The following is a 72,089-nucleotide window of genomic DNA, read 5'->3' as shown; positions in this document are numbered from 1 at the left end:
TAATCAATCGCCATATAGCCCGTCTCTCTGTAACGCTCGGCAAGCTCGGGAGCCACCGTGGTGCAATGGTTGGCATGCACGCCTTGCATACACAAGGTCGTGGGTTCGATTCCTGCTTCGACCGAACACCAAAAAGTTTTTCAGCGGTGGATTATCCCACCTCAGTAATGCTGGTGACATTTCTGAGGGTTTCAAAGCTTCTCTAAGTGGTTTCACTGCAATGTGGAACGCCGTTCGGACTCGGCTATAAAAAAGAAGGCCCCTTGTCATTGAGGTTAACATGATAACAGAGAAGTTCACCAATGTAGTATCACAATGGACTGAATAGTCTAAGTGAGCCTGATACATCGGGCTGCCACCTAACCTAACCTAACCTAACCTAACGCTCGGCAAGAAGTTCCGTATGTCTGGAAATAGACCCACGAGTGTCACTTCTGCTGTTTTCTTTATGTGCAAATCGAGTGAGCAGCCTCCCATTAATAACTCTAAAGTGGCTGTGGTCCTCATAAATAAGTGCCGTTCTATTTATATTTTTAATTTTCAATATCTGAATTTGCTGTTTCCCGATTGGCCACCAAATGTGGCAGCTGTTTGTAGCCACAGAGCTTATAGCCGCAGTACAAAACCAATTAAAAAGGAAAAGTCGCATTCCTCATCGTGCCCCAACTAATTTTTGACAAGAATACAATACTGCATAAGCCTCCTTCAGGCGTTCTGCTTATTTTCCATCCAGTTCAGTTTGGAGTCTAGGACAACTCCCAAATATCTTGCTGATATCGAGAGACTCAACTTAGGTCCTTGGAATTCAGGACCTTTGCTTATTTTTCATCCAGTTTAGTTTAGAGTCTAAGACAACACCCAAGTGTTGATATCGAGAGACTCAACTTAGTGCCTTGAAATTCAGGACATTTGTATCCAATGATCTTTCTTCTTCTAGTGAAGAGGGCCAGCTTTGTTTTTCCAGAGTTCACACTTATCCACATCCTGTGGTAAGTCCGTTATTCATGTGGCCTGCCAGTTCTAAGCCTAAGAAAGGTTTCAACCAACGAAAATTATCGGAAACCAATTCAAACCTTCTATTTCAACTCAAACTATCATGAATTTGTTTGTAGGGTATGTTAGAGCTTATGTTCAAAAGCTTACAAAAGTCTATGCTCGAGAGAGGGAGATGAAATCTTTCAATCTACAAAACACGATTTATCCACAATAACAAGCTAACGATAACAATAACAATCGTTTAGGGTTAAGAACTTGGCTTATAAAAGCAAATGTTAATAAGAATTATGTTGTTTTGAGGATTTCTGGTTGAGACATTACGTTGGCGGAGTAATCAATAAGTGTTGTAGCGAACACAAGATCTGTTAATGAGCTGAAACGATTTCGAAGAGAATTTTCTTTGAAGCGGAATGTTGCCCTAATGGAATGTAGAAAAATTTGCGAACATTTCAATACAGATTCTTTTCAAAATTGTACAATAATTCATTTATATATGAGAAAGAAAATATCAGTTTCAGTATTCGTAAAATTCGTTTTTACAATTCGATGTTGAACTCATTTTTTTTAAGTTGCAAAGAATTCGTTGTAAGATAAGACCAGCATAGCAGTCTCACGGCATATCACTATTTTAGAACTGTCACACTTCATTTCCAGAGAATGAAGCCGACCGATTTTTGTCGGCGGAGTCTGAGCTGACACAAATATGTCTACTCGACGTGGGACAATTATCCATTAAAACATCGGATATAAAAATATCCGACCCGACTTCAGATAAAACGTACAATCAGATTAATGGCCATTTTCATGTAGCTCCGTTAGGCTTTAACTGTCAGTTAACAGAAAGTAAATTGAAAATATCTTCTCTCCAGTTAACTTTAACTGAAAAATTTTCGTCAGTTAAAATCCTAACTGGCATCTGGAATATATATGCAAGATGAAAGCTTCGTCCATAATACGGTTCAAAAGTTGGATAGTTAACGGGACACTAACGGAGCTTTATGAACATGGGGGTAAAATTATTTTTTTTCAGATTTTTTGTACATAATTTTTTCAAAAGTTTTCTGGATGAATATTAATTTTTTTTTTGGCAGAAAATGGAAACATTTTTGATGCTTGTTTTAAGTTTTAAGGAATGTATACATTCCAGTCGTAAACATAAACACCGGCGTCGGCTAAAAAAATAAATTTGTTTACCAATAAATTTGTTTATCGTCGTAAAAATAATAATAATAAAGTTTTTAGGACATATTCGTATATATATATTTGATCACCGCAAATCTCCATATTGCTCATCCGAATTTTTACGACCACATTGTTCGTTTAATGTTGGAACATGTCAGCGAATACCATTAGCTCGGAATAGTTCATCCAGAATAAAACATTGAATAATTAGCATGTCCCACTAGTATCTGCAATAATCCCTTATGATGCGACTTTTTTTGTTCTCGGTCCATTTTCCCATAGTTCCTAATCACGTCAGAGCCATAACCTTACTCCTTACCTGAAGTTTTACATTGTCTCCGAAGCTCTTGCAACATAGCCGAAACAAAAACTCCACTGGAATTATTGCAATATCCTCAAGTGACAATATATTCCTATGCATGCCCCCAACATAATATAAGGGTCAATGGTGATATAATCTGTACTTACTTTCTTTATGGATTGTTTCGGCAGTCAGGATTTCTCCAGCTATTTTTAATATATCTTTTTTGCCTTTGAAAACAACATTTAAAAACATCGCCATGGTATATAATCTAAAGAATGCAAAATATATAAAATATTAATAACGTATTTAACACACATATATGTTAATAACGTATTTAAAGATTTTACTTACCTCAGATCCAATTCGAGCACAGAATTTAATGATGTTTTTTTATATTTTTGTATTTTGATTTTTTCCAATTGACGACAAACAGATTGTCAAACATGTTTTTTTTATTGAACATGCAAAGTATAAAAGAATTGGGTTAAATTTGTTTTCGCATGCGTGATTTATGCGACTTGCAAAGAACATTCGAAGCCGCTTTCGTGGGTATAAATTCTGTGATTTTCTGCATGATATTTGGTTACAAATTTCGACTTCTAAAATTTTTTTTAATTATAAGCTCTATAAGTTATAGCACCCAAATGATTGTTGGAGCAACAATACCTACAATTTCCATTTATAACTTCGAATCTGTTATCACAACCAAATTATTTGTTCTGTTGATACTTTGAAAAAACAAATAAGTTGTCATGACAGAGTAAAATAGAACAAATATTTTTTTACTTGCATAGATGTAGAATAACTAATATTTGGTCGTATGTACTACCATTTGGTACCATTGATACTTTTTTGGTTATTCTAACAATAAGATAAAAGAAATAACTGACAAATAGTCCACACAACTAAATAATATGAGTTCCAACAATCTATCTGTTATCCTGCTCGAATTCCAACCAATCGTTTCTCTGGGTGTACCATTCGGCAAAATATCTAGACCCTGTGAACCCTTTAAGTCCTTTATTTTAGTTTTTTTTTTTATCGAAGATATCCCCTATTTTTTCAGCTAAATAGATACAGGTATCGTTCTAAATAGTGCAGGAATATCGGCCCATATATATTTGGGGCACTTTTGTTATTATAATTTACCCGAACAGGGTGGAAATATTTCAATCCTTCCCAGGATCACATTCAAGCTTACTTAAATTCAAAGATTTTAACATTCCCTTAAAGTTTTTGGTATTGATTCCGAGCCAAAGGTGTCGCTTCTTTGAAACAAAGTCAGTAAACTTTATGCCTTTAGATCTAGGCTCTAAAATTAGCAAACAGATCTCATTTATCGAACGATGCCGAAACCTCAAAATAAGAATTAGTCTATTTTTGAAGGTTTTTTTATTTTTAATCCAAATTTCAGAAATGTGTATAATCATAAAAAAAATATTTAATTTAGGAAAAATTTTGCAAATTTTCGTCCTTGCGGTAAAGTCGTGTGTCTTTGAACTATCTTTAATTTAATTTTTATACCCTCCACCATAGGATGGGGGGTATATTAACTTTGTCATTCCGTTTGTAACACTTCGAAATATTGCTCTAAGATCCCATAAAGTATATATATTCTGGGTCGTGGTGAAATTCTGAGTCGATTGAGGATGTCCGTCCGTCCGTCTGTTGAAATCACGCTAACTTCCGAACGAAACAAGCTATCGACTTGAAACTTGGCACAAGTAGTTGTTATTGATGTAGGTCAGATGGTATTGCAAATGGGCCATATTGGTCCACTTTTACGTATAGCCCCCATATAAACGGACCCCCAAATTTGGCTTGCGGGTCCTCTAAGAGAAGCAAATTTCATCCGATCCGGCTGAAATTTGGTACATGGTGTTAGTATATGGTCTCTAACAACCATGCAAAAATTGGTCCATATCGGTCCATAATTATATATAGCCCTCGTATAAACCGATCACCAGATTTGACCTCCGGAGCCTCTTGGAAGACCAAAATTCATCTGATTCAGTTGAAATTTGGTACGTGGTGTTAATATATGGCCTCAAACACCCATGCAAAAATTGGTCCAAATCGGTCCATAATTATATATAGGCCCCATATAAACCGATCCCCAGATTTGATATCCGGTGCCTTTTGGAGAAGCAAAATTCATCCGATCTGGTTGAAATTTGGTCCATGGTGTTAGTATATGGTCTCTAATGACCATGCCAAAAGTGGTCCATATCAGTCCATAATCATATATAGCCCCCATATAAACCGATCCCCAGATTTGGTTTTGGTGCCTCTTGGAGGAGCAAATTTCATCCGAGTCAGTTGAAATTTGGTACGGCCATATACTACCGTTAACAACCATGCCTAACTAGGTCCATATCGGTCTATAGTTGTATATAGCCCTCAGATAAATCGATCCCCAATCACACAAAAATTGATCCATATCAAGTTCACAATTGTATAGCCCCCATATGAGCGACCCCCATATTTCAATTCTGGCTCTCTCCGTATCGTGCAAAGAGTCCATATCGATTCGTAATTATTTGTAGACTTACCTATACATAACTTTTTTGTCTAATATATACCACGTATGGACTAACTCACAATTTAGAAAACGATACCACAACCCAAGTAATTCGATTGTGGATGACAGTCTTTCGTAGAAGTTTCTACACAATCCATGGTGGAGGGTACATAAGATTCGGCCTGGTCGAACTTACGGCCGTATATACTTGTTTTAATCTGATGTTTTTCTTTTCTTAATTTTTTTTTTTTTTGTAATTAAGAAAACATTTTTTACTTTGCAGTGTAATTTTATAATTTGAATTTTTAAACTGCCATTTGTTTGTACGTGAGTATCTTTATTAATAAATCGCAAAAAGAGAATGAAAATTGCATAAATAAGAGTTGTATGCTAATTTTAATTTTATTGATCCTAGATTTAAAGCTACATAGGTTCCTTAAATGTATTTAGTTTAAAGAAGCCGCATCATTGGCTCGGAATCATTACTAAAATCCTTAAGGGAAGACCAAAATCTTTGGCCCCAATTAAACTTTTTTGTTTTTGAGTATACATGTCTCCTCTATGAGACGGAGTCTTTCTTTAGCTGACAGCGCTCCTGGTCCAGTAAAAGCACATTTTCTAGCGATTCCCCTCTGTTGTTTCGCATATCGTCCATAATTGTCTTGGATTGGTTATTATTTGATGATATCATATTTGTCCAAGATCTTGCATTAGAATTCTCTGATATCCGCTGAGGCGAGCAAACCCTTTATTTATTTGTTATTCAAAGGTTACTGGGTGTATATAATTGGTCCCGACTGACGTTTCTTCTCTATTTCCACTTTTTAAATATTTGTATATCCTAAAAAACTCAACATAAACTCCTAAGTCCATCATCAGCCGGTTTGACGTTTGTCCATTTGCCTGATCTCTAATTTATTGTTCGCTAAATATAAGTTATAAATCATGCTTTATTCTCAAGTAATTCTCTAGAAGATTGTTTACAGTATCATATAGCCCAGCACTTCTTTATCCTTTTTTTCCTGGTCATTTTGGTATCTAACCAGAAATTTTACCAACATCATTGCAGAGATAAACTACCGTTGAAAATGATTTGGCTTTTAGTCTGAAATTGAACCTAGCTCTCTTCCGTAAGCAACTTGAGCTTATTAGACTTTGCTTAGACAAAAGAACCGTAACTCTCTGTGGTGTTTATATGTGATCACAAAAAAGTTCCCTTGCGTCTAATTCATATAGAAAGTTATGGTAATCAATATTAACCCATAAAACGTAATTAAATAGCAATTTTCTCTCTGCATAGACTTGATTTAATATTTATTATTGTTTATGGCTCCATAACACTTTCAGCTCATTGTCACATTAACAACAAACAGACACGCAATGCCAATTCAAAATATAACCACCTACCTAATACCGATATACCACCAGCACCCACACGCCCCCAATAACCATTTATCCAAAGCCATCGGCAAACCACAACCCAAACGACCTAAGTGACTTGGTCTTACGGTCAGTGGTCTATATATCAACATAAGGAGGGAGGGAGTAGTGACATGGTTGAATTTTGTTGTACATGTCCCACAACAACAATGAGCTCCAAGTGACAGTTAAATGTCAGTCAAAAATCTAACGAGTATTATTTATAGCAAGTACTCCTCTATTCAATGATGGTCATAGAGCATATCGTCCTTTGCAATATGTAACTACCACTTAACTGTAATAACCATTGAAAATACAATCACTTTTACAAAAGTGTAGAGAGTTTACAAACACCCCCACTCTCGCTCTCACATGCAAGAAGAAGAAGAAGCCACCACAATAGGTGAGTATTATTATGCAATGGTGGATTACACCACATTCCATGGATACCACCTAATTGTATGTGGGGTGTCTAAAACAGAGGGTGTGTGTGTGTAGGTGTACATGTAACACAGTTCTATTTTAGTCAAACGCAATGGCCAACTCATTATTGGTTCTGAACTTTTGTTTTAACTTGTTTGTTTGCTGACTGCCGGTTATGGCCATTTGGTTGGCGTTTTTGTGTCGGTCGCCTGAAACAAAATGGAGTACACTAATTTCATATGCCACTCTAGGGGGTATTGACATGTAATTGGCTTTAGTTAAATGACAATAAATAATGTGTCTTCGGTTTGTTGGAGACTAATTAAAAATAAATAAATCGCATGAATATTTCATTTGGTCTTTGCCACAAGTAGGTAATTTTACTTTTGATTAAATTAAAGGACATTTCGGTAGAAGGGATTAAATTACTGAAAATTTTATTAGAAAATTTTACCATTTATATATATTTTGTAGAATTTCTTTACTATAACATTGGAATTTGCTTTTTTGAAAAAATCATTTCGAAAGGAGATTGGCGAACTGATTGCTGTGAACTACCAACTAAAATTGATTGAGGACAATATTGTCCTCAATAAATTAATATCAGTCATCGTTCCAACTGGCGTTTAAGAACGCGGATAGCACAATAGTTAATAGATGTATGAATACTGAAAAAAGTACTATTCTAATCGTTTCAATTCTGCTTTGCACTTGGAAAGTAAATTTACCCATTGGCGTACTTTTCATATCACTATAGATATGAAATTTTCAAAACGTTTCTAACGATAAAAAATCTTGACACATTTTTCTATAATAACCAAATTTTACAAAATTTCCTATTGACCAGAAAATTTTACAAAATTTCCTATAGGCAAGAACTTTTGAAAAAATTTTCTATAGACAAGAAATTTTGACAAAATTTCCTACACTGACAAAATATTTACGTGATATTAAAGATGTCGCGACCCAAATTTAAGGATGCGAAATTTACAAAATATTAAGGACAAATTTCTTTAAAATAATGACAGTTTAATTAAAATAAAGTTTGTAATCTTCGCTTAAAAAATTTTTTTTTGTTAAGATTAGGACACAAATTTTGTAAATTTGCGTCCCCCCGTTAAAGTCGCATGCCTTTGAACTAAGGATAATTTTCCTTAAAGTAAAGAAACATATTTTTGATTTAAAGAAATTGTCCTTAAATTAACTAAATATTGAAACTTTAGATTTAAGATCAAAGCGCTTCAAATACAGGCTAAGACTTATTTGGAGGATTTAGCGTCTTTGGTTTAAAGTTTTTTTTTTGGAATTATGAGAACGTTTTTTTACTTTGAAGTATTCGTTATAATTTAGATTTTTAAACTGACATTTGTTTTTTCGTGAGTACCTTTATTAATAAACCGCGAAAAGAGAATGAAAATTTGATAAATGAGATCAGTATCCTAAGTTTAATTTTATTGGTCCTAGATTTGAAGCCAGATAGGTCGCTAAAAATGACTTTATTTTAAAGAAGCCGCATCTTTGGCTCGGAATCAATACCAAAATCCTTAAAGGAAGGTCAAAATCGTTGGACCCAAGTAAACTTTTTTTTAGTGTATGGACAAGAAATTTTGACACAATTTTATTTTAGACAAGCAATTTTCACAATATTTCCTATATACAAGAAATTTTGGTCAAACTTCCTAAAGACGAAAATTTTGCCAAAATTCCCTTAGGATAAGAATTTTTTACCAAAGTTCATATGGACAAGGAATTTTGAGAACATCTTTCATAGACAAAAAAATGAATACATTTCCTACAGACAAGAAATTGTGACAAAATTTCCTATAGACAAGAAATTTTTACAAAAATTCATATAGATAAGAACTTTTGACAAAATTTCCTATAGACAAAAAATGTGCACAAAATTTCCTATAGACAAAAAATTTTGACAGAATTTCCGATTTCGAGAAATTTAGACTAAATTGCCAATAGATGAGAAATTTTGACAAAATTTTGTGCAGACAAGAAATTTGAAAAATTTTCCTAAAGACAAGGAATTTTGACAAAACTTCTACACACTGAAAAAAAAGCATGCCCGGTTCCAAAGATTTTGTCTTTACTTTAACAATTTTGGTATTGATTCCGAGCCAAAGAAGCAGAGAATACAAGGAAGGACAATTTTAAGACGCAATTCACTTTTAAATTTGGGGTTTGCGCACTTGCTTCTAGGAACCAAATTTTAATTTTTCGTTTTGTCTGCTTTTTTTCTTCATATGCTATCAAAGACCTTTAAAAACGAGTTAACGACAACTTTATTTTCCAAATTCATACTCGACTTCCAGTAGAAATTATGCTATGTTACAAGTAAACAACATCTTTAAAATAAAGTGTTGAAAACCATGTCCTATTTTTGAACGATTTTTTGCTTTGTGGCCAAGATGCAAAAAGACAACAAATTTAAAGACAATTTCATTAATTTTAAAGAATTTTTCTGAATTATTAAAGACAAGTTGACCTTATTCAAAACTTTTTTTTCTTTCATGTTATGATACCCATTTTCACGTCAAATCACTTAATTATAAGGGCGATACAACTTCGTTGAAAAGTTTATCGACTTTTGGACAAGGAAAAATCCTTATATTAGAGAAATGCGTCTTCTATACTAAGCAAAATTTGCATTCGTATTTTAAGGACATGAAATCTTTGACCTCACGACAATATTTTTTTCAGTGTAGACAAGAACTTTTGACAAAGTTTTATAAAGGCAAGAAATTTTGACAAAATGTCATATAAACAAGAAATTTTGAAAAAATTCCCTTAGGACAAGAAATTTTGACCAAAGTTCATATAGACCAGGAATTTTGACAAAATTTCCTATAGACAAGAAATTTTGACAAAATTTCCTGTAGACAAGAAACTTTGACAAAATTTTCTATAAATAAGACATTATGACAATATTTCCTACAGATAAGAAATTTTGACAAAATGTCCTCTAGACAAGAAATTTTGAAAAAATTTCCTACAGACCAAAAATGTTTACAATATTTCCTATAGACAAAAATTTTTGACAAAATTTCCTATAAACAAAAAATTTATACAATATTTCCTATAGACCAGAAATTTTGACAAAATTTCCTATAGAAAAAATTATTTGACTAAATTGCCTATAGAGAAGAAATTTTGCCAAAATTTCCTGTAGGCAAGAAATTTTGACAAAATTTCCTATAGACAAGAAATTTTGACAAAACTTCTATAGACAAGAACTTTTAACAAAATTTCATATAAACAAGAAATTTTGAAAAAAATTCCCTTAGGACAAGAACTTTTAACAAAATTTCATAAAGGCAAGAAATTTTGACAAAATGTCATATAAACAAGAAATTTTGAAAAAATTCCCTTAGGACAAGAAATTTTGACCAAAGTTCATATAGACCAGGATTTTTGACAAAATTTCCTATAGGCAAGAAATTTTGACAAAATTTCCTGTAGACAAGAAATTTTGACAAAATTTTCTATAGACCAGACATTTTGACAATATTTCCTATAGATCAGAAATTTTGACAAAATTTCCTGTATACAAGAAATTTTGACAAAATTTCCTATAGACCAAAATTTTTTACAAAATTTCTGTAGACCAGGAATTTTGACAAAATTTCCTATAGACAAGAAATTTTGACAAAATTTCCTGTAGACAAGAAATTTCGACAAAATTCCCTGTAGACAAGAAATTTGTACAAAATTTCCTATAGACCAAAAATATTGACAATATTTCCTTTAGACCAAAAATTTTGAAAATATTTCCTATAAACAAAAATTTTTGACAAAATTTCCTACACTGAAAAAAATATTGTCGTGATGTCAAAGATTTCATGTCTTTAAAATACGAATACAAATTTTGCTTATCATAGAAGACGCATTTCTCTAAAATAAAGTTATTTTCCTTGTCCAAAAGTCGATAAACTTTTCAATGAAGTCGTATTGTCCTTATAATTAAGTGATTTGACTTAAAAATGGGTATCTTAACATGAAAGAAAAAAAATTATAGGCTAAGGTCAACTTGACTTTAATAATTCAGAAAAATTCTTTAAATTTAATGAAATTGTCTTTAAATTTGTTGTCTTTTTGCATCTTGACTACAAAGCAAAAAATCGTTCAAATATATGACATGTTTTTCAAAACTTTATTTTAAAGAAGTTTTTTACTTCAAACATAGCATAATTTCTACTGGAAGTCGAGTCCTAATTTGGAAAATAAAGTTGCCGTTAACTCGTTTTTAAAGGACTTTGATAGCATATGAAGAAAAAAAGCTGAGAAAGCGAACAATTAAAACTTGCTTCCTAGAAGCAAGTACACAAAACCTAAATTTAAAAGAGAATTGTGTCTTAAAAGTATCCTTACTTGTATTCTCCGCTTCTTTGGCTCGGAATCAATACCAAATTTTTTAAAGTAAAGACAAAATCTTTGGAACCGAGTATGCTTTTTTTCAGTGTATAGACCAAAAATTTTGATAATATTTCCTATAGACAAGAAATTTTGACAAAATTTCCTATAGACAAGAAATTTTAAAAAAATTTCCTATAGACAAAAATTTTTGTCTAATTTGCCTATACAGAAAAAATGTTGACAAAATTTTCTCTAGACAAGAAATTTTGTCAAAATTTCCTGTAGACAAGAAATTTTGACAAAATTTCCTATAGACAAGAAATTTTGACAAAATTTTCTATAGACAAAAATTTTTGTCTAATTTGCCTATACAGAAAAAATTTTGACAAAATTTTCTCTAGACAAGAAATTTTGACAAAATTTCCCACAGACATGAAATTTTGACAAAATTTTCTATAGACAAAAAATTTTGACCAAATTTCCCGCAGATATGAAATTTTGTCAAACTTTTCTATAGACAAGAAATTTTGACCAAATTTCCTACAAACAAAAAATTTGTACAAAATTTCCTATAGACAAGAAATTTTGACAAAATTTTCTATCGACAAAACTAAATTGCCTGTAGAGAAGAAATATTGACAAATTTTTCTGTAGACAATAAATTTTTACTAAATTTCGTACAGACAAGGAATTTTGACAAAATTTCTACAGACAAGAAATTTTGACAAAACTTCGTTAAGACAATAAATATTGAAACATTTCCCTTTAAACAATAAATTTTGACAAAATTTATTAGCCAAATAATGACAAAAAAGTTCACTTAGACCAGAAATTTTGACATAATTAATTATTCAGGAAAGATTGATTATTTTTTTTGTGGATATACGAAGAGATTTTAATGCAATTTTTATGTAGACTTAAGACGAACTTTAACGGGCTTAATAGTTTAGAAATTTAGTAATGTTTTACCCTGTTATTACCTATTTTCCATTTCGTAACCATTATCCCAAATCTATGTTATCTAATGGACAAATACCACACATATAACCTAATCAACATTGACCAAATATCCAATGACACGTGTCATCCTTATATTCCCTAATTTGAATGAATTGAAATTTTCAATTTTCCAAAAGTGTGAAACTGTAAAATCCGTAGCTAATTAATTAAAAGATCCTTTCAATATCTACCAACGGCCGAAACATTCATTATATCATGTGAATTTTTAATTTAATATTTAAAACTAAAACCATGGATTGTGATATGAGCCCATCGTGAGCATAGAGTTCCCTTATCAATTGTCATAGATCAAAATATGAAGAATATGAATTATACTCCCGGGGACGTCCAAATCCTTATATCGGTTACATAAAACCCATAATATTACCCTCGTTATGACCATCAACATTGTCGCCCAAAACAAATCATAAAAAGGATGATGGCCCTTGTGAGGTTAGGTGAGGGTGTTTATCCTTGTTCAGTGTTCATATTCATCTTATCCATCTATAAAAATTTGAAGGTGGGCGAAAGGATATTATTGGGGGATAGGCTGTAGGCAGTGATGGTTAAATTATTACACATGTGGTTAATTATAATTACACAATTTCATTTATGAGCTTACAGATACGTAGAGAGAGAGAGAGAGAGAGAAGGAAAAGGATACGTAAGCCATGCCACCAAACCGACCTCCATGGTTTTTCATGGGCTAATGGTGTAGATAATTTCATCGACACTACAAAGGTTCATATGATTATGGTTGAAAATGAACAGCAAATGGAGAAGATATTATAACGAGTTGATCAAATTTTGTCAAGAAATTGGGACAACATTTTCTGTAGAATTGTGCTGTAATTTTCTATAGACTAGCAATTTTGACAAAATTTCCTTTAAAGAAGTAAATATAACAAAATTTCCCATAAAATATAATTTTTTTATAAAATGTTCTATAGACAAGAAATTTTGACTAAATTTCTTATAGACAAGAAATTTGGGAAAAAATCCTATTGACAAGAAAGTTTGACTAAATTTCCTATAAACAAGAAATGTTAACAAAGTTTCTTAAAAAGAAGAAAATATAACAAAATTTCCCATAAAATATAATTTTTTACAAAATTTTCTTATAGAATAGAAATTTAAAAACTTCACTACAGATAAGAAATGTTGACATAATTTCCTATAGACCAGAAATTTATATAAAAATTCCCATAGACAAGATAGCTTGACCAAATTTCCTATAGGCTATAGAATAGAAATTTTTACAATTATGTAATTTTTATTTTTTTTATATAAAAGAAAGTTTGATTAAATTTCTTATAACCCAGATATTTTAACAAAATTTTCAATAAAGAAGAAACTATAACAAAATGTCCCTTAAAAAAGAATTTTGTAAAAAATATCCTTTAGAATAGAAATTTGAAAAACTATCACAGAGAGAAGGAATTTTCACAAAATTTCCTATACACAAGGAATTTGGACAAAATTTCCTATATACAAGAAATTTGGGCAAAATTTCTCATAGACAAGAAATTTTGACAAAATTTCTTATTGACAAGAAATTTTGACAAAATTTCTTATAGACAAGAAATCTTGATAAAATTTCTTATAGACAAGAAATTTTAACAAAATACTCAAGAAATTTAGACGATATTTCCTATGGACAAGAAATTTTAGCAAACTTTCCTATAGAATAGAAAGTTTGACAAAATTTACTATATCAAATTCCTATATCATATAAATTTACAAAATTTCCTATATCATATAAATTTAAAAAAACTTTCCTACAGATAAGAAATTTTGATAAAATTTCCTTTACAAAAGAAATTTTGAAAAAAATTCCTATAGACAAGAAATTTTGGCTCAATTTCCTTTAGACTAGAAATTGACATAATTTCCTATAGCCTAGAAATTCTGAAAAAAATCCTATTGACTATAAATTTGGACAAAATTTGCTATGGACAAGAAATTTTGACAAAATTTCCTATTGACAAGATATTTTGACAAAATTTCCTATTGACTAGAAATTTGGTTTAAACTTCCTATTGACTAGAAATTTTGACAACATTTGCTATAGTCAAGAAAATTATACAAAATTTCTATTAATAAGAGATTTTGACAAAATTTCCTATAGATAAGAAATTTTAATAAAATTTCCTATCATGAAAATAATATAAGAAAATTTCTCATAACAAAGAATTTTTACAAAATTTTTTAGTGAATACAAATTAAAAAAAAAAAAACTTTCCTACAGACAAGATGTTTTGACGAAATTTTCTTTACACAAGAAATTTGGACAACATTTCTAGTCAATAGAATTTTTTACAGTCTAGTCAATTTTGACAAAATTTCCTTTTGACTAGAAATTTGGTTTAAATTTCCTATTGACTAGAAATTTTGACAACATTTGCTATAGTCAAGAAAATTATACAAAATTTCCCATTAATAAGAGATTTTGACAAAATTTCCTATAGATAAGAAATTTTAATAAAATTTCCTATCAAGAAAAAATATAAGAAAATTTCTCATAAAAAAGAATTTTTACAAAAGTTTCTATTGAATACAAATTAAAAAAAAAACTTTCCTACAGACAAGATGTTTTGACGAAGATTAAGTTTCCTTTAGACTAGAAATTTTGACTACATTTCCAATAAACAGGAAATTTTAACAAAATTTCGTATAAAGCAGAAAATACAACAGAATTTCCCACAAAATAGATTTTTTCAAATTACAAGAAATTTTGACAAAATTTCCTATTGACTATAAATTTGGACAAATTTTATTATATAGAAAAGAAATTTGGATTAAATTTCCTATTGACTAGAAATTTTGACAATATTTGCTCAAGAAAATTATACTAAATTTCCTATGGACAAGAGATTTTGACAAGATTTCCTATAGACAAGGGATTTTGACAACATTTCCTATAGATAAGAAATTTTAATAAAATTTCCTATAAAGAAGAAAATATAACAAAATTTCTCATAATATAAATTTTTACAAAAATTCCTACAAATAAAAATAAAAAAAAATCTTTCCTACAGACAAGAAATTTTGACGAAATTTTCTTTACACAAGAAATTTGGACAACATTTCTTGTCAATAGGACTAGAAATTTAGACTAAATTTCCTTTAGACTAGAAATTTAGACTAAACTTCCTAAAAACAGGAAATTTTAACAAAGTTTTCTGAAAAGAAGAAAATATAACAGAATTTCCCATAAAATAGAGTTTTTACAAAATTTTCTATAGAATAGAAATTTACAAACTTTCCTACAAAAAATTTGGACAAAATTTCCTATAGACAAGAAATTGGGACTAAATTTCCTATAGATAAGTAATTGGGACTAAACTTCCTTTAGACTAGAAATTTTGACATAATTTCCTATAGCGTAGCAATTTTGACAAAATTTGTTATAGTCAAGAAATTTACACAAATTTTCCTAGAGACAAGAAATTGTGACAAATTTTCTATTGACTAGAAATTTTTTTCAAATTTTCGTAGATACAACGAGTTTCGACAAAATTTCCTACAGACAAGAAATTGGGACTAAATTTCCTATAGACAAGAAAATGGGACTAAATTTCTTTTAGACTAGGAATTTTGACATAATTTCCTATAGCATAGAAATTTTGACAAAATTTGTTATAGTCAAGAAATTTACACAAATTTTCCTATGGACAAGAAATTGTGACAAATTTCCTATTGACTAGAAATTTTTACAAATCTTCGTAGATACAACGAGTTTCGACAAAATTTCCTACAGACAAGAAATTGGGACTAAATTTCCTATAGATAAGAAAATGGGACTAAATTTCCTTTAGACTGGAAATTTTGACAATATTTGTTATAATCAAGAAATTTACACAAATTTTCCTATGGACAAGAAATTGTGACAAATTTTCAAATGATTAGAAATTTTTTTCAAATTTTCGTAGATACAACGAGTTTCGACAAAATTTCCTACAGACAAGAAATTGGGACTAAATTTCCTATAGACAAGAAAATGGGACTACATTTCTTTTAGACTAGGAATTTTGACATAATTTCCTATAGCATAGAAATTTTGACAAAATTTGTTATAGTCAAGAAATTTACACAAATTTTCCTATGGACAAGAAATTGTGACAAATTTCCTATTGATTAGAAATTTTTACAAATCTTCGTAGATACAACGAGTTTCGACAAAATTTCCTACAGACAAGAAATTGGGACTAAATTTCCTATAGACAAGAAAATGGGACTAAATTTCCTTTAGACTAGAAATTTTGACAAAATTTGTTATAGTCAAGAAATGTACACAAAAATTCCTATGAACAAGAAATTGTGACAAAATTTCCTATTGACTAGAAATTTTGCCAAATTTTCCTAGAGACAAGGAGTTTGGACAAAATTTCCTATAGATAAGAAATTTTGACTAAATTTCATTTTGACTAGAAATTTCAACAAAATTTTCTATAGTCAAGAAAATTATTCAAAATTTCCTGTAATGAAGAAAATTGAACTTTCCCATACAATAGAATTTTTACGAAATTTTCTTTTCCAAATTTCTTGCGTATAGAAAATTTTGTCCAAATTTCCTATTCACTAGAAATTCTGACAAAATTACTTGTAGTCAAAAAATTAAGACAAAATTTCCTATGAACAAGAAATTTTTTAAGCTTCCTCTTCTTTTTTACTACATATGCCCTTCGCAGGAATAATGTAGAAACCTCGCTCTGTTTATTTTATTAAAATATTTTCTTCTTTTTTCATAGTGAAAAAGGAGAAAATATAACAGAATTTCCCACAAAATAGAGTTTTTACAAAATTTTCTATAGAATAGAAATTTAAAAACTTTCCTACAGACAAAAAATTTGGACAAAATTTCTTATAGGCAAGAAATTGGGACTAAATTTCCTATAGACAAGTAATTGGGGCTAAATTTCCTTTAGACTAGAAATTTTGACATAATTTCCTATAGTCTAGAAATTTTGACAAAATTTGTTATAGTCAAGAAATTTACACAAATTTTCCTATGGACAAGAAATTGTGACAAATTTTCTATTGACTGGAAATTTTTACAAATTTTCGTAGATACGAGTTTCGACAAAACTTCCTACGGACAAGAAATTGGGACTAAATTTCCTGTAGACAAGTAATTGGGACTAAATTTCCTTTTGACTAGAAATTTTAACAAAATTTGCTATAGTCAAAAAAATTATTCAAAATTTCCTGTAATGAAGAAAATTGAACTTTCCCATAAAATAGGACTTTTTACAAAATTTTCTTTTCCAAATTTCTTGCGTATAAAAAATTTTGTCCAAATTTCCTATTCACTAGAAATTCTGATAAAATTACCTAGAGTCAAAAAATTAAGACGAAATTTCCTATGGAAAAGAGTTTTTTAAGCTTCCTCTTCTTTTTTACTACATATGCCCTTCGCAGGAATAATGTAGAAAACTCGCACTGTATATTTTATTAAAATATTTTCTTCCTTTTTCATAGTGAACACATGGAAGCCGATGTATGTTCAACACACATGCTTAATTCTACCCGTGGCGGTATTTCATTTGTATGTGGTTAGTAAGTCAGCACTAACTGTCAGGTTTAATTTTACAGGTTATACACGATGAGCTTTGTGACGCTTGTTGTTATACTGTCATAGACGACCATATCAAGCGGTTGTATTATACCAGCGTACCCATTCCAAAAAAAAAAGAAAAGCCAGAGCAAGGGACAGCGTTGAAAGTGATTCCCTGCAAAGGAGAATGATGAATGAAATGCGATTTTCAATGACAACCTGAAAACACGCACCAAACAAAACCACCCCCAAAACACATAGCAATTAATAGTGGTTGGTTGGATGGTTGGCTGGATGAATGGATGAATGGAAAGAATAAAGGTTGAATGAATGAATGAATGTTGGTTACCACTAACTGACTTGGCTTATTTGATATGGCAGAAGTCGGCAGCAGGTTGCTTGACATGTTGTTACCTTAACTGGTGATTTGCTCGTCCGTCTGTTTGCGGTGGTCTTATCGAAATACTTGTGGCATTACCCATAGAATGTCTATGGAATGGGTTTATGCTTTGATTGAGCATATCCGTTGGGATTAGTGGGGATGATGCCTTATTTGACTTGAGTTCTTTTGACTACGGCATATCATCATCGATAATGATGAGCTGCTAGCTGCTCTTGCCAATGGTGTCCACCCCCCTACGGCCCTTGGCATTTGCCAACTCAACCGAAAAATATTAGCCTGTCTTTGTGGTTTCAACAACAATTGATACGATTTGATGTCGATTGACAATTAAACAATGTCTATCCTTCCTTCCTAGCGAACGATGGTGGTTTCAGGTTCAACCAGAACATTCACTAAATTGTCTGTGGGTGTTATGTTTCCACTCAATCCCATATTTCTGCATATTCTTCACAATTTCGAAGTAAATGATAAAGATCTATTAGAAGAATTTTTCCATAGACATTTGGGAAATTAATATGCTTTTGCGCTTTATTGCTTCAAGGGATTCCCGTTTTACTCATTCCTGGTGAATTCTTTCGAATACCTTCCTTTGGCATCATCATTACGCTTTATGGCCTAGCTTAGCATTTTTTTTTTGTGGGGAGCGCATAAAATCAAAGCGATTTGTAAGAATTTTATAAGGTTTATTAGCCAGGATTAATATGTCGTACAAGTGGATTAATGAAATTAAATTGGTAGCAGAAGCTTAACATATATCTTCTAAAGGATACGAGTTGAATTGCCATACATATTGTGTGATATGTGGCAAATATGGAAGGCCCAAAACTGATTTGGGATGAATGAAAACATTAGAAGACAAAGTCATATATGTTTCCGCCAAAAACAAATGAATCGAAAAGGAAAAATAAGTTGAATTCCATAGGAAATTTTGAGAACATTTTTTGTCTACAGAAAATTTTATTAAAAATTCTTGTCTATATCAAATTTTGTAAAAATTTCTTGTCTATAGAAAATTTTGTTAAAATTTTTTGTCTATAGGAAAATTTGCCCTAATTTCATTTCTTTAGAAAAATTTGTTCAAAATGTCATTTCTATAGGTTAGGTTAGGTGGCAGCCCGAGGTATCAGGCTCAGTTAGATTATTAAGTCCATTGTCATACCACATTGGTGAACTTCTCTCTTATCACTGAGTGCTGCCATGTTAAGCTCAATGACAAGGGACCTACTTTTTATAGCCGAGTCCGAACGGCGTTCCACATTGCAGTGAAACCACTTAGAGAAGCTTTGAAACACTCAGAAATGTCATCAGCATTACTGAGGTAGGATAATCCACCGCTGAAAAACTTTTTGGTACCACGCCGGCTTCATTTCTATAGGAAATCTTCACACAATATAATATAAACTTTTGTCGGAATTTCTTGTCTAACATAAAATTTCTGACCTAGAACAAATTTAGCAAAAAAAATTTAACCACAAGACAAGTCTATATAAAATTTTGTCAAAATTTTTGGTCTATCGGAAATTTTGTTAAAATTACTAGTTTATAGAAAATTTTATCAAAATGCATTGTCTAAGGAAAATTTTGTTAAAATTCTTTGTCTATAGGTAACTTCGTCAAAATTTCTTGTCTATAGAAAATTTTCTCAAAATTTCAGGTATAAAAAAATTTAGTTAAAATGTTTGTCCAAATTTCAAGTCTATATGAAATTAAGTCAAACATTTTTTGTCTATAGAAAAATTTCGTATCTGCAAGAGCTTTTTTTTCAATTTATTATCTATAGAAAATTTTGTCAAAATTCTTTGCCTATAGGAAAATTTTAGCAAAATTTCTTGTCCATAAGAAACTTTTGAAAATTTTAATTTCCATAGGAAATTTTGTCAAAATTTCATTTCCATGGAAATTTTGTCGAATATTCATTTCCATGGAAAATTTGTCAAAATTTTATTTCCATAGGAAATTTTGTCAAAATTTTATTTCCATAGAAAATTTTGTCAAAATTTTATTTCCATGGAAAATTTGTCAAAATTTTATTTCCATAGGAAATTTTGTCAAAATTTTATTTCCAAAGAAAATTTTGTCAAAATTTCATTTCTACAGGAAATTTTGTAAAAATTTCATTTCTATAGGAAAGTTGGTCAAAATTTCATTTCTATGGGAAATTTTGTCAAAAATGCCTTGTAAAAATTTCTGGTTTTCAAATTTTCCTACCTGTAGAAAATTTTATCAAAAATATTTGGCCTATAGGAAATTTTGTCGAAAGCGTTTGCCTGTAGAAATCTTTGACAAAATTTTTTTGCCTATAAGAAATTTTGTTAAAATTGTTTACCTATAGGAAATTTTGTCAAGATTTCTTATCTATAGAACATTTCCTATAAAAATTTCTTGTCTATTGAAATTTTTCTTAAAATTTATTGTCTAAAAAAATGTTGTCAATTTTTTTTTCTATATACAATTTTGTCAAAATTTCTTCTCCATAGACATTTTTGTCAAAATTTCTTGTTTATTGGAAATTTTGTTAACATGTCTTATCTATATAACAGTCCTTGTCAATAAAAAATGTTCTCAAGATTTCAAGGAAATTTTGTTAAAATTCCCTTTAGAAATAAAAATTTGCCAAAATTTCCTATAGAACTGAAATTTTGACAAAATTTCCTATAGAACTGAAATTTTGACAAAATTTTCTATAGAACTGAAATTTTGACAAAATTTCCTATAGAAATGAAATTTTGACAAAATTTCCTATAGAACTGAATTTTTGACAAAATTTCCTATAGAAATGAAATCTTGACAAAATTTCGTATAGAACTGAAATTTTGACAAAATTTCCTATAGAACTGAAATTTTGACTAAATTTCCTATAGAACTGAAATTTTGACAAAATTTCCTATAGAAATGAAATCTTGACAAAATTTCGTATAGAACTGAAATTTTGACAAAATTTTCTATAGAACTGAAATTTTGACAAAATTTCCTATAGAAATAAAAATTTGACAAAATTTTCTATAGAACTGAAATTTTGACAAAATTTCGTATAGAACTGAAATTTTGACAAAATTTTCTATAGAACTGAAATTTTGACAAAATTTCCTATAGAAATAAAAATTTGACAAAATTTTCTATAGAACTGAAATTTTGACAAAATTTTCTATAGAACTGAAATTTTGACAAAATTTCCTATAGAAATGAAATTTTGACAAAAGTTTCTATAGAAGTGAAATTTTGACAAAATTTTCTATAGAAATGAAATTTTGACAAAATTTTCGATAGAAATGAAATTTTGACAAAATTTCCTATAGAAATGAAATTTTGACAAAATTTCCTATATAAATCGAATTTTGACAAAGTTTCTTATAGAAACGAAATTTTTGACAAAGTTTCTTATAGAAATGAAATTTTGACAAAATTTCCTATATAAATCGAATTTTGACAAAGTTTCATATAGAAACGAAATTTTTGACAAAGTTTCTTATAGAAACGAAATTTTTGACAAAATTTCCTATAGAACTGACTTTTGACAAAATTTCTTATAGAACAGAAATTTTGACAAAATTGCCTATAGAAATGAAATCTTGACAAAATTTCCTATAGAACTGAAATTTTGACAAAATTTCCTATAGAAATGAAATCTTGACAAAATTTCTTATAGAACTGAAATTTTAATAAAATTTACTATAGAAATGAAATTTTGACAAAATTTCCTATAGAACTGAAATTGTGACAAAATTTCCTATATAAATCGAATTTTGACAAAGTTTCTTATATAAACGAAATTTTTGACAAAATTTCCTATAGAACTGAAATTTTGACAAAACTTCTTATAGAAATGAAATTTTGGCAAAATTTCCTATAGAACTGAAATTTTGACAAAATTTCCTATAGAAATGAAATTTTGACAAAATTTCCTATAGAACTGAAATTTTGACAAAATTTCCTATAGAACTGAAATTTTGACAAAATTTCCTATAGAACTGAAATTTTGACAAAATTTCCTATAGAACTGAAATGTTGACAAAATTTCCTATAGAAATGAAATTTTGACAAAATTTCCTATATATATCGAATTTTGACAAAGTTTCTTATAGAAACGAAATTTTTGACAAAATTTCCTATAGAACTGACTTTTCTTATAGGAAATTTTGTCAAAATTTCTTGTTGATTGGAAATTTTGTTAACATTTCTTATCTATAGGTGATTTTTTCAACATTTTTTATCTATAGGTGATTTTTATCAAAAATTCTTGTCTATAGGCAATTTTGTCAAAATTTCTTTTATAAAGGATTTTTTTCATTCAAAATTTCTAGTATATAGGAAATTTTTTCAACAGTCCTTGTCAATAAAAAATTTTCTCAAAATTTCTTGTCTATAGGAAATTTTGTTAAAATTTGCCAAAATTTCTTGTTTATATAAAATTGTGTTAAAATTTTTTGTTTATAGAAAATCTTGTTAAAATTTCTTGCCTATTGGAAATTTTGTAAAGCTTTCTTGCCTATACGAAAATTAGACAAAATTTCTTGTCTATAAGATTTTTGTCAAATTTCTTGTCTGTAGGAAATTTTGTTACAATTTCTTGTCTATAGGAAATTTTGTCAAAATTTCTTGCCTAAAAGAAATTTTGTCTACGTTTCTTGTCTGTAGCAAATTTTCACCAAATTTCGAGTCAATAGGAAATTTTGTCAAAATTTCTTGTCCATAAGAAATTCTGTGTAAATATTTCATTCATATATAAATTTTTGTCAAAATTTAATGTTTTTAGGAAATTTTATCAAAATTTCTTTTCTATAGAAAAATTTTATCAAAAATTCTTTTCACTACGAAATTTTGTCATAATTTTTGTCCATAAGAAATTTTGTCAAAATTTCTTGTCTATAGAAAATTTTCTTGCCTATTGGAAATTTTGTAAAGCTTTCTTGTCTAAATTTTTTCAAATATCTTGTCTATAGGAAATTTCGACAAAATCTCTTGCCTACAGGAAATTTTGATAAAAATTCTTGTGTATAGGAAATTTTGTCAAAAATCCCTGCCTCTGCAAATGTCGGCCAAATTTCTTGTCTACAAGAAATTTTGTTAAAATTTCTGGCCTATTGGAAATTTTGTCAAAAATTTCCTTTTTTGGGAAATTTTATCAAAAATTTACTAAAAATATTTCAGCTTAAAAATGTTATGTCTTTTAACAAAAATATTGTCTGTCTTCAAGGGTCTTGCGAAAAACACGAATCCTGAAATATGTGAACTATTTAGGCCTCGCCGTTATTTCAATTTCAATATCATCTGCACCATCACCATTTCCATTCTTGTATGCTATGCAAATAAATGCAATTTTCATTTCTTTCTCTTGGTTGAATGCGACATAAACCATGAGAATGGAAGACAAAAAGATTTTTTTTCCGCCATTTAAAGGGTTCCGTAAATCACGTTCATGTCTAATTCTGGGTGCTGTGTTGTAGTTTTGTCCCCGCCATCCAAAGAAGAGACACAAATTTTAAATGTATGGAAATGTTTTATTGTCTCCTTTTGGAGATTCCTGACATAGTTGTTAACTCATTGGAATTGCATTCACTTTTGGCTATCCATGGTATTAAAATTATTTTTGGGTGTATTTGGTTCTGCATGTCTCACACTCACTTCTTTGATTTCATTACAAATCGTGTATTTCCATCCAAGTGCCCACTGAGTTTTTTGAATTCGATTTGCTTTGTTTTGATTTTTGATCAGAGAATATTTCAGTCGTCATAGCCATGTATTAGGGGTTTGATGCGGCACCCTACCTAATGCATAAGGATTGTCGTAATAACATAAAGGCATCACAAAACAATTTCTGCTTGACGAAAGGGTCAAAATATATAACCGTTTATTATTTATAAGAAAAAAAGTATGGTTTTAATTATTCTGATTATCTCTCTAATAATATTAGCATTTCCACGAGTATCATGAAGTGTATTTGTATTTCGTCGACGATTACTATAGCTTCAAGACAGCTTTTCATTTTATTCCTGGTATTGTCATGCCGTTTTTCAACGATCTTCAATCAAGCATAACAACTGCAGACACTTGCTGTTAGTGTCGTGTTCGATCAGCGCCACTCCATAATTATACATGCAAGTGGACAAACGGGTGGAGTGGTCCCAAAAATGAAATTTTTGATAGAAAATTTTTATAAAAATGGAATTTTGGTAAAATTTCCTATAGAAATAAAATGTTGACAAAATTTCTTATAGAACTAAAATTTTGACAAAATTTCTTATAGAACTAAAATGTTGACAAAATTTCCTATAGAAATGAAGTTTGTACAAAGTTGCTTATATAAAGATATTTTGACATAATTTTCTATAGAACTGAAATTTTGACAAAATTTCCTATAGAACTGAAATTTTGACAAAATTTCCTATAGAACAGAAATTTTGACAAAATTTCCTATAGAACTGAAATTTTGACAAAATTTCATATAGAACAGAAATTTTGACAAAATTTCCTATAGAACTGAAATTTTGACAAAATTTCCTACAGAACTGAAATTTTGACAAAATTTCCTATAGAACTGAAATTTTGACAAAATTTCCTATAGAACTGAAATTTTGACAAAATTTCCTATAGAACTGAAATTTTGACAAAATTTCCTATAGAACTGAAATTTTGACAAAATTTCCTATAGAACTGAAATTTTGACAAAATTTCCTATAGAACTGAAATTTTGACAAAATTTCCTATAGAAATGAAATTTTGACAACATTTCCTATAGAATTGAATTTTTTACAAAATTTCCTATAGAAATGATATTTTAACAAAATTTCCTATAGAACTGAAATTTTGACAAACCTTTCTATAGAACTGAAATTTTGACAAAATTTCCTATAGAATTGAATTTTTGACAAAATTTCCTATAGAACTGAAATTTTGACAAAATTTCCTGTATAACTGAAATTTTGACAAAATTTCCTATAGAACTTAAATTTTGACAAAATTTCCTATAGAACTGAAATTTTGACAAAATTCCCTATAGAACTGAAATTTTGTCAAAATTTCCTATAGAAATGCAATTTTGACAAAATTTCCTATAGAACTGAAATTTTGACAAACCTTTCTATAGAACTGAAATTTTGACAAAATTTCCTATAGAATTGAAATATTGACAAAATTTCCTATATAACTGAAATTTTGACAAAATTTCCTATAGAACTGAAATTTTGACAAAATTTCCTATAGAACTGAAATTTTGACAAAATTTCCTATAGAACTGAAATTTTGAAAAAATTTTCTATAGAACTGAAATTTTGACAAAATTTCCTATAGAATTGAAATATTGACAAAATTTCCTATATAACTGAAATTTTGACAAAATTTCCTATAGAACTGAAATTTTGACAAAATTTTCTATAGAACTGAAATTTTGACAAAATTTCCTATAGAACTGAAATTTTGACAAAATTTCCTGTAAAACTGAAATTTTGACAAAATTTCCTATAGAACTGAAATTTTGACAAAATTTCCTATAAAACTGAAATTTTGACAAAATTTCCTATAGAACTGAAATTTTGACAAAATTTCCTATAGAACTGAAATTTTGACAAAATTTCCTATAGAACTGAAATTTTGACAAAATTTTCTATAGAACTGAAATTTTGACAAAATTTCCTATAGAACTGAAATTTTGACAAAATTTCCTGTAAAACTGAAATTTTGACAAAATTTCCTACAGAACTGAAATTTTGACAAAATTTCCTATAAAACTGAAATTTTGACAATATTTCCTATAGAAATGAAATTTTGACTAAATTTCCTATAGAACTGAAATTTTGACAAAATTTCCTATAGAAATGAAATTTTGACAAAATTTCCTATAGAACTGAAATTTTGACAAAATATCCTATAGAACTGAAATTTTGACAAAATTTCCTATAGAACTGAAATTTTGACAAAATTTCCTATAGAAATGAAATTTTGACAAAATTTCCTATATAAATCAAATTTTGATAAAATTTCTTATAGGAATTTAATTTTGACAAAATTTCCTATAGAATTGAAATTTTGACAAAAGTTTCTATAGAACTGAAATTTTGACAAAATTTCCTATAGGACTGAAATTTTGACAAAATTTCCTATAGAATTGAAATTTTGACAAAATTTCCTATAGAAATGAAATTTAAACATAAATTGCTATAGAAATGAAATTTTGATAAAATTTCCTACAGACAAGAAATTTTGTCGAAATTTGTTGAAGAAAAGAAATTTTGACAAAATCACCGATACAAATGAAATTTTGACAAAAGTTCCTATACAAATGAAATTTTGACAAAAGTTCCCACAAAAATGAAGTTTTGACAAAATTTCCCAAATAATGAAATTTTGACAAAATTTCGTATACAAATGTAATTTTGACAAAATTTTCCACAGAAATAAGTTTTTGACAAAATTACCTATAACAAGTATAGACGGCCGCAAGTTCGGCCAGGCCGAATCTTATGTACCCACCACCATGGATTGCGTAGAAACTTCTACGAAAGACTGTCACCCACAATCGAATTACTTGGGTTGTGGTATCTTAAAACTTCTTATTCCTGCATAGTTGTTGGATACCATATACTAACATCACGTACCAAATTTCAACCGAATGGGAAGTATTTTGCTCTTCCAAGGGGCTCTGGAGGTCAAATCTGAGGATCGGTTTATATGGGGCCTATATATAATTATGGACCGATATCGACCAAGTTATACATGGGTGTTTGAGGCCATATATTAACACCACGTACCAAATTTCAACTGAATCAGATGAATTTTGGTCTTCCAAGAGGTTCCGGAGGTAAAATCTGGTGATCGGTTTATATGGGGGCTATATATAATTATGAACCGATGTGGACCAATTTTGCATGGTTGTTAGAGACCATATACTAACATCACGTACCAAATTTCAGCCATATCGGATGAAATTTGCTTCTCTTAGAGGCCTCGCAAGCCAAATCGGGGGATCGGTTTATATGGAGGCTATATATAATTATGGACCGATGTGGACCAATTTTTGCGTGGTTATTCGAGACCATATACTAACACCATGTACCAAATTTCAGCCGGTTCGGATGAAATTTGCTTCTCTTAGAGGCCTCGCAAGCCAAATCGGGGGATCGGTTTATATGGGGGCTATATATAATTATGGACCGATGTGGACCAATTTTTGCATGGTTGTTATAGACCATATACCGACACCATGTACCAAATTTCAGCCGGATCGGATGAAATTTGCTTCTCTTAGGAGCCTCGCAAGCCAAATCGGGGGATCGGTTTATATGGGGGCTATATATAATTATGGACCGATGTGGACCAATTTTTGCATGGTTGTTCGAGACCATATACTAACACCATGTACCAAATTTCAGCCGGATCGGATGAAATTTGCTTCTCTTAGGGGCCTCGCAAGCCAAATCGGGGGATCGGTTTATATGGGGGCTATATATAATTATGGACCGATGTGGACCAATTTTTGCATGGTTGTTGGAGACCATATACCAACACCATGTACCAAATTTCAGGCGGATCGGATGAAATTTGCTTCTCTTAGAGGCCTCGCAAGCCAAATTTTGGGGTCCGTTTATATGGGGGCTATACGTAAAAGTGGACCGATATGGCCCATTTACAATACCATCCGACCTACATCAATAACAACTACTTGTGCCAAGTTTCAAGTCGATAGCTTGTTTCGTTCGGAAGTTAGCGTGATTTCAACAGACGGACGGACGGACGGACGGACATGCTCAGATCGACTCAGAATTTCACCACGACCCAGAATATATATACTTTATGGGGTCTTAGAGCAATATTTCGATGTGTTACAAACGGAATGACAAAGTTAATATACCCCCCATCCTATGGTGGTGGGTATAAAAATGAAATTTTTACAAAATTTCCTAAAGACAAAAAATTTTGACAAAATTTCCTATACACAAGAAATTTTGGCAAAGTTTTCTATACAAATGAAATTTGTACAAAGTTGCCTATACAAATGAAATTTTGACAAAATTTCATTTGCAAATGAAATGTTGACAAAATTTCGTATACAAATGAAGATTTGTCAACATTTTCCAAAGAAATAAGTTGTTGGCTAAATTTCCTATAAAAATTAATTTTTTTTCCTATAGAAATGAAAATTTTACAACATTTCCTATAGACAAGAATTTTTGTTTTCTACAGGATAATTAAAATAAAATTTTTATAAAATTTCCTATAGACAAGAAATTTTACAACATTTTCTATAGAAATCTTGGTCAAGTTTTGTAAGAAAGTACATTTTGATAAAATTTCTTACAGAGAATTTTGTGTCAAAATTTACTATAGACAAGAAATTTTGTCAAAATTTTTTATATAGAAGAAATTTTAACAAAGTTTGCAACGGAAAAGAAAATTTTAACAAAGACTTCCAACAGAAATAAAATCTTGACAAAATTTCTCATAGAAATAAGTTTTTGGCAAAATTTTTATAGAAATTAAAGCTTTACAAATTTTTCTATATAAATTAAATTTTGACATAATTTTCTATAAAAATTAAATTTTGACAAAATTTCCTGTAGAAATAAGATATAAATAGGTTTTTGGCAAAATTTGTATAGAAATTAAAGCTCTACAAAATTGTCTATATTAATTAAATTTTGACAAAATTTTCTATAAAAATTAAATTTTGACAAAATTTTCTATAGAAATAAAATTTTTTACGAAATTTCCTATAAAAATTAAATTTTGACAAAATTTCCCATAGAAATAAAATTTTGATAAAATTTCTATAAAAAAAACAAAAATTGACAAAATTTCCCATAGAAATGACATTTTCACAAAATTTCTTTATATACAAAAAAACAAAAATTACAAAAATTCCTATACATAATTTATAATTTTTTTGTTTTTCAGTTCGTTCTGCCTATTATTCACATATATGCAAAAGTTGTCTGTATAATGTTAAGATTTTTTCTTTATTGCCATATTTGCTTACGACAAACAACAAAAGTCTTTCATGTCTGTTGTCTGGCTGACATCAGGGTAGTATTTGTTTTCGTTACTGCAACATCGACAATGTTGCAATTCTTGTATCGATGTGTGATTTGTCGCATCTGTAATCAAACTGGGATTTTAAAACTTGCGAATTTTCGAAAGGCATGTAACAGTAGCGCCATTCATTTCACGCCATTTATTTAAAAATTAGAAGAAATGACTGCTCTGTAGATATTCAGTCATAGTTCACATATGATATGAATGAACGATAGCATGGAAGACAGTGAGAAGATACTGTGATGTATTTATCTGGATATGGGTGGGTGGGAATTTTCCAATAATTTGTGATGATAAGTGGCTTGGGAAATCTATGAACTTTGAATAGAGAGAATAACATATAAGGAAAGAAACTAAAATCATTTATCCATGGAAATGTACAACTCAAGGCAGCAACATCATTAGCCAATCTTATAATCGATAAAGCATCTTACAAAAACGCCGAAAATCAGTTTTAATACGATTTTACAATAGACATAGACATTTTTGTTTTAAAACGCCATTCCTATAGAAAGTTCTATCAAAATTGCATAACTTCGGAAGACTTTTTCATAAAACCATCTTCTGTAGCAAAATAATGTAGAATTTCTAAAATTTAAAACATTTTGTCAATATCAAATTTCTTTGCCAAATTTGGTAAAAAAAAATCCCTTCTACAGCCAATGGTATTAAATTTTAAAAAATTTTGACAAAATTTCCTATAAAAATTCAATTGTCCCATAGAAATAAAATTTTTATAAAATTTCTTATAGAAATGAAATTTTGATAAAATTTCCCATAGAAATGAAGTTTTGACAAAATTTCTTATATACAAAAAATTTTTACAAAAACTCCTATAGGTAATTTATAATTTTTCTGTTTTTCAATTGGTTTTTCCTATTATTCTATAGCCAATAGTATTAAATTAAAAAAAAAAAAAAAAACTATAGAAAATTTCTACTTTTGTAGGCAATAAAAAAATTATACAAACACTTAGGTTTAAAGGAAAAATTCGCTTTTTACATAAAATTTTATAAAAATATCATTCCATAGAAAATTTTCTCAAAATTTCTTCCCTATAGGAAAGTTTGTCTAAATTTCTTGCCTATAGGAAAGTTTGTCAACATTTTTTGTCTATAAGAAATTTTGCCATAACTCTTCTCTATAAGAAATTTTGTCAAAATTTCTTTTCTATAGGAAAATTCTGTCACAATTATTTTTCTCTATAGAAAATTTTGCCAAATTTTGTGCCCATAAGTAATTTTGTCAAAATTTCTTTTCTATTGGAAATTTTTATCCAAATTTTTTGTCTACGGGAAATTTTTTCAAAGTGTTTAATCTATAGGAAATTTTTCCAAAAGTCCTTGTCTAGTAAATTTTGTATTTAGGAAATTTTGTCAATACTTCTTATCTGTAGGAAATTTTGTCAAAATGTCTTATGGTTAAGAAAGTTCTTTTCTATGGAAAATTCTGTCACAACTTTTTTTTCTCTATAGAAAATTTTGTCAAATTTTTTGCCTATAAGTAATTTTGTCAAAATTTCTTTTCTATAGGACATTTGTATCGAAATTTTTTGTCTATAGGAAATTTTTTCAAAGTTTCTAATCTATAGGAAATTTTTCCAAAATTCCTTGTCTAGTAAATTTTGTCTTTAGGAAATTTTGTCAAAATTTCTTATCTGTAGGAAATTTTGTCAAAATTCTTATGGTTAAGAAATTTTGTAAACATTTCTTCTATATATAAAATTTTGTCAAAAGTTCTTGTCTAAAAGAAATTTTGTTAAAATTTCTTGCCTATAGGAAATTTTGCCCAAATTTCGGGTGTATAGGAAATTTTGTCAAAATTTCTTGCCTATGGGAAATTTTGTCAAAATTGCTTATTTATTGGAAATTTTATACAAAATTTCCTACAGAAATGAAATTTAAACAAAAATTGCTATAGAAATGAAATTTTGATAAAATTTCCTACAGACAAGAAATTTTGACAAAATTTCCTATATAATTGAAATTTTGACAAAAGTTCCTTTAGAAATGAAATTTTGACAAAATTTCCCACAGAAATGAAGTTTTGACAAATTTTCCCACAAAATGAAATTTTGACAAAATTTCGTATACAAATGTAATTGTGACAAAATTTTCCACAGAAATAAGTTTTTGACTAAATTGCCTATAAAAATGAAATTTTTACAAAATTTCCTATAAAAGTTAATTTTTTGACAAAATTTCCTATAGACAAGAAATTTAGACAAAATTTCCCATAGACAAGAAATTTTGACAAAGTTTTCTATAGAAATCAAATTTGTACAAAGTTGCCTATACAAATAAAATTTCCTATAGAAATTAAATTTAAACAAAAATTGCTATACAAATGAAATTTTGATAAAATTTCTTACAGACAAGAAATTTTGACAAAATGAAAGAAATGAAATTTTGACAAAATTTCTTGTAGAAATGAAATTTTGACAAAATTTCCTATACAAATTAAACTATGACAAACGTTCCTTTAGAAATGAAATTTTGACAAAATTTCCCACAGAAATGAAATTTTGACAAAATTTTCCACAAAATAAAATTTTGAAAAAATTCGTACACAAATGTAATTTTGACAAAATTTTTCACAGAAATAAGTTTTGACAAAATTGCCTATAAAAATGAAATTTTTACAAAATTTCTCATAAAAATTAATTTTTGACAGAATTTCCTATAGACAAGAAATTTAGACAAAATTTCCCATAGACAAGAAATTTTTAAATTTTATTAAAAGTTCTTGTCTATATGAAATTTTGTCTAAATTTCATGTCAATAGGAAATTTTTGAAAATTTATTATCTTCACAAAATTTTTTAAAAATGCCTTGACCATAGGAATTTTTTTCGAACATTGTTGTCTGTAGGAAATTTGATCAAATTTATCATTTCTTGTCTATAGGAAATTTTGCCAAAATTTCTTAGTGATAGGAAATTTTGTCAAAATGTCTTGTCTATAGGTAATTTTGTCAAAATTGCATGCCAATGGGAAATATTTGAAAATTTCTTATCTATAAGACATTTTGTCAAAATACTTTGACCATAGGAATTGTTTCAAACATTCTTGTCTATAGGAAATTTTGTCAAAACTTCTTTTCCATAGGGAATTTTGTTAAAATTTCTTCTTTTTATAAAATGTTGTCAAAATTTCTTGTCTATAGGATATTTTATCGAAATTTCTTGTCTCTGGAATATTTTGTCAGACTTTCTGTATATAGGAAATTTTTGTAATTTTTTTTGTCCCTACGAAATTTTGTAAAAATTTCATTTCTATAGGAAAATTTGTCAAAATTCCTTATCTATAGAAAATGTTTTCAAAATTTTTCGAAAAATATGAAAAAAAATTAATTAAAAAATAAAATTGTATTCTAAAAAATGGAATGATGTGCTTACGCATATCGACGTTATTTTTCATTGTTTTGAATTTTTGACAACCCACGTATTATTTTATTCAAAATAGAAAATATGTTTTGGTGCGCATTTTTCTCTTAATGGTATATAATTTGACCTCTGCCAATTGAAATGCGCTGACCCTTTTCTATGTAAATAAAGACAATGATCGAAACCAATTGTTGTGCTTGGGTTTTTTAAAATGTTTGTTCATAATTTGAATATACATTTATTTGTGTATTTAAAAAATAAGAAATGTTTTTTTTTTATAATATAAAATACAGGAGACCCTATGAAAATGCGGATATTTAGATTTTTTTCCAAGATCTGGTCTTATTTAAAATGGGGCTAGATTCTCTTTTTCTTCGTTTTACAAATTCTTAACAATCTATTGACAGCGAAAGAGAAAAGGGGAGATTTGGTATTTTAATATTCATTTTGGTGTATTTTTCGAGGTTTCCTTTGATTAAAAAATCGATTATGGTGATAAGGCTGATGATGGCTGTTTTTCATCTATCTACCCATGACTACTTGAGTGGAAGCTGTCTCGCCTGTCTATAGAGCTGTCTATTCTGTCTTCGATTACACCTTCCACCCTCTCCACTTCTAGTTTCTGAATCGTCCACGCACTGATTTGGTTCCTCTACTAATTATGTCTTAATCTGACATGAGCCACTTTTGGTTTAGTTTTTTTTTCTTTCGATATTCGATGAATTTGCTGATGGCCAGGGCTGCTGTACATCAGCGGTTCGCTGTGATTTTTTTTGTTGGTGGTTTAACACATGGGCTTCGAATGCACATTTCATTGTCCGCTGAATGCTACAACTGCTACCAATGATGATGATGTTGACGATGATTGCCTTCATAAATTTACAAGATACTTCTGAGTTGTCAAAGTTGTCTTCCACTTTGTTTTACGGATGCATGCTTCTTCGGTGTATGTGGATCAGTCGCCCCTCTGTTGCTTCGCCATTCAAGCAAATAAAACCATATAGCCCCATATAGAATCAGTGAGCATCCCCCAATATTTTCATATGATGTTTGAAGGTATAGTCCATATGTTTATTTTTTGTTTTAAGTTTGAGGAGAAAACGATTTTGTTTAATTCATTTAAGTGGATGACTGGAAGGTCTTCTCTTATGATTGGGCCTGAAATAAGGAGAACAAAGAACAGTGGAGTCTACAATGAATTCTGATTTATAAGCATTAAATTAAATTTAATTTATTTAACTCATTAATTATTTATATATTCTGATTATTTAATTCCGATAGAAGAACAAATAATTTTTAGCTTCATTCGCGATATTAATCGATCAAAATTAATTTTTAATTGAAATGGCTTCTATCATGAAAATTATAAAATGAACCTCCTACGTCAATTGCAACTAAACAATTAATTAAATCAATTACTTTAAATGACTGAGTTCTGTTTTGATTAAAAATTAATTGTACTAATTAATATTTTGTTTGATTTTAAATTCAATTAAAATTTTATTAGAAAAGTATTGGGTGATTTGTCTCTTTAAACTGAGATTGTTTAGGCCAATATGATTTTGGAAGCTTCTGTTGGCATTCACAGAAAAAATTTTGACGAAATTTTTTCCAATTAAAGTTTTAATTGAGTTTTAAAAAATATTCAATTAAAAATTTTATGGATTCAACAAATTTTTTAATTGAAACAAAAATCAATCACAAAAATGAATAGTATCAATAAATTTCTGTGATCGAAGACATTTCAATTAAAAAAAATAATTGGATCAATTAATTTCGTGATGCAATCTGATTTCTTTTTTTGGTGTGTATCATAAATTTCGAATCCAAAAGTAATGGGTAACCATATTAAATAGGTGGGTAATGAATTGCTCAGCCATCTCATTGGGAGATTCGGATTTTCCTGATATGTATCAGTTACTAAGTTACCATTAGTTGAATATGGAAGTATTTAGCCATCTGGATTAAAGAATTCTTGAAGTCTTTCCCATGTTCGCTTAAAGGAACGCGGAGTCCAATGTTGGATTTCATCACAATTACAGAGTGGCTGATTTATAATGCAATAAAATAAAGAGCAAATATGTCAGAAATGACAATCAGTTTAGATTTGTTCGAATTGGCTATCTTAAGCACGAATCATGGCATTCAAATTGCCAAAACAGCCATTATCGAAAGTGACTCTGAGGTATTTTAGCTTATTTCAGGCGAATCATCGTTTTAAGATGATCAACACTTTGGACCTTTTTAGTAACAACTTCATTCTCCAGGCGCAAAAAGTCCAATGGTTTATGATCCGGGATTTTTTGTGGCTAATGTGTGGTAGAAATGAAGCGAGGAACCTTCTATTTAAGCCATTCATGGTTGACGCGTGCTGAGTCCTGTTGGAAAGTCCAAGGCGTGCGGCCAAGGATGTGGGGTATATTAACTTTGTCATTCCGTTTGTTACACATCGAAATATTGCTCTAAGACCCCAGTATATATATTCTGGGTCGTGGTGAAATTCTGAGTCGATCTGAGCATGTCCGTCCGTCCGTCTGTTGAAATCACGCTAACTTCCGAACGAAACAAGCTATCGACTTGAAACTTGGCACAAGTAGTTGCTATTGATGTAGGTCGGATGGTATTGCAAATGGGCCATATCGGTCCACTTTTACGTATAGCGCCCCCATATGAACGGACCCCCAAATTTGGCTTGCGGATCGTCTAAGAGTAGCAAATTTCATCCGATCCGGCTGAAATTTGGTACATGGTGTTAACATAGTATATGGTCTCTAACAACCATGCAAAAATTGGTCTACATCGGTCCATAATTACATATAGCCCCAAATAAACCGATCCCCAGATTTGGCTTGCGAAACCTCTAAGAAAAGCATATTTCATCCGATCAGGCTGAAATTTCCTACATGGTGTCAGCATATGATCTCCATTACCCATGCAAAAACTGGTCCACATCGGTCCATAACTATATATAGCCCCCATATAAACCGATCCCCTGATTTGGCTTGCGGAGCCTCTAAGAAAAGCAAATTTCATCCGATCCGACTGAAATTTGGTACATGGTGTTAGTATATGGTCTCTAACAACCATGCAAAAATTGGTCCACATCGGTCCATAATTATATATAGCCCCCATATAAACCGATCCCCCGATTTGGCTTGCGGAGTCTCTAAGAGAAACAAATTTCATCCGATCTGGCTGAAATTTGGTACATAGTGTTAATATGTGGTCTTTAACAACCATGGAAAAATTGGTCTACATTGGTCCCTAATTATATATAGCCTCCATATAAACCGATCCCCAGATTTGGCTTGCGAAACCTCTAAGAGAAGCAAATTTCATCCGATCGGGCTGAAATTTCCTACATGGTGTCAGCATATGATCTCCAATACCCATGCAAAAACTGGTCCACATCGGTCCATAACTATACATAGCCCCCATTTAACCGATCCCCAGTTTTGACCTCCGGAGCCCCTTGGAAGAGCAAAATTCAACCGAGTCGGTTGAAATTTGGTACGTGATGTTAGTATATTGTATCCAACAACCATGCAGGAATTGGTTCATATCAGTCCATAATTATATATAGCCCCCATATAAACCGATCCCCAGATTTGACCTCCGGTGCCTTTAGGAGAAGCAAAATTCATCCGATCTGGTTGAAATTTGGTACGTGGTGGTAGTATATGATATTTAACGACCATGTCAAAAGTGGTCCATATCAGTCCATAATCATATATAGCCCCCATATAAACCGATTCCGAGATTTGGTTTTGGAGCCTCTTGGAGGAGCAAATTTCATCCGAGTCAGTTGAAATTTGGTACATTGTGCTAGTATATGGCCGTTAACAACCATGCCTAACTAGGTCCAGATCGGTCTATAGTTATATATAGCCCTCAGATAAATCTATCCCCAAGCACACAAAAATTGGTCCATATCAAGTTCATAATTGTATATAGCCCCCACATAAGCCACCCCCATATTTCAATTCTGACTCTCTACGTACCGTACAAAAGTCCATATCGATTCGTAATTATTTGTAGACTTACCTATACATACCTTTTTGTCTAATATATACCACGTATGGACTAAGTCAAATAATTTAGAAAACGATGTTAAGAAGTTTTAAGATACCACAACCCAAGTAATTCGTCATCCACAATCGTCTTTCGTAGAAGTTTCTACGCAATCCATGGTGGAGGGTACATAAGATTCGGTCTGGCCGAACTTACAACCGTATATACTTGTTTTTTTTTTTTTTATTCACATACTGTTCAATTTAAAATGGTTTCTCATCGGAGAGAACCAAATTCACAACACCGTCTTGAGATGATCGAAACTTTTGTATCTTTTAGTACCAACCTTACTCTCCAAAATGCCCCAGTACAAAAGTCCAACGGATGGTGATCTGGAGATTCTGTAGAAATGATGCGAGTAACCTCCTTTTTAAGCCATTCATGGTTGACGTGGGCTGAGTGCCGATTGTCCTGGTCTAAGGCCGAAATATTAATCTCAAAAATGCCCCCAGACAAGTCCAAAGGATTGTGATACCGAGATTTTGTGGAAATGATGCGAAAAGGTAGGTTCCTTTTACACCATTCTTCGGTGGTTCAGAGTGTTGATGGAGTGTCCTGGTCTGCGGCCAAACAATTTCTCTTCTGCCCACGGCTTCAATACTGTCTTCAGTAAATTTTTCTCGATAATATTCGGCATTTATTTTTACCACACTGCCGATGAATATGAGCGGGGAGTTATCAGCGGCCATTACTATAGCCCAAACCATTACCCTATACAAACCTATCCCCAGATTTGACCTCCGGAGACTCTTGGAGGAGCAAAATTCATCCGATTCGGTTGAAATTTGGTACATTGCGCCAGTATATGGCCGCTAACAGTCATGCAAAAATTGGCCCATATCGTTCTATAGTTATATATAGCCGATGGCCAACCAAACAAAAATTGGTCCATATCGCCAAAAAATAATCTACCAAAATTTTATTTCTATAGCAAATTTTGTCAAAATTTTATTTCTATAGAAAATTTTGTCCAAATGTTATTTCGATAGAAAATTTTATGAAATATATACGTATTCATTCTACCTTTTTTTGTTTAATATATCCCCCGTATGGTCTAACTTACAATTTAGAAAAAGGTGTTAAGGAAGTTTTAAGGTACCTTGCCATCGGCAAATGTTACCGCAACCCAAGTAATTCGATTGTGGATGAAAGTCTTTAGTAGAAGTTTCTACGCAATCCATGGTGGAGGGTACATAATATTCGGCCGAACTTACGGTCCTACACACAAAAAAAAATTTTTTGATTTCAATCACGAAAATCGCGGATTCAATAATTTTTTTAATTGAAATGTCTTCAATCACGAAAATGATAGTATCAATCACCCATTTTGATTGAAAATCAACACGATTTTTAATTAAAAATTTAATTGACTTTTGTCACGGAATCAATTAATTGTGTGATTGAATCAATTAAAAACGTGATTGATTTTTAACATAAAATTCAATCACAGTTTTAATTGAATCAATTAAAATTTTAATTAATTTCGCGACAAAAATCAATCAACTATTTGATTCATTCAATTAAATAATTAATTGAAATTGGCTATAAATTTCGATCAAAAAAATTTATATATTGCGACCCCAAAATCGTATTTAGTTTTTTTTTTTTTTGAAATAAAAGAAAATATGTGTTTCTTATAAAACATATTTAATATTTTATTATTTTTTGAATTATGCAATAGACAAATAAATTTGGTTCTTGTCATTTGTGTTTTGTTCTAACATAACTTACTGTTGTATTTGTAAGTTATGTTAGAACAACTATCAATAACAACTATAGGGTGAAAAAATAAATTATATAAATCACTATCTTCCTTATAATAATAACCATGTTAGCATGTTCCTTCTAATATGTAGATGTGCCTAGATTTCCAATAAATCAGCAGCCTGTAAACTAAATTAGTTTTTCTGAAAGTAAACAGAATAATTCGAATTTAATTTTGTTCAATTAAAAGTTAATTTTGTTAAACATTACCTGCATAGAATATCAAGTTAAATTCTTAGTTCCAGATTGCAGATTTATAATCTTCTTTTGCAGTTGTAGTCTTTTAGCATAAAAAGGTGTATTAAGGAGCTCGGTAATTTAATTTTAGTAACAATTCCTTTCCAAAATTTCCACACATTAAAATCGTCTATTAAAATTTGAACCAATCAAAGACAAAAATAATGGGAAAGCAATGTAATATTTGGTATTATATTGATTATACTTTGCAATTTCTGGAAATAGAAAAAAATATAAATGGAAAATACACATTTTTATTATTTTCGGATATTTTTCATATTTTTAAATCCAAAAGAAAGGACTTTTTACCATTACATAATTCAGCTCATTAGTTTATATACCAGATATACTGCTCTCTACTTGGGTTCAAACTGAAAAAGGCAGGTAAAACAAAAATGCAATTTAATGCCAACGCTACTTCGCAACTTCAAGGTGAATCTTCCAACAAACCCATACCGCTCTTGGTTTTAAGAAAACTAGGAGTGAAAAAAATTTATAATTTATTATTTATAATTTTAAAAGATCAATACGGTACCCACTTTTTTATTGCAAACATATTATTATATATTTGATAAAATGATGAAGTTGATGGGATTGATTGGTCAATTTCACGAAATAAAATTGGTCACTAAAAGAAATGAATAGAAAATATATTACTTTAGTCCGTTTAATGTAAACAGGATTCAATGGACAACGGTATTCACATTTCACAATTTCTTACCTTCAATAAACGTAGATTGTTTTCCATTTTACCACAAATACCACAAAACACAAACACAGGTAATTTCAAATGCGTTCTGTCACATATTTTTTTCAAACCCTGTATGAGAAATTTGACCAAATCACAAACACATATTTTAGTTTTTGTAGTTTTGATTCAATTTAAGTTTCGAGTTTATTTAAAGAAAAAAAAATACATTTATAATTTTAGTTTTTTTTAATTTCTTTTAGTTAACTTGAAATGAGCAGCAAGGCAGATATATTAATTACATTCGCGTTCTATTACAGACTGACTGCTATGATCTTTTTTATTTTATTTTCTAAGTGAATTCTTTATGCTCTCTATCTTAAATTGTTATACTTGCATTGAAAGTGGATAAAAAAGCTACATGCGCTGCATTACCCTCAGCATTACCATGTACATCTAACATACAATGAACAATGTAACAACAAAGAGACAACAAAGAGACAAATGACATAGAGTTGCAAAGTGTTCTAAATGAATATAATAGCCAACAGACAATCGTTTTATATATAGCAAAGCAAATAAATGATAATAATTTTGATGTGAAATCCAAACATTAGAGTAGGTCGTAATACATACAAATTCTTTTAAATAAAAGGTAGTAAATTGCAATAAAAAATATTAAACAAAAATAATAAGTTAAAAAGAAAAACAATAAAATAATATAAAAAATATTAATATTAAACAATTGGATACGACTTTCTAACATTCCCCTCCACAAAGAACAACTGTTCTTGATATACGGTAAGCAGAAGAATTGAGGTGTTTTATTTGGTTTTTTTGAGATCACCAAGCTATGCCTCTACTCACAGCAACTCATCGGTTGAATTAATGGGTAATTGAAATTCATCTTTTATAGGAAGAAGTGCTATTTTAGATACGGGGCGCTTATAGGTCTTTCCATTAGATATTACTGAAACAACGCGGACTCTACCATCTGTGCCAGGATGAACTTCAGTAATACGGGCTAGTGGCCATTGACCGGGGGGCAACCGTTCGTCGCATATAAGGACAAGATCGCCCAATTCAGGGTTTGTTTGAGGATTGAGCCACTTTGGGCGTGATTGAAGGCGATTCACATATTCACCTACCCAGCGTTTCCAGAACTGTTGTTTTAATCTTTCAACAACTTTCCATCGAGACAGTCGATCTATAGAGTAGTCTAGAAGATTTTCATCAGGTATCGTGAGAAGGGGCTCACCAATTAAAAAATGACCTGGTGTAAGGGCAGAACAATCGTTGGGATCAGTAGACAGTGGACACAAAGGCCGTGAATTAAGGCAACTCTCAATTTGAGCCAACAGGGTGGTTAGTTCCTCAAACGTTAAAATTCGATTATCCATGGTTCTTTTCAAGTGATGCTTAGTAGACTTTACACCAGCTTCCCACAATCCACCGAAGTTGGGCGATGCTGGTGGTATAAAATGCCATTTGGTTCCACTGTTTGAAAGAAGCTCGCAGAGATCTTCGGGCAATGATTGTTTACTTCTGTGTTGCAAAATCTTAAGTTCCTTATTTGAGCCAATGAAATTCGTACCGCAGTCAGAGTACAAGTCCGTACAAATTCCACGGCGCGAGGTGAATCTTCTGAATGCTGCGATGAACGACTCAGTGGACATACTTGTAACTGCCTCTAGGTGAACCGCCTTTGTCACCATACATATAAATAGAGATATATATCCTTTTGTCGTTACTGAATTGCGAGCAGTGGACTGTTTGATGGTAATAGGGCCGGCATAGTCCACTCCACTATGCTTAAATGCGCGTGAGGGTTGCAAGCGTACTGTTGGAAGCTCCCCCATAATTTGCTGTGCTGCCTTTGCCGTGTATTTAAAACAAGTTACACATTTTCTTTGTACTTGTTTCGCAATATTACGAGCTGAAATTACCCAGTATTTTCTCATGACGTAGGCTTGCATTTGGGTAAGTCCTCCATGTAGCGTTTTCAAATGGGCGTCTGAAAAGATTAAAATAGAAAGCGGATTGTGTTTAGATAGTAATATCGGGTGTTTGAATTCATAATCGAACTTAGCTTTCTGCAAACGCCCTCCAACTCTCAGAATTCCGATTTCATCAACAAACGGACACAGCTGGGCTAGTCTGTTACTAGATGGAAAAGGATGACATTTTTTAATATAATTAAGTTCCTCAGAAAAGTCCACTCGTTGAGATTGGATGACTAAGATATTCGAAGCGTCATGCAGCTCTCTAGTTGAAAGGAATCCATATTTACGCTTATAATTTTCTTTTGTTCTGGTATTGTTGACGAAGCGCAATATATAAGCCGTAACACGCACCAGTTTTGTCAACGAGGAAAATCTGGACAATATTTCTGGGAAATCAAGTTTGGTTATCACATGGGATGCAAACGTTTTCTTTTTTTTCTCAAGATTAGTTTCGTAGTTGTGCTCAGGTTGTTGGGGCCATTCAGTGGGTGGTAGACACAACCAGTCCGGACCAGACCACCACAATTTGTGGTGTACTAACTCTAAAGGCGCGATACCACGAGAAGCACAATCTGCTGGATTGTCGTGTGTCGATATATAAAACCACTCAGAAATATTGGAATACCGTTGAACTTCTGCCACACGATTGCCAACATAAACATTCCACCTTGAAGATTCTCCTCTTATCCAAGACAAAGCGGTGATGCTATCGGTCCAGTAATATACCCTTTCAACTTCGCGATCGATTTGACTTTTGACTTTATGCATAAGTTTTGCCAGAAGGGTAGCTCCACATAGTTCCAATCTGGGTATCGATATCACTTTCAACGGAGCAACTTTGGTTTTTGACTGTAGTAGGCGTACGACATGGTAACCATCATTTGTACTTTTGGCATATATTACAGCAGCAAATGCAGTTTGCGAGGCATCGCAAAAGCCATGCAACTCCAATTTGCTGTTGCGCAAAGTTCCAAGCCAGCGAGGAATTCTAATTTTTTCCAAATGAATCAATTCACCAAGATACTTATTCCATTCCCGCCGAATACTATCTGAAACGCTATCCTTCCAATCAATGCCTTCCAACCACAATTTCTGAAAGGTAGCCTTAGCAGTGATCGTGACTGGGGCCAGCCAACCCAAAGGGTCATATAACCGGGCAGCATCAGACAAAACGTCGCTTTTCGTAACGTCCTCTCGAGGTTGGAAATCGACCTTGAAAACAAATGTATCGTCAAGAGTGTTCCAACCTAAACCGAGAGCCTTTACCAAGTTCTCTTCATCGAAATCGACTACCCCCCTCTTCTCCCTAAACTCCTCAGGAATAGCGTTCATCAGATCCACCGAGTTCGAGGTCCACTTCCTTAGGTTAAACCCACCCGATGCCAACAACTTCACTAAGTGATCATGTAAAGCCAAAGCCTCAGTCAAGGTATCCGCCCCGGATATCACATCATCGACGTAAGTATCCGTTTTCAGAACATCACAAGCAACCGGATACGAGTCATATTCATCCTCAGCCAACTGCTGCAATATCCTAATAGAAAGATAGGGGGCGGAACACGTGCCATACGTAACCGTATTTAACTGGTAAATATAAATACTAGAATCCGCCCCTCGCCACAAAATCTGCTGATAAGGAAGATGCCGATCAACAACGCGAATTTGTCGAAACATCTTCTCTATATCAGAGCGAAAACCAATCCGAAATCTACGCCAGCGGGTGATAATTGTTGGCAAATCATTTTGGAGAGCGGGTCCAGGGCAAAGTTCGTCATTCAAAGATGGAAATGGTGGCCGTTTGCTACTTCCATCGAAAACCACACGAAGTTTAGTCGTGGAGCTACTTTCCCTTAGAACACCATGGTGTGGCAAAAAATAGCCGTTGGGCCGAAGAGCTTGAGGGTATGGACCAATCCTGGACATATGTCCCAAATTCTCATACTCCTCCATAAATTCCCTATACTTAGTAGCTAGCCCAACATCCCTAATAAAACGTGTCTCCATATTCTTCAACCGACTCAAGGCACTGAAATCCGTATGACAAAATTCTGGAAGCGGTTTCCCCAGTACCTCACACCTAAATGGCAATGCCACAGTATAGCTCCCATCATCCCCTCTCTTGAATGTTGCTTTGAAATACTCCTCACACAAACTCTCTTCCCGCGTAAACTCCCTTTTCTCCAATAATTCCTCCTGCTCCCAAAACGACTTCAATCTACTATCCAATGAACAAATATTAACATTCACATCAAAGGAATAATCTAAAGCAGCAGTTGGCCCAGATACAACCCAACCAAAATGAGAAAATTGAAGGAATACACCTTTGTCAAATTTCTTCTGCTGCGGTAGCAAAATATCACCGTATATATCACCTCCGATCAGCAAATCAATTTTATCATTACCATAAAATTGTGGATCGGCTAAATGATAGCCCCCTAAGTTCGGTAACTCGATCCGACTCATAGGTCCAGGGTGATATGATGTAAGCGAAGGCATTACGAAGGCATTGCTCTCAAGTCGAAATTCTTTCTCACAAGGGGATATGAGACAAAAATGGACATAGTTGCGAACAATGACGGTGCTACCCCCTACTCCAGTGATGTGAGCGTAAGTGCGATATCGCCTGAGTCCCAATAACTGAACGGCCTCCTCCGTTATCAACGTAGCCTGAGCACCCTGATCTAAAAGTGCACGCAACTTAAATTCCCCATATTGGGTTCGGACGATAACACGGACAGTGGCAAGTAACACATTGGGCATAATCGTAGAATTAAATATGGAAATGTTGCAACTACGAATATTTGCCCGTGATTCGGTTATGTCCGTAGAAACACCCGCCGAATTATCACCAGTGGCAGTTGCAGCGTCTAATGTAGAGCCGTCCCCAGAATACTCATTATGCACAATTGTATGGTGGGGCATATTACATATGTGGCAGCGAGTCTGCAAACGACAATCCCTAGAAAAATGTCCCACGTTCAAACAATTCCTACAAATACCCTTCGATGAAATCAAGTCACGTTTCGCTGCCGATGAGGCAGCTGAAAATTGGAAACATTTATACAAAAGATGTCTTCGTCCACAACAAGGGCAATTTCCATCTCGGTTCGAAACGACATGAACCCTTCTAGTCTGCAATGGTCTAAAAGAAGAAGCAGATCTAGAAACCGTCCTAGATGTGGTCAAATCATGGTCATTTATAGACTCAAGTGTCCGAAAGGTTGTTTCCAAGAACAAAAATAGTTCCCCTATCTTTGGAATTTCCGTCGAAGCATTCAAAGATCGTTCCCATTCCTTACATGTCTGAGTATCCAACTTCGATACAGTAATGTGAACCAAAATGGGGTCCCAATTGTCACAATTTATCTCAAGAGTACTAAGGAGAGAAAGACATGTTCGTGTAGTGTCGAGAAGATTCTTGATACTATCACATGAACCGTCAGATCTAGCAATATCAAAAAGTCTCCTAAAGATCGTGTCCGTAATCTTCCTCTTATTATGATACCTTTTAGTCAGAGCAGACCAAGCCAACTGGTAACTAGCATCCGAAGCCGGATACTCATTAACAATGGACAACGGAGTATCCCTGCAGGAACTGCGAAGGTAGTAGAATTTTTGCACGTTCGATAAACCCTGATTGTTGTGAATTAAAGAAACAAACATGTCCCTATAGGATATCCAGTCCGTATAATTACCGGAGAAAGTGGGGATATCTACCTTTGGTAGACGGATATCATTTGAAAAAAACTCACATCTTGAAGCAGGAGCATGAAATGTACTAGAGTGTATGGATGGTGAAATTGTAGTATTAAATTCGGACATCGAATCCAAAAGTTTCCCTTTGGCTACCATGAAATTATTGCAAAATGTAAAATATACATCTTCCTTTAGGTATGGAACTCTTCTTGCGGCATGGAACTATCGCGTACATGATCAAAAATTTGCTCGTGGTTACTTTCAAATACTTTGTTAAGTTCTTCAATTTTTTCTAAAAATGTTTGCGATGTACCGCGAGTTCTAGAAGTCGGTGGAAGTTTTTCATATTCGGCCATGAATCGATTTAGACGCTGAAGAATTAAGCGTTGGTCATCAATTGCGCGCAGCAGTTCCGCCATTTCGTTTTTAATCCTGTTTTGTGACGAAGTTTTTTTGTTCTTTTCTTTTAATATAGATAAAAGTTGTTTAAATTTTTATTCCACTGTTTTATAATTTAATATTGTAATTTTCACCCAAATTATTAAAATTATTTTTTATATTACTGTCGCAGATTTTAGCTTTCTTTTTTTTTATTCCAAAAAATAAAGGCAAATTGGTATTACATATGCGAATACTGTTTCTGTTACTTCTTTCACTTGTTATTTCTTTCACTTGTTAACACAAAAGCTTTACAAAATATTCCCGGGTTTCGGCACCATTATTTAATGTATGAGAAATTTGACCAAATCACAAACACATATTTTAGTTTTTGTAGTTTTGATTCAATTTAAGTTTCGAGTTTATTTAAAGAAAAAAAAATACATTTATAATTTTATTTTTTTTTAATTTCTTTTAGTTAACTTGAAATGAGCAGCAAGGCAGATATATTAATTACATTCGCGTTCTATTACAGACTGACTGCTATGATCTTTTTTATTTTATTTTCTAAGTGAATTCTTTATGCTCTCTATCTTAAATTGTTATACTTGCATTGAAAGTGGATAAAAAAGCTACATGCGCTGCATTACCCTCAGCATTACCATGTACATCTAACATACAATGAACAATGTAACAACAAAGAGACAAATGACATAGAGTTGCAAAGTGTTCTAAATGAATATAATAGCCAACAGACAATCGTTTTATATATAGCAAAGCAAATAAATGATAATAATTTTGATGTGAAATCCAAACATTAGAGTAGGTCGTAATACATACAAATTCTTTGAAATAAAAGGTAGTAAATTGCAATAAAAAATATTAAACAAAAATAATAAGTTAAAAAGAAAAACAATAAAATAATATAAAAAATATTAATATTAAACAATTGGATACGACTTTCTAACAAACCCTTACCACGTGGCCGTTTGTTGTTGCACACTTTATTTATTTCAACCCTTTGCTATGATTTGTTGTTGCGTTCAAAATATTTATGCACACATTTTGAATGCAGCAGACAGAATGTCGCCAATCATGTTTTTCAATTTACGCGAAAAACAAAAACCCAACCGTTCGTTACGAGCTACTTCCACAGACTGATCTCTCCATCATACATTGCTGAATAAATACCCATTCTCTTGTTCTCTTTTCGCTCTTTCCATTGCTCAAAATTCTTCAGTTTCAATCACAAAGATGATTGGATCAATCACATATGTAATTGGAAACGGAAAAAATTTCAATCACGTTTGTAATTGAAAATTATTTCCGAATTGATTAACAAATTGATTGAATCAATTAACATTTTAATTGGAAACGTAACAAATATCAATCATTTTTTTAATTGGTTTTTATTCGGATTTTATTAAATAATTAATTGAATCAATTAACATATTAATTGAATCCGTTTCCAAATTCAATTAAGTGCTTAATTGAAAAAATTTTGGTGATAATTTTTTGTGTGTATATACTTGTTTTAATCACAAACTTCTTAATTTGGAATGGCTTCTCATCGGAGAAAACCAAATTCGGTAACTGGTCACTTTTGTGAAGCGAATCAACCCCTTGGCTCTTTGCACTTCAATGGCTTTAGTCCAAGCTCATTTTCGAATTGGCGTTTCATCCGTTCTCGAGATATCTTCTACTTACGAGCAAGTTTTTACCGCTACCTCAAAGATTTCGATCAAATCCGGCCTTCATTTTCTAATCATTTTTGGTATTGTTACGGCTTTTCTCATCATCTGTTTGGACGCGATGCACAAATGCCAGTGTCAAGGTAAAAAGCAATGGCATGAGAAATAAAAGATTTATTTATGGCTTTCCAACCAAATATAAAGCAATCACACTTAAATTTCTTCGACAATGGATCAAAATGCTTTTAGAAGCTTGTAAACAATAATATGAACTGTCACTGGAATAAATCTGTCGTCTGTCAGATGAGCTGTTTATAAATGGAATTGGTTGCAGTACATATCAGCCATCCTCTATAGGAAATTTATGTCTGATGTTAAATTCCAGGACTTTTTAGAAGACATTCAATCCTATTTGCCTACCAAGTTTAGAACCATCTATATAGAAATTAGAGGTGTGCACGTGAGTAATATTTTTCTCACGCTCACGCACACTCACGACGGAAAAATCTTACTCACGCACACTCACGCACGATATTGTTTGGTAGGACTCACGCTCACGCACACTCACGAAAAGAAAATTTGTATTCACGCACACTCACGCACGAAAATGTCGTGACTCACGAAAAATACCGTGACTCACGAAAAATATCGTGACTCACGAAAAATGTCGTGACTCACGAACAATTTTTTGAGTAATTTACCTTAGCGACGCGTCTGAAAACATGAGCATTATTAAAATCGAGAGCGTTATTACACTCTTAACATCCCAGGTGTCACTAAAATTGTAAATGAATTTAACTCTTAAGCGTTTTATGTTGGTGAGCAGGATTATTTTCGTGAGCGTAAATCTTTACTCACGCACACTCACGAAGATAATAGTTTCGTGACTCACGCTCACGCACGACATTTTGGTTTGTTAATCACGCTCACGCACACTCACGCCGTTGCCATGAGCGCGACTCACGCGTGAGTCACGAAAATTTTCGTGAGTCACGACAATTTCGTGTCACGTGCACACCTCTAATAGAAATCTAATAAGAGTTTCTCCCACAACAGCCACTTCATTACTGGAAATCAGTATATACAATTTCAAAATCATCTATGTCAGATCTGTCATTATTTTTAGTATCACATAGCACTCTTATCGGGCCAACTTTTTTTTGGGCTGTTGCCGGGAGAAAGAATTTACCCCCCTTTTGAAATGAAAATATGAAAAATAATATTTTATAATTATATAATATTTTTAATTTTCGATCCCACTGTGCACCACATACTGCCAGACGGACATTACAGCACAATCAGAATATTGTCAGATACTCCGGCACTTAGCTTTTTGGTTCCGTTTTCATCTGTCGTTAAGAGCTTCTGTGGGCTCATTCATTCGATTGGTGACTTGATTGTCTGTCTGTCAGCTGATGGCTTCTTAGCATGGTCCTCATGACTCAGATGCTACTGCTCCTCTCTACCATTTCCATTTTGGTGGAGGTGGATGGATATTAAATGCAACGCAATTTTCAGCAATCATCACGTACTATTGTCATAATTATCATTTTTAGTATAAATGTATATTCTGTTGTTCTAGGTTTTTTGTGCATTTTAATTTTATTTGTTTTATTTTAATCTTTTTGTATGCATCTCTAGTATGTTTGCTTTGTTTAGTCCCCCCGTGCCTCTCATTTCGTGGGAGATGTCAGAAGAAACCTCCGGAGTATTTTGTTTATTTGTTTTTGTTTTGTGTGTTTTGTCAACATTTTCATAAGAAAATTTATTGATGATCTCTCTGTACGCGGAAGACATTGCATTGGTGTTCCGTTTTGGATTTAGACTAAAGAGCCTTTATGAAGGAACCAACCTTCAAAATTTCTGTTGACTAACAAATCAAATGGATTATAAAATAGGCCAAATTATAGGTGTTAGAAGGCAAAGCAAATGGAAATTCATGTTTTACATGGCTTAAGATAAGGTGTAAATCACCACTTGGTGATTATTGGTATAAACATTTTTTGATTTATCGTCAACCACAGGACATCTTTGGAATGTGGGTGGTATATGAATGAGATGCACATTCAATAGGAATTATTTCAAATATGAATGAGATGCACGTCCAATAGGATTTTTCCAAAAAAAAAAATTGTATATAATAAATGCCAATAAATATTCTTGGACTAATATAAGATGCGACATCTTCGTTTACTAATTCCCGAATTTCCCCCAATTATCATTGAAATCTTACAGAACTACCAATATTTAAAATAAAAACAAAAAATGGTAGTCGAATGTAAAGCAATTTCTCCATTTAAGTAATAATGATTTTTTTAAATAATTTTTTTTAAATAAATTCATCGATTTTTTCCCCAACTTTACCACTTGTTCCAAAGATATCATTTTGTTGAAGACATTTCGTGTGTCTTATTCGGAAATGCATAGGATTTACGATTGCCAAAGCCATGATGGATTCACCAAGAAATTCTATACATTTGATCTTCGGCCACTTCGACAAAAATGTACTCTATACTATTATTCGACCTTTGTTTTATTTTGTGGATGTTCAGTTCTCTTTGATCTGTCATTGAGATGAATTTATAGGATTTTGTTGCAGTTTTGAAAATTTTATTTTAATATACTCGAAAATACTGATGCTATAATATATTACCGAAAGTGAATTGTTTTCAGCGATACATAGCAAAAAAAACTTCCATGATGAATTTGAGTACCCCAAATTGAGCAATTTGTGAACATACAAAATTATTGGATCAGCTGAAAATTTACATCTTCGATTAACCACAAGACTTCAAAACAGAATTCCCTGGGCAGACAAACAATTCGACCGCATACCATGGTCATTCCAATACACAGAAAAAATGTAAACTACATTGTGGGAAAAATGAACTATTTCGTGCGAAAATTGAACTAAATTGTATTCGAAATGTTGAAATTCATTAAATTAACGAAAATTTTCGGACATTTTTGGATTTTAATTACCATTTATAAAGAAAAAATAATATAATAAAAATAAATAAAGATACAATTTAAGGCGCCAGATCATTCCTATTTTAGACATGCTGTAGTTCATTCTTACCATGTTTGAGAAGTGTACGAAAAACTTCTTCTGTTTTAGTTAGAATTGAACTAATTTGTATGTCATTGAAATTTTACTGCCATTTAGTTCATAAAATTTTTGAGACATAGACATAGACATAGACATGAGAAAAAATCGTTGGGGTGGGGAAAATTTCTTACACAATTATAAAAATAAACTAAAACAAAATAAAATTTTTGCAATAAATATTAGTTCATTTTAGCATCAGTTTTACAACAGATTTTTTTTTTGTCGGATTCAGGATCATAGCACTCAGCATGCGCCAACCAAGAGTGGCTTAAAAAGGTGGTTTCTTGTTTCATTTCTACCTCAGAATGGCCATCAAAATTTACAGATCTTAATCCTGGTTTTAAATCTGGTTTTTTGCGCTGTAGAGTTCGCCGAGATTGGGCCAAAATACCGCAGAGCCACTTTCGTGCAGCATGCACTGAAATAGCTATTGACCTAATTAGGCAACATAAATTTTAGGACAGCCTATTTACAGAATTTCTTCAAAACAACTAAAATTTTAATTAAAAAAATCATAATCTTTTCTTCAATTTTTTTTTAATTTAGGACACAATTATTTGAAACTTGCATCCCTCCTTTAAAGATCTTTGAAGTAAGGCAGATTCCTGAGTTAAGCAAGTCTCTACGGTCCCTGAGAACCTTGTACTCCGTATAAGGGCAAAGGATGACTCAACCGTCGGAGGGTTACTTTAAAGAAAAACATTTGTGATTTTTGAAGAATAATCTTTAAATTAACCAAAATATTTAATCTATGGTTACAAAAAAAAGCTTCAAATATAGGCTGATACTTATTTTGAGGATTTTGAAATTAGGCAATGGCTCACATACATACAAAGGATACTTAGGATACTTTTTTGGTTTTTGCTTAAGCGATAAAACGATGTTTGCATATTGATCACCTTGAACAGATTTCTATTCATATAAGTTAAAAGCTGTATTAATATATCACAAAAAAAGAAAAAAAAAAATCGATTACGGTCGCCACTTGAGCCCAAATAATCTACCAAATTTTGGAAAAAAATTTACTACAAATCTTTTTTTTTTCAAAATATTAAAGAAAATATTTTTCTTTCAAAATTTTATTTCATTTTTCCATTTCATTTTTATTTATTTATTTTGAACAAAATGTTGTAATTTTTTTTATTGAAAATTTTGTGAAAAATTTATTTCTATAGAAAATTTTGTCAAAATTTTATTTCTATAGAAATTTTTGTCAAAATTTTATTTCTATAGAAAATGTTGTCAAAATTTTATTTCTATAGAAAATTTTGCCAAAATGTTATTTCTATAGAAAATTTTGTCAAAATTTTATTTCTGTAGAAAATTTTATCAAAAGTCTATTTCTATAAAAAAATTTTGAAAATTTTATTTCTATACAATATTTTGTCAAAATTTTATTTCTATAAAAATTTTGTCAAACATTTTATTTTTATAGAAAATTTTGTCAAAATTTTATTTCTGTAGAAAATTTCGTCAACATTTTATTTTTATAAAAAATTTTCAAAATGTTATTTCTTTAGAAAATTTTGTTAAAATTTAATTTCTACAGAAAGATTTGTCAACATGTTATTTCTATAGAAAATTTTGTCAAAATATAATAGAAAAGATTTTTTTTTTCAATATTTTTTATAGACAATTTTAAATTTTTGAAAATTTTATTTCTATACAAAATTTTGTCAAAATTTTATTTCTATAAAAATTTTGTCAAACATTTTATTTTTATAGAAAATTTTGTCAAAATTTTATTTCTGTAGAAAATTTCGTCAACATTTTATTTTTATAAAAAATTTTCAAAATGTTATTTCTTTAGAAAATTTTGTTAAAATTTAATTTCTACAGAAAGATTTGTCAAAATGTTATTTCTATAGAAAATTTTGTCAAAATATTATAGAAAATATTTTTTTTTTCAATATTTTTATAGACAATTTTATCAAAATTTTATTTTTATAACAAATGATGTCAAAGTCTTTTTTCTATACAAAATATTGTCAAATTTTATTTCTATACAAAATTTTGTCAAATTTTATTTCTATAGAAAATTTTGTCAAAATTTTATTTATATAGAAAATTTTGTCAAAATTGTATTTCTATAGAAAATTTTGTAAAAATTTTATTTCTATAGAAAATTGTTTCAAAGTCTATTTCTATAGAAAATTTAGTCAAAATTTTATTTTTATGGAAACATTTTTCAACATTTTATTTCTATACAAACTTTTGTCAAACATTTTATTTTTATACAAAAATGTCAAAATGTTATTTCTTTAGAAAATTTTGTTAAAATTTATTTTTTACAGAAAGATTTGTCAAAATGTTATTTCTAGAGAAAATTTTGTCAAAATATTATAAAAAAGATTTTCTTTTCAACATTTTATTTTTTATAGAAAATTTTATCAACATTTTATTTTTATACCAAATGTTGTCAAAGTCTTATTTCTATACAAAATTTTGTCAAAATTTTATTTCTATACAAAATTTTGTCAAAATTTTATTTCTATACAAAATTTTGTCAAAATTCTATTTCTATACAAAATTTTGTCAAAATTTTATTTCTATGAAAAAAATTTTGTCAGAATGTTATTTCTATAGAAAATTTTATCAAAATGTTATTTTCATAGAAAATTTTGTCACTATTTTCTTTCTACAGCAAATTTAGCTAAATTTTATTTCTATAGAAAATTTTGTCAAAATTTTATTTTTATAGACAATTTTGTCAAAATTTTATTTCTATAGAACATTTTGTCAAAATTTTATTTCTGTAGAAAATTTTATCAAAAGTCTATTTCCATAGAAAATTTTTGAAAATTTTATTTCCATAGAAAATTTAGTCAAAATTTTATTTTTTTATAGAAAAATTTTCAATTTTTTATTTCTATAAAAATTTTTTCAAAAATTTACTTCTATAGAAAATTTTGGTAAGTTTTTATTTCTATAGAACATTTTGTTAATATTTTTTTTAAGCTCATTTATTTGCAATCTATTTTAAATGTTATTGGTATAGAAAATGTTGTCAAAATTTTATTTCTATAGGAAATTTTTTCAAAATTTTAATTCTTGTTTTTAATTTTTTTAATTTTGTCAAAATTTTACTTCTATAGAAAATTTTGTCAAAATTTTATTTCTATAGAAAATTTTGTCAATCTTTTCTATTTTCTTTTTTTTTCAAACTCATTTATATGCAAACCATTTTAAATTTTATTGGTATAGAAAATTTTGACAACATTTTATTTCTATACAAAATTTTGTTAAAATTTTATTTTTATACAAAATTTTGTTAAAATTTGTCAAAATTTTATTTCTATTCAAAAGTTTGTCAATATTTTCTTTTTTTTAACTCATTTATTTGCAATCTATTTAAAATTTCATTGGTATAGAAAATGTTGTCAAAATAGAACATTTCATGAAATACCTCGTAGTTAGGGAGGAATAATTTGCAAAATCTACCAAAACACCAAGAATTATACCTATCTACCAAACTGTAAAAAAAAATACCATTTTTGGTAGAATTCTACCAAATGTGGCAACCGTGTAAGTGCTATCTGTATCCTAATCTTAATAAGATAGAGCCTATATTTAAAGCAAGATAGCTCGCCAAAAAATGTCCTTATTTTAAAGAACCAGCCCCTTTAGCTCGGAATCAATACCAAAATCCTTAAGAGAGATCGAAATCTTTGAAACCCAAAAAAAAAATTTTTCTGAGTGTGTGATTACTTTGCCGGCCGTTTGAGTGCCATAATTCTTGCCAATTCATGCAAATTTAAACTGGGTTTTAAAATTTGCTATAATTTCCGATATTTTTTGCTCTTAAACAAAAAATTTAAAAAAAAAGTTGCAAACATTCAATGTTGCCACGTCGTACTTTCGTTGAAAGTTACCATAGAAATATTTGCGTCATATTCTCTTTTAAGTCAACATGGACTTTTTTGGTTAAAAATCGATTATGATCAACATTAAAAATCGATTTTCATAAATTTTGGACATTTTTGAAAATCGATTTTTATTTGTTTATGTCGACTAGTCGAATATGGAAATTACAAAAAGTCGACTACTTCAATAGAACCCTATTTCAATAGAAGTTTGTCGAAAATCCATGAGTCTTATTGGTTTAAACTAAATGAGAAGTGACAATTTTCCTCTAATTATTTTCTTATTATGGGTCAGTAATTGCTGGCAACGAATGCTACAGCTTTAAAAAATATATATAATAGTAAAAATAAAGTTTTTTAGTTTATATTTAAAAAAAATCCTTATTTTATCTCCAAGGCCAATGAGATGAACTTTCATTTTTTTGCAAAATCAACCTCAAAAAGAACATTCTTTTAAATACCGAAAATCCTTTACCACCAGGTGGGCATCTCTAATGATTTACACTATAGCTCTGCGGGAAATTATTTTTAATTGGAGTGACCACTAAGTGATCCTTAAGACGTCATTACTTTCTAGTGTTCTAGAAAACAAAAAATGCTAATCATTTTTTGTGGTATAGCATAAAAAATTAATTCAAAAATATTAATCTGGAACAAAAAAATGAAAACTAGTTTTCTGATTTAAATGACCCATTTCAAAAAAAAAAAAAAAAAAAAAAAAAACATAATCCGTAACTGTTTGCCTTTCACCTGGTATTACAAGAAAAAGGATATTAAAATGAATTTAGAATATTCACAAAAATATCCTTCAAAAGGGATAACAAAATTTTTATTAGGAATTTTCTTAAGAAAAACAAGGAATTTACGTTTAATATAAAAAAAGATACCCAAAAATTACCAAAGTAAACATAAAGAAATTTCAAAGAAAAAATTCAAAATTTAAACTGGCCATTGCCGAAAGGACAAAACAGAACACAATCCTGGTGACCACAAAGTGCTAGGCTTCATTAAAATCGGATTAATCGGCTTTTGCAACGCCACAGGCAACCACCAAAAAGTAAAGCCAGGCAAAAATGACCAACAAGCATCATTGATCGTCGTACACTACAGAAGGATAGCCACAGCAAGGATATGGTTGATATTCTCACGCTGACCAATGCCAGGATTTACAAAGGATACCCTGAATAATTTACTTTATGAAAATTCATCTAAAAGAATTTCTAGATTTTTGCATACAAACAACCCCCAAAATGAAAGAAATTTTCTGTTCAACTTAAGGATGAATTGAGTGAAGCAAGCATTTCAGGTAATATTGTTACGCAAATTTAATCAAAAAAATTCTTGGACATTACCTTAGCTTAGCTGAAATAATAATAAATTTTATTTTAAGGCATAAAATTACCCAAATGTCCGTTTTCTTCAATGGTCATTGTTATTTTTAGTGTGTCTCAAGGAATTAAGTGACCAGTGTTCTGTGTGGCGCTACCTAAGAATAATGGAAAAGAGTAAAACAGAGCATCCCTTAAAAGTTGCTTGTGTGTGATTTTATTAAAAGAGAAAAAAGGTTAATTTCTTCTTATATTCTTAAAGGTCAATCACTTGGACAATTGTCCCCGTGCTAAGACATTTGTGTTTTACCTGATTTTCACCCAAAACGAGGTTTAATATCTTGGCTCCTTCTAGTTGACCCAGATGCTGTGACATTTTCAATTGATGATGATTATGATGCTGCTGCTGCTGCAGTCGCCGATCATTTTTCTTTGTTGTTTGGCTATGTCCTTGTGCAGCCTCTGACCTTTTGGCTGTTGGACAAATTCTCAAAGACCATGGCTGACATACATACAAAGGATAATTAGGATCCTTTTTTCGGTTTTGCTTAGGCGATATAAGGATGTTTGCATATTGATCACCTTGAATTTGAATATTTATTTAGCGCGCTTCGTAAATGTTTGCATATCGGCAAGATGTTTGCAATTCCAATTGTCATAGGTATTTTTGCCCAAAAAGTGGACAAAACGAAATTTCAATTAACTTTCTTGTTCATGTAACTATAAATAATTATTTTTGTTTCTCCTATTCTTCTTCTGTAAGCAAATTTGTTTGATTTTGATCTTTCTTACAATCAATGTCGGAGGTAAAATGGGTGGTCGAGTAGGAGAAATGAAAAAAGGTGTTAAGTTTATTTAAATTAGAGTACATTCTTCGATATTGGATGGAGGGACATTTGAAAAAAATATAAGAAGAAGTGTTTGAATTTTTCTACAACTGAAGAAAAGAAGGTGGGGTCTACTGTACATCTCGATGAAGGGAGAAACCCATCTCTCTCCCCCTCTCTATATATTTCAAACCGCGCAAAGCCCTACATTTCATATCGAAGATTATCAGCACCCATAGAATACAGAGCCCAAGGCTCAATCTTCGGAACGCATCTCTGAAATGCAGCGTACGACGAAATATTAAATATATCAATGCCATACAATAATTCTTTGTTCTTCTTATAAATTATATTATAGGTATAGTGGCAGTCCGGCATTTCAGGCTCACTTTGACTATTCAGTCCATTCTGATACAACAGTGGTAAAATTCTCTCTTGGCTAAGCTGCTGACATAACAGCTATGATAAAAACAAGAGATACTGAAGAAGTTCAACGCAAATTTCTCCAAAGCTTACATTTATTCATGCAACAGATGAACCATACGGCATCTGCCTTTGGAAATAGAGATACACATAAACTACATCCCAATTCCAACAAGTATATACGGCCGTAAGTTCGGCCAGGCCGAAGCTTATGTACCCTCCACCATGGATTGCGTAGAAACTTCTACTGAAGACTGTCATCCACAACCGAATTACTTGGGTTGCGGTAACTTTTGCCGATGACAAGGTATCTTAAAACTTAATACCGTAATATATACGACGTAGTCCATAGGTGGTATATATTAAACTTAAAATGGCCGATTAAATACGTATATAATTAAGTTTGACAAAATTTTCTATAGAAATAAAATTTTAACAAAATAAAATTTTGACAACATTTTCTATAGAAATAAAATTTGGACAAAATTTTCTATAGAAATAACATTTTGACAAAATTTTTTATAGAAATAAAACATTTACTAAATTTTCAAAAGATTTAAAATGTTGACAACATTCTCCATAGAATTAAAATTTTGACAACATTTTCTACAGAAATAAAATTTTGCCAAAATTTTCTATAGAAATAAAATTTGACAAAATTTTCTATAGGAATAAAATTTCGACAAAATTTTCTATAGAAATAAAATTTTGACAAAATTTTCTATAGAAATAAAATTTTGCTAGATTATTTTTGCTCGAGGGGCAAGCATGATTATGAACCGATATGGACCAATTTTTGTGTGATTGGGGATCGGCTATATATAACTATAGACCGATATGGACCAATTTTGGCATGGTTATTAGCGGCCATATATTAACACCTCGTTGCAAATTTCAACCGGATCGGATGAATTTTGCTCGTCTGGAGTTCAAATCTGGGGATCGGTTTATATAGGGGCTATATATAATTATGGACTGATATGGACCAATTTTTGAATGGTTCTTAGAGACTATATACTAATACCATGTATCAAATTTCAGCCGGATTGGATGAAATTTGCTTCTCTTAGAGGATCCGCAAACCAAATCTGGGAATCGGTTTATATGGGGGCTATATATAATTATGGACCGATATGGTCCAATTTTTGCATGGTTGTTAGAGACCATATACTAACACCACGTACCAAATTTCAACCGGATCGGATGAAATTTGCTTCTCTTAGAGCAATCGCAAGCCAAATTTGGGGGTCCGTTTATATGGGGGTTATACGTAAAAGTGGACCGATATGGCCCATTTGCAATACCATCCGACCTACATCAAGAACAACTACTTGTGCCAAGTTTCAAGTCGATAGCTTGTTTCGTTCGGAAGTTAGCGTGATTTCAACAGACGGACGGACGGACGGACATGCTCAGTTCGACTCAGAATTTCACCACGACCCAGAATATATACTTTATGGGGTCTTGGAACAATATTTTGATGTGTTACAAACGTAATGACAAAGTTAATATACCCCCCATCCTATTGTGGAGGGTATAATAAGACAGTCAATCAAATACTTGGGATTGAGGCTGGAATGAAAACTATCATACTCGAAGGACACGATGAACAAAATGTTATTTGCTAATGGCACATATAGGCGGCCCTCTTCGAACAAGAAGAAGGATACTCACCACCTAGAGCAAGGAATATGATCACCTCGTAGAGCAAAATGTTATTTTTTGATGGCTAGAAAATAAATTTTTACAGCAAAAATGTTCCTACAAACATATTACATGTTCACTGTCCAAAAATAAAATTTTGTTCTAGCAGGTAATTATATTCCTTATCTAGGTGTAGCAGAAGAAGGATACTCGTGGAGATGAGTAACAGCATACTCCTCTATGAATGTGAGATCTGGGTGTGGACACTACAGAGACGAACCAGAGCGAAGAAGTATTCAGAGAAGGCAGCTTTGAGAATCACTTCTGCATACCGCATAGTTTCAAGGGAAATCCGCATTAGTAGTATCAGGAGTGATCGCAATAGACCTCTAGGCGATTGAGGAGAAATTAATGATTTTAGACGCCAAACAATAAGGCGCGATAAACTTTATACAGAACATCCAACAAGAGGCCAGGATTAAAATACAGGTATGATGGAGGAACAAGACAAAATGGAGATGGACATACCGACTTACAACCGACATGCAATTGTGTCGAGAGAGAAGATATGGGGAAGTGAAGTATTGCATGTTACGGCTACATTCGAATCTGTCTGTTCCGTATGGGAAAATGCAGCTCTGGAAACTGCATTTACGAAAAAGAAGATGTCACGGATTATGCCGATTCTTTAGATGTAGTCGGTAAGAAATACGGCAGAGAGCGCTTGAAGACGAAGTTGAGCATGTCGTTCCGAGAAATTTAATCCACCAGGTGGTACAAGATAATAGGAACTGGGAGCCTGTGGGGCGATTTGTAGATCACGTTCTCTGCATGAAAACGGTGGATATGGAAGCGACGACATGGGAAAAGGAAGTTTTATTCTGGACGCAGACTAAAAGGAGACGGGCACAGACCACGTAGGAGTCCACCTCGAAGTAATGTGAAAGCTGCTCCGAGGTGGTAGTCATATCCCGAAAGAAGAAGGATGGGGTTTTAGCCAGTAACGTCGATCATGATGGAGTCCGACATACGGCAGCTCTTTTCCGATCAGTTAACCAGTTCGGTGAGTTATTTATGGACAAATTCCATTAAAATAAAGATATTTTAATTAAATAAAAGTTCATAATCGTAGATTTTAAAATATTTTTAACTAAATTTATGACACGAAAATTCCAATACTTTAATAAAGTCGTATGTCTTAAATACCTATTTTTCTTAAAATAGAGTAATACATTTTTGATGTAAAGAATTTATCATTAAATCAACTAAAATATTGAATCTATGAAATAAAGCTTAACAAATTCTTATATAGGCAGAAACTTTTTTAAGGATTTGTTTCTGTTACCCTGAAAAAAAAAATACTGAACCAATATGCAACCAAAAGTTCAGGACACGCATGTTAAAGACAAATTTCCCAAAAGTACAAAAAAAATAATGTAAAGAAAGTTTACACTCAAAAACACAGCGAACTCACCAGCAAGAAAAATATTGGTTACATTTAGAAATTTTTGGTTAATTTTAAAAAGTTTAAAAAGGTCGTAGTTAATGTACCGATAAATTTTATTTATTTTTAATGCAATACAAACAAGTTTTGTTTCTTTGTATTTTAGTTTTATTTTTTTTTTCGAAATTTTCCACACACTAATGAAATTTTCCTTTTCTCAAATATGTCTCAAACATTTTGAGAACTAACAAGTACGGAAAGTCTGAAGTCGGGCGGGGCCGACTATATTATACCCTGCACCACTTTGTAGATCTAAATTTTCGATACCATATCACATTCGTCAAATGTGTTGGGGGCTATCTATAAAGGTTTGTCCCAAATACATACACAACTAAATCGGAGTTAAAAATTGGCCTCTGTGGTCATATGTGTAAATGGGGCGAAAGCTATATATGGGAGATATATCTAAATCTGAACCGATTTCAACCAAATTGGACACGCATAGCTACAATGCTAATTCTACTCCCTGTGCAAGATTTCAACTAAATCGGAGCAAAAAATTGGCCCCTGTGGGCACGTGAATATAAATCGGGAGAAGGCTATATATGGGAGATATATCTAAATCTAAACCGATTTCAACCAAACTTGGCACGCATTGCTACAATGCTAATTCTATTCCCTGTGCAAAATTTCAACTAAATCGGAGCAAAAAATTGGCCTCTGTAGTTATATGAGTGTAAACCGTTCGAAAGCTATATATGGGAGCTATATCTAAATCTGAACCGATTTCCATCAAATTTTGCACACTTGACTATACTATTAATTGTACTCCTAGTGCAAAATTTTAACCAAATTCGGCAAAACAATCTGGCTTCTGAGGCCATATGAGTCCATATCGGGCGAAAGATATATACGGGAGCTATATCTAAATCTGAACCGATTTCAATCAAATTTTGCACACTTGACTATACGACTAACCCCCATTTTCATGAAGCTCCGTTAGTGCTCCGTTAGCTAACGAACTTTTAAACCGTACCATGGACATATCTGTCATCTTGCCTATATATTCCACATGCCAGTTAGAAATTTAACTGCTGAAAATTTTTCAGTTAAAGTTAACCAGAGAAAAGATATTTGCAATTTACTTTCTGTTAACTGGCAGTTAAAGCCTAACGGAGCTACAAGAAAATGGCCGTAAGTGTTATGTTTGTACAAAATTTCAAGCAAATCGGTATAAAACTCTGGCTGCTGGGTCCATATTAGTACATATTGGGCGAAAGATATATATGGGAGCTATATCTAAATCTGAACCGATTTCTTCCAAAATCAATAGGGTTCTATTCTGACCCAACTTAGGAACATATGACAAATTTGAAGGCGATTGGACTTAAAAAAAAAAATTGCGACCTAGACTTTGATCACAAAAATGTGTTCACAGACAGACGGACGGACGGACGGACAGACGGACATGGTTATATCGACTCAGGGACCCACCCTGAGCATTACTGCCAAAGACACCATGTGTCTATCTCATCTCCTTCTGGGTGTTACAAACATATGTACTAACTTATAATACCCTGTTCCACAGTGTGGCGCAGGATATAAAAATGGGTACAAAATTCACTCATGAGTTCAATGTGAACCAAAGCAGAACAATTTCTGCTCTCCCAATAGTGAAAATGTTACTTTTTGATCCGGAAATGGTGCAAAATTGGCGCTGAAGCGATGAATGTAATATGGACTTGTCATAGGATGGATGTCCAACCATTTCAAGAGCCGTTGTACTGAATTTGCATCACTTCTTAAAGTGTAATTCGAACTCATTAATTTGGATGTGAATTAAAAGAATTTGTGATATTTTTCCAAATAAATAATTTTTATGATTTTTAATGATTTTTAACACACTCTTGTCTGAAATGTGTTATACCTCATACACATTACACTTTCAAAATCCACTTTAAGTGGATATCAACCGTCATTTGTCTTAACAAGAAGGATTTCAAATCTACTTTTAGTATATTTCGTGCCTAATCTGAATGGACTATTAGATTATAAATTTTACAAAAATTCGTAACATTTCTAGAATAAATTTAACATTTTTTCGACAAAATTTAAATAATTGATACTATTTTATCAATTTTTCTGCATTTTTAATCTATTTGAAATAAAACATTTCAAAAGTATATGAAAATTCGAGTTATATAAAAAAACTTGATGTGTGTTGTTAAAATAAAGAACATATGTGGGACAAAATTTTTGGAAGTAATTTTAAAGTTGTGCCTTTAAACCAAGATTTGGCGCCTACGATTTTTTCTTTAGTTTTAGTTGATGTTTTCTTCTATGAGAGGTTGTACTTGATATATCAAGTCATTCATTTTGTTATAACAACGCATTGTGGAAATCTCAAAAAGTGGACTACTATTCACCCAGAGAAGGAATATGATCACCTCAAACATGTTTTAAGAGCAAAATGTTATTTTTGGGTGGTGACCATGTAACATGTTTTTCGCAACCATGTTATTTTCCCGGAAATCATGTATCTGATTTCGGCAAGCAGGTTATATTTGACGACAAAATAACATTTTAGTGACAAACATGTTACATGGTCACCATACAAAAATAATATTTTGCTCTTGAAACATGTTTGAGGTGATCATATTCCTTCTCTGCGTGTTTAGTTCAAATTTCGCACGAAGTATTTAATTTTTCCCATCAAACAGTTTACTTTTTTTTCTGTGTAGACGAAATTCGACTAATCGATATAAGTCAATGTCGTTATATATTTCACATATGTTAATTATTTATTTACAAAACATCTTACGAGTATATTCATATTTTTTAAATACTATTTACGTAGAAATTGTACTATACAACTCTTCGTTGGGAAATAACCTTCACTTACCTTTATTCTATATTTACTGATTTTTATCATCACCTTATGTTTTCTCAAAGTAATCCAAATACTAGTCATCCAATTAACCAAGCTGATTTAATTTGGTTTTTCACTTCCTATAGCAATGGATGTTACAGCTAATCAAAATTTCTTCTTTGCGGTATAGACAGCAAAATCCTGTTTTCTTTTGTAAAAGTAGGTGTAAGTTTCGTCCATAGTTGAGATTTATGGTCTGTAAAATAAATTTCTACTAGCAAATTAATTTCCATACTCCAAAACAAATGAAAGCTCTCTATTGCATGGATGCCTGATAGGAGAAAACAGGACAAGTGCTAATGGACATGACATGCAAAGAACTTGTAAATGGAATACTCTGTGTTGCTTTTTGTACTGCATTTTAGCAATGGCAAAGAGAAGAAGTCATCTGTTATGTTACATTTGCTGTAACTTTGATTAGTAACGAGTTTTTACAAATAAAGTTAATTAGAAATACAACTAGTCAAATAAGATGGTAATTGTGAGAAATTTTTTAAAAGGACTCTTATATTAAAGGTAGACTGAAGATGTTAAATTTATACTAAAATTATGACTGAACAATAAAAACCACAAAATTTCCAATATCTAGGCAATTCATTAGTAGACGACCTATTTCCCTTCATGATTAACAAAATGGTGTATTTTTTAAATTTTTTATCTTATTAGCTTCAAAATGCCTTAAGGTTTCTTCTAAATCCCACTCCCATCTACATCAAAAACAAAAACAAAATATACGCTTTCATGTGTCTCAGCCGTAAGTAAAGACGCCATATTGTTTCCGGTAACTCATACATTTCACCTCCTACACATAGTAAGGCTTTAGTTCACATCGAAAATACATTAGGTGGAAACTTTAGAAGCAGAAGAAAGAAAAAAACTGAGAAAAGGGGAGTTTTTTTTTGGTTTTCTTTGCTACTATGTGCTTTAATTCGATATTGTTTTGCCATACATTCAGACATTAGCAAGAATTTCTACACACTAAGATATACGGGTGGAATGCAGTATGTGTGTTTGTTTGTTTGTTATAAGCTTGTCTGACCTTTTGACATGCGCTTATTTAAGAAATACAAAACAAAATACCTATTTTACGTCATACAAGTATGCATGAAACTTTGTGTAGTAATTCTAGGGAAGCATATATAGAGAAGTACGTAGTTTTACGTCATTTACTTGAATGAAATTAGAGATATTTTAAGCAGCTTGTTTTTTTAAAGGTAAAATTGATCAAATCTATTTGTTTGATCAATTTTGAAAAATTTTCTATAGAAATACTTTTTTGAAAATTTTTCTATAGAAATACATTTTTGACAAAATTTTCTATAGAAATAAAATTTTCACAAAATTTTCTATAGAAATACAATTTTGACAAAATTTTCTATAGAAGTAAAATTTTACAAAGTCTTCTATAGAAATAAAATTTTGACAAAATTTTCTATTGAAATAAAATTTGGACAAAATTTTCTATAGAAATAAAATTTTGACAAAATTTTCTATAGAAATAAAATTTTGACAAAATTTTCTATAGAAATAAAATGTTGACAAAATTTTCTATAGAAATAAAATGTTGACAAAATTTTCTATAGAAATAAAATTTTGAGAAAATTTTCTATAGAAATAAAACTTTGACAAAATTTTCTATAGAAATAAAATTTTTCATAGTCTTCTATAGAAACAAAATTTTGACAAAATTCAAATGAAACCCACAGAAATGAAATTTTGCAAAATCTCCAATAGAAATTAAACTTTGACAAAATTTCCTTTAGGGATTCAATTTTTACAAAATTTCCTATAGAAATGAAATTTTGACAAAATTTTCTATAGAAATAAAATTTTGACAAAATTTTCTATAAAAATAAAATCTTACAAAGTCTTCTATAGAAACAAAATTTTGTCAAAATTTTCTATAGGAACAAAATTTTGACAAAATTTTCTTTAGAAATAAAAAATAGAAAAATTTTGACAAAATTTTCTATAGAAATAAAATTTTGACAAAATTTTCTATAGAAATAAAATTGTGACAAAATTTTCTATAGAAATAAAATTTTGACAAAATTTTCTATAGAAATAAAATCTTGACAAAATTTTCTATAGAAATAAAATTTTGACAAAATTTTCTATAGAAATAAAATTTTGACAAAATTTTCTATAGAAATAAAATTTTACATAGTCTTCTATAGAAACAAAATTTTGACAAAATTGAAATGAAACCCACAGAAATGAAATTTTGACAATATCTCCAATAGAAATTACAAAATTTCCCTCAGAAATTAAATTTTGACAAAATTTCCTTTAGGGATTCAATTTTTACAAAATTTCCTATAGAAATGAAATTTTGACAAAATTTTCTATAGAAATAAAATGTGGACAAAATTTTCTATACAAATAAAATCTTACAAAGTCTTCTATAGAAACAAAATTTTCTATAGGAACAAAATTTTGACAAAATTTTCTATAGAAATAAAATTTTGACAAAATTTTCTATAGAAATAAAATGTTGACAATATTTTCTATAGCAATACAATTTTGACAAAATTTTCTATAGAAATAAAATTTTGACAAACTTTTCTATAGAAATAAAATTTTGACAAAATTTTCTATAGAAATAAAATTTTGACAAAATTTTCCATAGAAATAAAATTTTGACAAAATTTTTCTATAGGAACAAATTTTTGACAAAATTTACTATAGAAGCAAAATTTTGACAAAATTTTTCTATAGGAACAAATTTTTGACAAAATTTACTATAGAAATAAAATTTTGACAAAACTTTCTATAGAAATAAATTTTCGACAAAATTTTCTATAGAAATAAAATTTTGACAAAATTTTCTATAGAAATAACATTTTGACAAAATTTTCTATAGAAATAAAATTTTGACAAAATTTTCTATAGAAATAAAATTTTAAATACAAAGTCTTCTATAGAAACAAAATTTTGACAAAATTAAAATTAAAATTTGAGAAAATTCCCACAGAAATGAAATTTTGACAATATTTCCAATACAAATTAAACTTTGACAAAATTTCCCACAGAAATGAAATTTTGCCAAAATTTCCTATAGAAACGGAATTAGACAAAATTTCCGTTAGAGATTCAATTTTTAAAAAATTTCCTATAGAAATGAAATTTTGACAAAATTTTCTATAGAAAAAAAATTTGACAAAATTTTCTATAGAAATAAAATCTTACAAAGTCTTCTAAAGAAACAAAATTTTGACAAAATTTTCTATAAGAACAAAATTTTGACAAAATTTTCTATAAGAACAAAATTTTCTATAAGAAAAAAATTTTGACAAAATTTTCTATAAGAACAAAATTTTGACAAAATTTTCTAGAGGAAAAAATTTTGACAAAATTTGCTATAGAAATAAAATTTAGACTAAGTTTTCTATAGAAATAAAATTTTGACAAGATTTTCTATAGAAATAAAATTTTGACAAAATTTTCTATAGAAATAAAATTTCGACAAAACTTTGTATAGAAATAAAATTTTGACAAAATTTCCCATTGAAATAAAATTTTGACAAAATTTCCCATTGAAATAAAATTTTGACAAAATTCCCCATTGAAATAAAATTTTGACAAAATTTCGTATAAAAATTTAATTTGACAAAATTTCCTACAGAAATGAAATTTTGACACAATTTTCTATAGAAATGAAATTTTGACAAAATTTCCTACAGAAATGAAATTTTGACACAATTTTCTATAGAAACAAAATTTCGACAAAATTTTCTATAAGAACAAAATTTTGACAAAATTTTCTATAGAAATAAAATTTTGACAAAATTTTCTATAAAAATAAAATCTTACAAAGTCTTCTATAGAAACAAAATCTCGTATAGAAATGAAACTTTGACAAAATTCCGACAGAAATGAATTTTTGACAATATTTCCTATAGAAATTAAACTTTGAAAAAATTTCCCACAGAAATGAAATTTGACAAAATTTCCTTTAGAGATTCAATTTTAATAAAATTTTCTATAGAAAAGAAATTGTGACAAATTTTTCTATAAAAATGAAATTATTGACAAAATTTACTATTCAAATCAAATATTGACAAAATTTCCTACGTTAATGAAATTTTTACAAATTTTCTCACAGAAATGAAATTTTGACAAAATTTCCTATACAAAAGAAGTTTTGACAAAATTTCTTATAAAAATGAAACTTTAACAAAATTTCCCACATAAATGAAACTTTCACAAAATTTTCCAAAGAAATGAAATTTTGACAAAATTTCCTATAGAAATGAAATTTTGACAAAATTTCCTATAGAAATGAAATTTTGACAACATTTCCTACACTGACAAAAAAACATGCCCAGTTCGAAAGATTTTGTCTTTACATTAAAAATGTTGGTATTAATTCCGAGCCAAAGAAGCGGAGAATACAAGTAAGGATACTTTTAAGACACAATTCTCTTTTAAATTTGGGTTTTGTGTACTTGTTTCTAGGAAGCAAATTTTAATTTTTCGCTTTTTCAGGTTTTTTTTTCTTCATATACTATCAAAGTCCCTTAAAAGCGAGTTAATGACAACTTTATTTTTTAAATTAAGACTTGACTTCCGGTAGAAATTATGCTATGTTTCAAGTAAAAAAAGTCTTTAAAATAAAGTGTTGAAAAACATGGCCTATAGTTGAACGATTTTTTGCTTTGTAGTCAAGATGCAAAAATACAAAAAATTTAAAGACAATTTCATTAAATTTAAAGAATTTTTGTTAATTATTAACGTCTAGCCCAACCTTAGCCCAAACATTTTTTCTTTCATGTTATGATACCCATTTTTAATTGAAATCGCTTAATTATAAGGACAATACGACTTCATTGAAAAGTTTATCGACTTTTGGACAAGGAAAATAACTTTTTTTTAGAGAAATGCGTCTTCTATGCTAAGCAAAATTTGTATTCGTATTTTAAAGACATGAAATCTTTGACCTCACGACAATATTTTTTTCAATGTAGAACTAAAATTTTGACAAAGAAAAATTATGGAAATAAAATTTTTACGAAATTTTCTATGTAAATGAAATTTTAACAAAAAGTCTTATCAAAATTATATTTTGACAAAAGTTCCCATTGAAATAAAATTTTGAAAGAATTTCCTAAAGATACAAAATTTTGACAAAATTTTCATAGAAATAAAATGTTGACAAAATTTTCTATAGAAATAAAATTTTGACAAAATTTTCTATAGAAATAAAATGTTTTTATGGAAATACAAATTTGGCAAATAGTTTTTGTTATAAGCTAAGAAATGTAATTTGCTATAATAATAAAGAAAAAACCGACCTAATGAAAAACAAAATTTAAAAAATCTTAGCATATGAGTCGGATATCTTAAGTTATGTTAGGTATAACAGCAGTCCATTATTTTAACTTATAAATTCGGTTCAGATTACGATATTGCTCCTACCGATATGTGTGCCTATGCCTTATTGTTCCATATTTAAATATACCTCTCATATATAGCCATTGTTCAATCACCACTAAAATAGTCTTAATAAGTCATTTAAGTGTCGTATAAAGTTTTCTTCCTATCTTGTTGCTAAAAATTCTTAAATCCTTTAACCCAAAAACCTGTCCAACAATTTTCACAAAATCTAAAAAATTTCTAACTGCTTTTGTTGCAGTTACCACCTCATGAGCACATGACACTCTTTCATCTTAATGGCACACTGTCCATTTAACACATTAGCAAAAGTCCTTTAGCACTTTTTATGTGCGCCCCTCACCACCACCAAACCCAACCATACACCAGTGTCAGTGACAATATCCACAGAGAACGTAGGGCAAGCAAAACGAAAGAGGATATAAAACAAGGACACGAATAAAATTCATTATGTACTTGAAACAAGACATTGCAGCTCACACTCAAATATCCATAAAACCAAGTGATTACCACCCACCCAGTTAGTTTGAGTAGAGAAAATAAAATCCTCAAGCGAAAAAAAAATTTAAAAAAAAATCTAAAAAAATATGGTAGAATTTTATTTTTTTCTACCCACAACAACTAAAGTTAGAACTTACGCCTGTCTGGGCAACTAGAGAAGAAACTAAAACCAGAGAAGCCAAAGTAGCAGCCAACGTCAGAGCAAAGTGTATGTACATAGCCAACGAGGTTCACTAACATGGGGTTGTCAGTATTTAACCCAAAAGGGTGTAGGTGCTGCACGGATGCGCGAACTTCCAATGAATCGAGTTAGAAATGAATCGAGTTAGAGCCAAAGCCAACTACGTTTGTTGGCAACAACGACAGCAACATCAATGAGCACAAACAAGAGCTGCCATGGTATCCTGGTATGTAGGAGAGCACATAAAACTCAGCATAGCCACCATGCAAGAAGGCCATCTATCCCACCCCACCCCACCTCACCCAATCTAAAATATGATGGCCAACATGAACACATGACTAACAAGAGGTAACGAGAACCTACATGAATTAGGTTCAAATGGAACTACCAAGTAGGAAAGACTGACAAACATTAATGGAAGCTGAATGTTCAAAACCCCCGAAACCCATACACCAACACTCTAAAGAGGATAACACCACCCACCCATGAAACAGTAGAAGAAATTTGTGTAGGACCAGGATATAAAATGGGGACAAAAAGAATAAGGTAAATTGGATATATCTTTTATCTCATTCCAGAAAAATGGAATGGATAATAACTGTGTCCATCATTGAGGCAAAATCCTCTGAAGTTCTGCTGATGTGTCGGTGTTATGGTCTGGCATGTACAAAATGACTAGATGATATAATCCATGCCCGAAACCGGAATTTCTATAAGCAAACGGACAATTTAATTTTTTTTTTTGTATTTTTTAAAAAAAATTTTTTTAATACTACATTTTATTTATTTATTTTTATTTAATTTTGATTACAAGGTATTCATTATGAAACTGATGATGTTGCGACAATACCAACAAAATAATAAATTCGACCCTCGACCCTTGGGGAACCACCCCTAAACCACCATATATGTACACATATGACGCACATTGACGCTTTTAATCCAAATAACTTCATTATACAATAAACAAAGTATTTAATTTTTACAACCTATAATTAGAGTTAACAATAATTTTTGAAAACGTCTATAATGAACTTCATTATTAATATCGCATCACAACTAGTATATTGGCATGCTCACTGAGTTAATTGACTAGCAAATTGTTTCGATTGCTAGCTAGTTTGATTTATTAGTTCTAGTTTAGATATTAAAACAATTGCGTAGAGAAAAAATAGCAAAGTTGTACAACTAGAAAACTGTTAAAAGTAATTTACTAAGATCAAATGTCATTTGTGAATATATAAAATTAAAATATGAAAAATATGCATATACTGTATAAGCTATTAAGCAGGTGATTTGGAACAATCATAAATACCTAAATATAAAAAAAATAATATTTCTAATAAACGAAAATCTTTTGTTTGAAAATCCAGTTAATTATGAGTTTTTTCTTTGATTTTTGTAGCCCTGTTTTGTTAGAATCGTATTCTGTTAAGATGGTAGTAAATTTTGTCAAGCTTGTACTAAAGAAAATCCGTAGTTAAATTAAGGATGAATTTAATTTATTTTTATTGGAAAAAATATTTTTTATAATTAAATTTTATTCTTTTTTTCGCATTTTTTCGACAGCCCAATGAAATTTCCCTTTTTTAACTATGTCTCAAACATTTTGTGAACTAGATCTACTATATAAAAATAAGTCGGGTTTTCCTTACTGACGCAAGAACTCCAGAACGCGATTTCCACGGTTTTGCATTCGTTGGAAAGGTTTCGGGCTCTGTAAGGCTTATAACAAAGAAAATTCGGAAAATCGGCAAAATATATTTTTACATAAGCGCACATTACAAAATTTTATAATTTGAATTTGTCACAGTTGTTTTTGTTATAAAATAATTTTATTTTTTCATATGAAAAATATTCGGAGAACGTAGAGGGTAATCGTGTGATCAAAATAGGTTACCTCATTTTTTGATATCTGGTGAGGGATATCAAAAAATGAAAAGTCCTTGCCCGACTTTTTCAAAATTGGGCCAAAGTTCTCCGATTTGGGTGAACTTTCCATGGAAGGTTAGGGGTCATGTCTAGACAATGACTTGCTACTTTATTTTTTGGATATTTGGTCGCGGAGATGGAACACCCCCTAATACGATTTTTGTTTAAAGTATAGTAAAAAAAAACAAAAATTCGCTGTGAAGTTATGAATTTATTATGGGGTACCTGATTTTTTTTAACGGGAAGGGGGACCTCCAGGCAAGGCCTGATTTTTTGAAAATTGGAAAATTATTCGATTTGCTTGAAATTTTCAGGGAAGGTTGAAGGAGGCGTCTTGGCAAAGAACAGGTACTTATTTTTCGATATTTGGTCGAGGAGGGGGGGCCTCCCCATGGTCCCACTTTTTTGTTTAAAGTACAGTGAAAAAAACTAAAATTTATCGACTTACATAAAATCAATATTGTGTCCTTGATTTGTGGGTATTTGGACGGGAATCTTCTCTTTGCCCCACACTACGCAACTTGAAGGAAAGTTTACAGATTTTCTTTGAATTTGCAGAGAAAGTGACGTAATTTTAAAAAAAAAATAGAGCAAAATCTAACCTTCTCCGGTTTACTTGAAATTGGGAGAAGATGATTAAATTTATAAAGGGTACATGATTTTTCGATGTCTGGTTGGGGAAGGGGAATAGTGAAGTTGGGTAGTTTGTGAAATGAATGTAGGGTACGTGAATTTACGATATCTGGTCTGGGAGAAGCGAATTTTTGAAAATAGAAAGTATAGAATTGTCGATAAATGGGAACTTTTATGATTTTTCAACAGTCTTCTGCCAGATTTTTTTAAGTAAAAAAACTTTAATTTACATGAAGTTGACAGGCAACGTAGAGGGTAATTATTTTTTCTGTATATCTTTGGGAAAGGCATGTTCTCCGTGTCCAACATTTTAACAAATGTTAATATGGTCAAATTTAAGTACTTTTACTTTTTCCGATTTATTGGACGGTATTTTTAGGAGAAGTATACCTCCCCTTGCAAAAACACGCTCGAAATTTAAAGGCAATGTAGAAGATTGTCCAACGATTTGAATACAGAACAATTAAAAAACTAAAATTTGGTTGAAAGGGAACATCCTCTACCCGACGTTTGTTAAGCCGGCCAGTTTTACATCTGCATAATCGCCCTATTTCTGTATATAAACGAAAAAGCAAGTAGTCGTTTTTATACCCTCCATCATAGGATGGGGGTATATTAACTTTGTCATTCCGTTTGTAACACATCGAAATATTGCTCTAAGACCCCACAAAGTATATATTCTGGGTCGAGGTGAAATTCTGAGTCGATCTAAGCATGTCCGTCCGTCCGTCCGTCTGTTGAAATCACGCTAACTTCCGAACGAAACAAGCCATCGACT

The 72,089-nt window shown here is 30.7% G+C and overlaps 1 long non-coding RNA gene across 1 annotated transcript; it reads right to left on the bottom strand.

Moving 5' to 3' along the window:
- Positions 1-33,001: 33,001 nt before the first annotated feature.
- LOC142238040 (uncharacterized) lies at positions 33,002-62,860 on the bottom strand. The gene is made up of 2 exons (XR_012722625.1): positions 62,644-62,860; positions 33,002-33,733 (listed from the first exon to the last, which is right to left on the bottom strand). It is a non-coding gene; the product is annotated as an uncharacterized LOC142238040 (long non-coding RNA).
- Positions 62,861-72,089: the final 9,229 nt, after the last annotated feature.

The sequence above is a fragment of the Haematobia irritans genome, chromosome 1, assembly GCF_050003625.1.
Source record: "Haematobia irritans isolate KBUSLIRL chromosome 1, ASM5000362v1, whole genome shotgun sequence".
Taxonomy (NCBI): Eukaryota; Metazoa; Arthropoda; class Insecta; order Diptera; family Muscidae; genus Haematobia; species Haematobia irritans.
This window is presented reverse-complemented; position numbering and strand designations above follow the sequence as displayed.